General features: G+C 46.9%; 3 protein-coding genes and 1 long non-coding RNA gene across 9 annotated transcripts; 2 read left to right on the top strand and 2 right to left on the bottom strand.

Moving 5' to 3' along the window:
* Positions 1-5,729: 5,729 nt before the first annotated feature.
* On the bottom strand, positions 5,730-20,076 carry LOC112647362 (protein SCO1 homolog, mitochondrial). Its single transcript, XM_025428367.3, has 6 exons — positions 19,745-20,076; positions 18,666-18,756; positions 15,616-15,813; positions 14,758-14,850; positions 10,792-10,907; positions 5,730-6,628 (listed from the first exon to the last, which is right to left on the bottom strand). Exons 1-6 carry the CDS (start codon positions 20,024-20,026, stop codon positions 6,494-6,496), a joined length of 915 nt encoding a protein of 304 aa, XP_025284152.1. The 5' UTR covers positions 20,027-20,076; the 3' UTR covers positions 5,730-6,493.
* ADPRM (ADP-ribose/CDP-alcohol diphosphatase, manganese dependent) lies at positions 20,067-39,223 on the top strand. Of its 3 annotated transcripts, none has more exons than XM_035716696.2 (4): positions 20,067-20,187; positions 25,179-25,790; positions 26,699-26,815; positions 38,967-39,223. In XM_035716696.2, exons 2-4 carry the CDS (start codon positions 25,196-25,198, stop codon positions 39,197-39,199), a joined length of 945 nt encoding a protein of 314 aa, XP_035572589.1. In that variant the 5' UTR covers positions 20,067-20,187; positions 25,179-25,195; the 3' UTR covers positions 39,200-39,223. The 3 variants fall into 3 exon arrangements, with proteins under 3 accessions (XP_035572589.1, XP_025284151.1, XP_048966184.1); XM_025428366.3 differs by lacking the exon at positions 38,967-39,223 and adding an exon at positions 30,240-30,996; XM_049110227.1 differs by lacking the exon at positions 38,967-39,223 and adding an exon at positions 30,240-30,996 and having other exon boundaries at positions 26,699-26,811.
* Positions 33,316-44,831, bottom strand: TMEM220 (transmembrane protein 220). Of its 4 annotated transcripts, none has more exons than XM_025428370.3 (6): positions 44,678-44,831; positions 44,077-44,106; positions 40,108-40,168; positions 38,061-38,184; positions 36,649-36,708; positions 33,316-34,780 (listed from the first exon to the last, which is right to left on the bottom strand). In XM_025428370.3, exons 1-6 carry the CDS (start codon positions 44,768-44,770, stop codon positions 34,645-34,647), a joined length of 504 nt encoding a protein of 167 aa, XP_025284155.1. In that variant the 5' UTR covers positions 44,771-44,831; the 3' UTR covers positions 33,316-34,644. The 4 variants fall into 4 exon arrangements, with proteins under 4 accessions (XP_025284155.1, XP_025284153.1, XP_048966185.1 ...); XM_025428368.3 differs by having other exon boundaries at positions 43,990-44,106; XM_049110228.1 differs by lacking the exon at positions 36,649-36,708.
* LOC112647364 (uncharacterized) lies at positions 44,237-53,784 on the top strand. The gene is made up of 4 exons (XR_004816065.2): positions 44,237-44,309; positions 47,316-47,437; positions 47,809-47,942; positions 50,241-53,784. It is a non-coding gene; the product is annotated as an uncharacterized LOC112647364 (long non-coding RNA).
* Positions 53,785-70,149: the final 16,365 nt, after the last annotated feature.

Raw genomic sequence — 70,149 nt, forward strand, 5'->3', positions numbered from 1 at the left:
GGACCCAGCTTCACCACAGCCTTGTGGCAGCTCCCACTGCCCACCAGCTCAGCCCCTCTCTGTTCATGTTCCTGAGGGAGGAGCTGAGTGTCCCAGGCTGAGGACTGGCTGACTCTGCTGCCAGTCCCACGCGTGTGGGCAGGACACTCGCCGTGACACCTGGGGAAGCCTACCCCCAGCAGGGTAACTGCTCACATGTAATTCCCGCTACCGCTTTTATGATTCTTTATACTTAAATCCTTAATCTACCCACATCCATTTTTATTTTTTAAAAGATTTTAAAATGTATTTATTCACGAGAGACACAAAGAGAGGCAGAGGGAGAAGCAGGCTCCCTGCAGGGGGCCTGATGCGGGACCCCAGGATCATGACTTGAGCCACCCAGGTGCTCTCGTAATTAATTTCTGAATCTTTTTTGCTGAGCTCCCCAAAAATGCCGTTATAATTTTTCAAAGTAAGATTTGTTGAGATGTACATGTGAGATACATGTCCTGTGTATGCCCAGACTGTACACTAGGTGCCCGACCCTGTTGAGAATGGAAGCTGATCCTCGGGGCCCCATGGCTCACTACCTCCTGAGGAGCCTAACCGGGGCTGAGCTAGCCAGCACGCAGGCAGATTGGGCCTCTCCCAGCCCCACTTAATTACATTAGCTATTCTCGTCAGGCCCGGGCCCACTGGAGGGCCAATGGTACTGTCTTGTTTCAATCCAATGTTCCAAATGCCCAAGTGGAAATCCTGCATTTAGCCCTGATAAGGTCTCACAAGCTAACCAAACAGCGTATCTCAGCTTTTTTTGCTTTAATTATATCAACAGAGAAACCCTTGGCATCTGTGCTGGAGAGAAGTTCTGACAGCAAGTGATCTGTGTCTTTGATTAAAATTTGAAAAATGGAGTGATCAAACCATTACTGGAAAATAGAATTTGTTTACTGGGGAGACACTTTCAAGGGATGTGTTCCATGGAAGCAAAATTAATTAAAGAAAGGGCTTCCTGGCCAGGGGGTGGGGAGATGAATTACTTTATCATTTTGTACTTTCTCTCTTCCCTGTTGGGGAGGAGGTGGGAGGCTCTGCGGCCTACAGGGGATGGAAGTCAGTGTGCCATAGAGCGGTGCTTCTCAAGCTGTAATAATGGGTGTAAGAATCCCTGGGGGATCTTGTGAAAATGCAGATTCTGATTCAGGAAGTCTCGGGGTGGAGCCCGAGACCTTGCGTTTCTGGGAAGCCCCCAGGTGAGGGGATGCTGTGGGCCCAGGGGCCGCGCTGGGGCAGAAGGCGGGAGAGGCGGCTCCAGCCTCGGCTTTGCTGCGGACTCGCAGACGAGTTCCCAGTCAAGCCTTGCTCCGCTCCACAGCGGGGACGTGCAGGACGGTCTGCGCCACAGCTGACAGCGGGGTGGGAAAACAGCCTCAGGGCCAGCAGGGGCCTCGCGGGCCAGCAGGTGCAGAGGCCAAGGCTCTCAGCACGGTCCGGGAGACTGGGAGGCCCTCCCTCGTCTGCAGAGTTCGGCCTGGCCCCTCGCCTTGGCGTCCTCTTGCGCACAAAACGGGTAACGGGTCGCCAGGTGCAGACCGGCCCCAGATTACTTCAGATGGCTCAAGTGGAGGGCGGCGGCCCTAGAGGAGTCCCTAAAAGGGGACTTGAGGGGCCCCGGAATCATCAGAGCGGCCTCCCAGCTTGACTGGCAGCTGGCCACCTGCTGCTCATGGCAGCAGCCGGCGAGGAGCCTGCCCGTCCCCTCCTTCCTTGTTCTCCGCCGTGTCCTGAGCACAGAAAGCCTCCAGAAGCCTCCGAGCAAGCTTCTCTCTCAAAGCTGTGCCAGCTAGCGGTGGGGAGGGGGTCCCCGGCATCCTTCCAGCACCTTCGGTGTGGAGAGGGGGAGGACAGTGAGTGCGCACCCCCATGAGGGGAGACAGTAGCACCTGACTCCTCCCTGAACCAGAGCAACAATCCTAATGGGTGCCCTGTGCAGATGGGTGAAGCCAGGCTCTTGCTCTCAGTCGTCCCGCCATTCCCCCCCCCAGTAGACCCAGGGTCCCTGCCGTGCACGGGATGTGAGGCCTGGCCCCTTCTGCAGCCTTCACCTCCCGCCCTCCCTGACTCAGTGAACTGCGGGGCACGGGGCTCCTTGCTGCTCTTGCTTCCCAAGACCACTCTGGGGTCAGGGTCCTGGGCCTGGAAGGTTCCTTCTCCCCCCAAGATACTCACATGGCTCACTGCCAGGTTTCAGATGGTCACCTCCTGGAGGACCCGCCCATGACCAATTAATGCCCATCCTCCCCGCCACCCTCCAAACCTTTGTGTCTTCACAGCACTAACCACGGTCTGACACCAGGGAACATACTTGTGGTCTGTCTGCCTTGCTAGAGGTAAGGGGCCTTGGAGAGGCCCTCAGGGGAAGAACCCCATTGGGCTGCCGGCTCCTACTGTATCATCGTGCCCTGGTCAAGGCCAAATGCCCCGAGTTTCTGGTTCGAACCTCACAGTGTTTTCAAGAAGCTTGTCCCTAAATTCAAATGCCATTTAGGCAAGCAGGTGTGAATGGCCCATGAAGGCGACATGAGCATGGTTCCAGGCCTAGGTGTGTGTTGGTTTGGGGTCTGGGGGATTGGGGGGAGCACCCCTCTAGGCACGTGAGCGGAACCGTGACCGAGGGAGGGCAGGAAGCACTTACAGCCGAGCCCACCCGCTGACACATCTGTCAAGCAAGCCCCGAATGACATCCGCACCACCACAGTTCCACGCGGCCCTCCCAGCAACCCAGCACCGGCAGTGCTGTTGGTGTTCCCAAGTCGCCGGCAAGATGAGGGGCTGTGGAAGGTTGACGTAGCCCATGGGCAGTACTGACCCAGGTTCGGTTTCTGTGCAAGGGGCTCCTGCGGCATGGGTGCAGTTGCACGTGCTGCACACCTGGTAACACCTGCAGGACAGCTGTGTCCTGCCAACGCCAGGGGCGTGTGTGTGCGTGAGTGATGGGGTCCTCGGAGCACTAAGAGGCCAAGTGAAGACTGCCCTGAACACTGATTTTTTGTCTAGCTAACCCACCACCTAACTTTGGCGAGAATACTGGGCTAATTTCACTATTTACTAAACTCGGTAATAAAACAAATAGGCAATAATTAACAATGAACAGTCATATAAAAACCAGGCAACACGCATCAGTCATGATAGTAACACATTTAACTCCGAGATCGTAACTTGAACCCGACTGGACCCTCAGGACCGCGGGAAGCCGCCCACCCAGCACGAAGCAGCAGGTGCCTGGGGGGTGGGCAGGGAGCTCCAGCTTGGCGTGTCTTGCCTCACTTTATAAAGGGATACGCTTGTGAATTTCTGGTGTAATGAAAGATTTTAAAATGTTGAGGATGCAAGGGAAATGCATCTCAATACCGTTTCCTGGTATTGGAGTAAGGGTGATTTTAAAATTATATCCTTCAACTTTTCTGTCCCAAATTTTGAGGCTATAGTAAAATTGTGGGAGAATCAATCAACTTTTTAAAGTACATTTTAAAAATGAATAGCAAATTACGACCTCCTAGGTTCTAGCAGGGTTGAGGATGGTTGGCTAAAGGGGTTGAGGGGACCTCAGGAGTAAATACGAGCAAGGAGGAGTAAATACCCATATTGTTCCAGGGTAACCGTAACTCATGACTTGGATGAAGAATGCTTGCATGGGTGACTGCTCTCTTAAAGGGAGCTTGCACACAAACACAAGTTTAAATTGTACTGGATGAAAAAGATGTCATTTGAGGAATCATGGATGATTTGAAAATTTTCATTTTTTACTCTTTAAAATATTTTAAAGTATCTCAGGGCAGATGCATTTGCAGCCTCAAATCACTCTACTGGGTTCACAATGGCCTCCCAATTCATGGTGTTTTACTGTGGATAGACCAAGTGGGTGGCTCAGTGAGTCTCAGTGCCTAGACCTCAGGTGATCGGCTGCCTTGGGGACCCCCCAATGCATTAAGTCCTTCCGTGCCTCCTGCACCGGCAGGACACTTAAAATTTTCAAATGAACAACAGCATCTGTAAAAGTATTGATTCTATGGAAGCCTCGAGCGCGAGCACTCCTAACTCACCCAGGCAAGGATCTGCAAGTGATACTTTGTCAAAAGGCAGCCTTGATTTTCATCTCCCCAAATCCAGGACTGAGAGGCTGCCCACCCAGCACACGGCACCCCAGGATGGTTGGATCCCCATGGTCACTGTGAGCCCCCCAGGGCAGGGGCACAAGCAGGAGCGTGACTGGACACGGGGACCCAAGTTCTCAACTAGGTTCAGAAAGGCTGGGACTGTCCCCTCATGAATAAAGAGACCAGGACGTCATCGCTGAGGCCCCTTTCCCTGCTGCTAATCCAAGCCTTTCAACTTGACACTGGAATGAGGAGCAAGTACGTTTCTTCAAAAGCTGCTGTTCCCTTTCTGGATCATGACACAAGCTCTAACTTGGAACAGCTGAGAATGAGGACTGCGTTTTTCTGGGAGCAAGCCTGTAGCAAAGGGATCCACACAAACGTCCTGTGGCTTAAAACAGACCCTCTTTTCTCATGTCTGGCATTTTAGACACTTTTTTTTCTTTTTTCTTTTTGGTCTTTTTAAAGTAGACTCCATACCCAGAATGGAGCCCAGCACGGGGCTTGAACTCACACCGCTGAGACGGACACCTGAGCGGAGATCAAGGATTGGATGTTCAACCAACAGGGCCCCCAGGCACCTCCACTTAGTATCTTTTGTGTCCTTTGGTGAATCCCTCGCCTTGACACGATCCCTAGCAAAGGTGATGTTGTGGTTGTTTCTCAGGGAGCCTGCCTGAGGAGAGAGAAGAGCCACTGTGGTGTTTCTCCAGGGTTCTGGAACAAAACCCCGCACACTGGGGGCTTAACATATGCCCCTCCTCCTACAGCGCTGGAGCCTTGAAGTCCCAGGGCGAGGTGTCAGTGGGGGTGGGTTCTGGTGGAGGTGGTCTGTGTCCTCATCCTCAGGGACACCAGCAAGACTGGGCGAGGGCCTCATTTTAACTCCCTTGCCTCTGAAAACACTCTCTCCCCCAATATAGTTCACACTCTGAGGCACTGGGGCTCAGCATTTCACTGTACAACTCCTGGGGGGACACAGACCAGCCCATGGCCACTGCAGAATTGATGGTTTTTCTTTTCACATACACTGATGTATTTTTGGTAGGTTTACTGGGAGTACTGAGAGTTTAAAAGCCAAGATAAGCCTGTATCCTGTGCCTGTCAAACCCAAGTGTTGGCAAGAGCCTGTTGTCTGACTAGAGATGAGACCTGTTGCATTAGGATTTACTGAAAACTTCCAAAGAACTTCGCCCTGGGTGGCAGCTTTGGGTGGAAAAAGGTGACCGTCAAACACAGACACCCAGGGAAGGTTACTCACAAAGGATTCATCCCAACACTCGACAGTCACTTTCCTGAAAGGCTGTGTGCACAGCACTGTGAAGGTCACACCACAAGGTGGGCCACGGTTTCTCTTGCCCAGATCGAGAACTTGCTTCCCCACAAAGCTTCCTAGGCCTGCTCTGAGGCACCTACAGGTTGCTTACGAGTGCAGGGGCCTGCATCCCACCCCGGACTCCACGAATCTGGCTCTGGCCCGGAACGTGGGCTTTCATAAGCACCCAAGGGGCCCCCTGAGGCCGTGGGGCTCTCTTCGAGGGCTGTGTGCTGCCATGTGCACCCACGATTCAGCTACGGTAAAGGTCATGCTTGCAAAACTGAACACGCCTTTATTTCACACCCACTGCCACCCGGTTTAGGCAGAGAAGTGCCCTGTGTCACAGTCATGATCCACATTCCCTTCCATCCATTTGGTAGGTCACTGAAAACCCGGCACATTTAAAGAAAAATCATATAAAAGATCCCTACAGAAGCTGATCTATTGGTTTTTCCCCAAATTTCCTCTTCATTAGTAAACTCAGCAGGTGCTGATGAACACAATGAAAACCTGACCGTGACATCTGTAAACACTGAAGACCTTATACACATGCGTTTTCAAGTCTAAAGATTAACTGAATGTCCAAGAGCCTGATTTGACTGTTAGCAGCCCCCAAGAACTCGAAGCAGGGAAGCAAAGGCACTATGGAAATTACACTCTTCCTGGAAAATCAGCCCCACAAGCTGGACAACGAGGGTCCAGGACACCAGCAACGCTGACCCGAGGGCCCTGCTGACGTGGGGAAACGCACCTGCCGGCCCCCTGCTTTCCTGAGGTCCATTCTGCTGGCTTCACGTTAACTTGGTCCTCTGGTCCCAGGTGACTATGTCATTGGAATCTTTACAGTTCCAAGAACTCTCTTGGCTGAACCCAAGGGTAACCTGCCCTGCCCAAAATAAAGATGCTCTTGTGGTATGAAGGCCATTCTGTAGGTTGCATATACATGTGTGTGTCTCTATATATTTTGGCTCCTATGAGAGGTAAAGCCTTTTTCCTCTTCCGCAAGAGAATCCTGCCGCTGCCGCCTCCACGCTGGCTAGCTCTTCCTTCTGTGCTCTCTCATGTGCGCGGCAATGCAACCAGCGATTTCGGCATTCTTCTTGTTCTGGCCAAAATAATCTAGGAACTGGCCATCTGGTCCAATCAAGTACATTATTATTGTGTGATCCACCTGCAGAGTAAGAGGTGGGGGGAGGGAGAGAAAGGACAAAAAGATTACCAAACATGCTGCTTATGTGACTGAGTAAACGCTACAGGAGAAGAGAATTTCACATGAATGCTTCAACAACCTTTGTTACACCTGTCGTTTACAGAATGGGTCTAAGCCTGTTATAATAAATTCATGGTGACAACTATCCAAAGTCTTCTGTGTTCCAGAACTCCGCAATGACTACTGCTCTAAACACAAGGAAGAGTCTGGAATTCTCTTGGTTCCACCTGTAACATGCGCATCCACACAATCTCTGAGTCTGCTCCTAAGACATGGCTGCTACTTTAGGAAGAACCTGCAGCTCCTTACTCCTAAATGCTGCTGACCACTTTTTATTGAGAAGAATACAGAAAACTAACTACTGCTGTTAAGTATATAATATAAATTCTAGCACAGTGTTTAGTCTTGATATCAGTGATTCAAAGGGAAATGTGGAAACAAGGGTTTTTCTCCCCTAAGAAATTCGTATACACTATGCTGAATGATCCTATCAGAAGCAGATCATCTGGAAACTAACTCCTCAGGCTGTAAATGCTACCCCTCCGAGGAGTCATCTTCAATTTATTATCTATTTTCCAGGCAGAGTTCTGAAAACATTCCTAACTCTGAGGCTTAGATTAGTCATCAATTTTTTAATTTATGTGCTTCTACCAAATCCAATTTTAAATGAGAAGACTTGGCGCCTAGAGTCCTTGGAATTTATTTCGGGCTTGATTGCTATTTGGCAAGACAAAAAGGAAGACAGAAATGTGATCACACATACCAAGCTGGCGACACCCCCCAAAGATGCCCGCCACACATTATAGGTCTGTGAGGTTATTACTTCTTTATATACACACATTCATAAAGAGGTAGCAAATGGAAAGAACCACTTGCCTGCGCACATAGGGAAGGAATGTAGGCCAAGAGCTCAAACAGCTGGTGATTTCATGTGTCTTAGAATAACGTACAGCAGGAGCGGGACAGGGGACCCACGATTCTCCACACATCTGATGGAGTCTCAGCGGAGTCTCCGGCTTGCTCTTCAAGCCTTACTCTGTAGCTGGCACCTCTCTCACTACTTTTTCCTTTTTCCTACTCTATTCTCTCTCTCTCCCTTGAAAGACTAGAATTCCAGTGGATTTTTTTTTTTACGAGTGTTTTTAATATAAATTACGTTCTAAACATAATCAAAATATTGTTCTATCCATATCTGCCAAACTGGTCAGTGGTCACATCTCGACGTTTGGCTGGCTTGTGGGCAGAGCGAACGATTGTGTATTTCTAACACAGTGTGCTTTGAAGCTCTAGTGTCTCTCGGATGGAAAAAGGAAGCTAGCATGACGCACAAGCTCTTTCACACACCACCTTAGTCCTGGAGCCAGGTATCCTAGTCCTATGCAAACAATCAAAAGGGCTTGAGAGTGAGTTTATCATTAGTAAGTGCCGGACCTCAGCCTAGAACCTGGGTCTGTCACAATCCGCTGCTTCTACTGTGGACCAGCAGTGTGGCTCTTCTAATGTGTGAGTTTTCTAGACACATGTACATGCTTCTTATGTTTTTGAAAAGGTAACATGTATACATAAAAGTGAGCACAAGAATATACAGTAAACTTATGCAGTGGAAATCTGGCACTCCTTCTAGAAACCCAGAGTCCCCCTGCTCTCCTTGGAGAAGGCCACTGTCACCAGCTCCTTCTGGATTCTTCCAGAGTAACCGCCTGCATTTATTAGTGTGTGTGTGTGTGTGTGTGTGTGCGCGCGCCGCCTGCTTCTCTCACTGCAAGCATGGAAGTAATGATATACTGTAGCTGCTTTCTAGTTTTACAGGATACTGGACTCCATTCCTCAGCAGTATGTACACAGCAGCTTTAAAAAAAACGGTTGCCTGGTGTTCAGTCTTCTCTAAGAATGATGCTGCAGGACATGGGTGTAGAAAAAAATTCCCCAAAGCAGAATCTCTAATGTAAAAGGTATTGCACTTGAAATGTGACAAACCACTCCCCGAAGAGTGTGGATCAGTTAATTCCTAATATCCATATGCACAGGAATGCCTCCTGTTCCAAATTCACTCCAACAGTGGATTCCCTCTTTTCCCAAATTTGATTTTGACAGTGTATTTCAAACTTCTGACCTCTGCTGGTCAGAACAGATTTCTGAAAGTGGCATCACATTGTATAATTTCCATTCTTTCATTTTGAGTGGAACTGAACATCTTTTCTTGGGTTTGAAAGCCAGTTGTAGTGCTTTTCTTTTTCTTTCATGAGAGAGCATGGGGGACACAGAGGGAAAGAATCTTAAGCAGCTCCACACTCAGTGGATCCTGAGATCATGATCTGAGCTGCAATCAAGACATTTGGACATTTAACTGACTGAGCCACCCAAGCGTCCCAAATTGTGTATAACACAGACTAAAGTAATAGTGTGTGCGTGTATACAGTATATATATAATACATACATGTATATATACACACACATATATATGCCATATATATATATAAATATGGCAGTGACATGCATGCTCAGCTTCCAACGGAATCCTAAGTGTCCGGCACGCCCCCTTTGCACGTACTATCAGTCTGAAGACTCCACGGGCACTCGAAAGCCAGAAGCCTCCCTTCTGCTGTTATGGAGATCTCAACCCTATGGCACTCCCTCACTCCCTATAGGCCCTTAGATCTTGATAGAAGCTTCTCATACCATTTGTGGAAGAAGATCTGTGGCCTCAGGGCACAGAAGGCGCCAGTACCAATGAGAAACCTAAGCTGGAGAGCACCTCCCCTACTGGTTGATTTAGCAAACGTATAGCAACGATCTCACGGGTTCTTCCTTGTTATTTTAATTCCAGTGCAGTTAATAACATACAGTGTTATATTAGCTTCAGGTGTACGATTCACTGGTTCTTATCAAAGGTCAAATTCTTAGGGCAGTAGACCAGTAGGCCTCAAAGTGGGGTCCAGGATGCATTCTAGAGGGTACAAGAAGTCTTAAATATCTGCATTCTAATTTTTAAAATGAAAAAGTTAATCTTTGTATTCTGGATTCTGTGCAGGACTATCTTATGACTGAATACAAATCTCAGCACCCAAATGCATGTTCATGGTTATGATCTCAGGGCACCTAGCTGTCACTGTTGGTTACAGGCAGAAACCATGAAAATGATGTGCTCTGGCTGAGTCAAGACCAACCAGTCAAGGTAGACCACACAACCCAGTGTTTCCAAGTATTTTACCAGCACATGAAGGCCAGCTGACAGTATCGTTGAGCATCTGATAGACTCTTATGATTAATCGCTTTGCCCAACCAATGTTACAGAGAAACCAGAGCCTGACAGGGAAGATACGAAAGTACTACTGCAAGGCCAACTATTAATGGACAGGAAGAAATGTCCAGATTGAGAAGAAAACTGGGTGGGCGGGGTGGTCCTGATGCCCTCTGCTGGTGTTTCACAGTGACAGCACAGGTAAGAGAAGGAACAAGGCAATGGGGACATCCTCCCAGGGGAGAGGCTGGAGGGGGAGTGCTGGTGAATGCCACAGCAACTCTTCCATGTAAACACAACCTCCTCGCTGTCCTTCATCATCCGAAAGCAAACATAAACACAGAATTGTGCAAAGCATCGAGTTTCTAGAAAAATAAACCTTATGGAAAGTCTACCTTCTAATAGCTTTCAATCTTTTCTCTTGCTTTTCAGAATTCTTATCCATTCCAAAAATGCAGTTCCCCACATTCCCCATGGCCTCACACTGCTTCTTCTGCCTCCTCCCTGGGACATGTGGAGAACCTACACGATGTTTTGAACCCAAATAAGCTTTGTCCCCAAACAATGGCTTCTCTTTATTTCCAACATGGTATCTAAGCATCATTTCTATTAAATCTAAAATACCATTTGCCATGTATTTTCCCATAATTTTATGGGCCACCTAAAAACAAAAACAGGCAATGAGGTTATGAGAATAGTGAATATACATTAAACCAGCATCCTTAAAAAAACTATACTTTTGTTGCCCTTTCAAATATCCCAAATTCCTGAGGAATCTGTGATCTCAGCTTTTCTTTCATTTCTGAAAAGCCAGTCGTTTGAGCTGTACGACTGTGTGGGGCCTGAGAGCTGGCCCGTGGGAGATGCCTGAACATTTACTTACTATGTAGTCCTCATCCTCGTCCTTGGGGCCAGGGCTGTAGTATACCCTGTATGCTCGGGCCACTTGATCAATCTCCTCTTTGGTGCCTGTCAGCCCAATCAGTTTAGGAGAAAATTCTAAATAAAAAATCAGAAACACAGTGAAAAATGAGAAGCAAGCAAAACTACCCCACCCCCCATTTAAAAAACCTCAGTTATAAAGCAGCTCCTGCTGCCACTTTCTTCCAATGGGTATCTGAACACTCCCTCGTGATTCACAGGAAAAAGAAATGTACACAGAACAAATGCAAATACTCCTTTGTAATAAAGAAGTCACAGTCACCAAGACAGGCCACATTCTGGGCCATTAAATGGACCCTAACAGATTTAAAAGGACAGAAACCATATGATGTGCACTTTCAGATCATAGCAGAGTTAAAATAGAAGTAACAGAAAGGTAAGTGGAAAATCCCAAAACACATGGAGATGAAACAAACTTCTGAACAATATGTGGGTCAAATAAGAAATATCAAGAGAAATTTACAAGTATTTTGAACTAAGTGACAATGAAAACTTATCGAACTTTGTGGGACGCAGCCCAAGCAGTGCTTCTGGGGTCATGTGGCACTGAAATTTGTATATTGGAGAAGACAGACCTAAAATCAGGAATCTAATTATCCTCCTTAGGAAGCTAGAGAAAGAAAAGCAAATTAAATCCAAAGTGAACAGAAAAGAATTAGAACAGAAATCAATGAAACTGAGAACAGGGAATCAGTAAAGAAAAAGCAATGAAACCCAAAGCTGGTTCTTTGTAAGTCAGATCCTTTCAAAATGATCTTGTAAAGATCTGGAGGAAACATATTCTATGTTATTTAAACCACATTTAAAAAAATTTAGTTGTTTTTAAATACTTAGACATACTTCTGACATATGCTGAAGTTTACAGATATTGTCATGAATTAAGCAGTTTTTCACTGTATCCTGAAAAAAATGTTTGCTTCACGATAGTTCTCATTTTCTAGCAAGTAATCTCACAGCATGCACCTGATGTATGGCTGTATGGTTTTTGGGATTCGTGTAAGTGAGCTAAAGTCATTTAAAACACCTGGATGTATCAGACTGGAGAGATGACAGTCCAACACTTATTAATTGCATTACCTTCTCCCAAAGGTAGAGAAAAAAAGCCTACTGTCATTTCTAATTCATCCTAAATTGATAAACTGTTCACATACTGAAAAAGTAGGATGGCTTTTCTTTTCTGCTCTGAGAGAAAAGTAAACGAAGTCTAAATTCACTGCATATCAACACCTTTTTAAAAATATTGTTGAAACTGTAATAATTTTCTACATATGAACTTGAATTATTTTTAATGCCGCCCCCTATTCCAATGCAATTAGTAAAGATTATATCATCATTTACTGTATGTATGTCCTGGTGAAGAATATTAGTGTAGGGTTTTTGCATTTGAATTATGAGAACTTAGCTCTCTCCTCCTCTGGGGACATTTAGGACTTGGTTAACATGTGGTAACAAACAAGTGCCAACATCACACACTTACATTGGAGATCATCTGTCACCCAATGAATTACACCTGCTGCTTACTGCTTTAGAAAATAAACATGATATTGTTCAAATTCTAGCTAAACTTGTATGCCATGAGCATAAATTCACCTTAAATATCTAATAAAAACTGTACAACTTCAAGAAAACATAAACTTCTGTAACCTTCAGTTGGGGAAAGATTTCTTCCAAATGAAACCAAAAGAATTATCTATAAAAGAACACACTAATAAACTGGATTTCATCAAATTGAAAGCTGCTCTTCAAACCACATTAAGAGACTGAGATGACAAGCCACAGACTGTGAGAAAATATCTGCTAATCATACACCTGTAAGACTCAAATTGGGAATATGCATGATAAAGGAATACAAGTAAAACGAATAGCCCCAGAAATGAGCAAAAGTTGTGAAAAGACACTCATCAAAGACATACAGATGGTAAGTAAGTACATGGAAAGATGCTTCATATTTTTTTCCTGAAGATTTATTGAGAAAATGAGCAAGTGGGGGAGGGACAGATGACAGAATGAGAAACCCAAGCAGACTCCTCCCTGAGCATGGAGCCCAACATGGGGCTCGATCTCATGACCCCAAGATCAGGCCTGAGCTGAAACCAAGGGTCGGATAATTTAACCAACTGTGCCACCCAGGAGCCCCGGATGTGTACTACCAATGGTCGTTAGAACAAAGCATATCAAATCCACGATGATCTACCATCGAACACCTACTGAAGTGGCTAAAATTAAAGGCCGACCACATCAAGTGTGGTGAGGATGGGCAGGAGCTAGAGCTCTCACACGTGGCTGGCAGGAATGTAAAAGTGTGCAACCACTTTGGAAAACTGTCAGTTTTCTTAAAAAGCAGGAAGGTGCACCTACTACATGATCCAACAATCCACTCGTATGAATTTACTCAAGAGAAATGAAAAGTATGTGTCCGTATAAAGACTTGTACATGAATGCTCTCAGCAGCTCTACTTATAGCAGCCTCAAACTGGAAGTAACTCCAATGTCCATCAACAGAATACTGCTCAGCAATAAGAAAGCGAGCTTCTGATCAGGCTAAAGAATGCATGAGTCTCAAAAGAATTCTGCTGCAAGAAGCCATTAAAAAGAGTATACAGTGTATAACTGTTTGCATAAACTACTAGAAAATGCAAACTATTCCATGTTGACAGAAAGCAGATCAGTGGTTGCCCAGGGACAGGAGGGGTGCAAGGGAAACTCTTGGGGGTGACAGGTACATCCATTTTTTTTGGCTGTGGTGATGGTTTCACAAGTGGAGACATATGACAAAAGGTAATAAACTGTACACTTTAAATATGTGCTGCTGTACATCAATTACAGCTCAATAAATATGTTAAATAACAAGAGACAGCAGCTCCTTCTCCAAACATACTCTGAAATAACCTCAAAGCTTTAGATACGTGTTACAATGTGTCATATGATAAAATTAAACATAAAACTATTCATTACCCTTTTGACCATAGCCTAAATCAATTTCACCATAATTAAAATTTAGAATTCCAATTCCTGATTTTTCAGCACCCACGTTCCTGTCACTCCTATAACAAAACAGATTTTTGTGCTCATCATTTTTCAGCTGAAAAAACTTGAATCCTGAGAAATTACACAATTTAGCCAAGTTCATGAGAACCCGAACATTCATCCTTAATTCTACCATAACTTAATCTTTTTTTTTAAAGTGCCTTCTCATAGGTTTTAACCTGCAGGTGAAGAAATTCTTCCATGAAAAGTTATACATGTGTCTGTCATAGTAAGTGTTCTGGATTTATAAAATATGTATTGGGACCTCAATCTGTATATAAAGTCTCTAATCTCCCAATCTACATACTCCCAGGATGTACGTTTGTCCTAATTTTACAGAATGGGGTAGACCTGGAATTAGAAGCAATGTGTCCTCACTCTGTACTCAAGGTTCTGTCAGCTTTGTGGATATATGAAGGCCAAGTCTAGTCCTTCCTGTGACAAAAGAAACAGAGCTGTGCGCTAGGAATTGAGAAACTTGTTTATTTATTTGCTTATCAGCCACAGTCACAACTCAGCCTCACCTTTTTATTCGCCTGTAAACCTGATGATAATATTTGTTCTCCCTATTTCATGAGGCATGGAGGTCAAATGAGTTGATCTTTCAAAAACTCTAGGAGCTTAAAGAGATGTAAAGTATTATTATTATTAAGATTTTTATTTGTTAAGAGAGAGCATGCGCACACATGCATGTGAGTGGGAGTGGGGGGGAGAGGGAAGGAGATGGAATCTTCAAGCAGACTCTGCTGAGCATGAAGCCCAACATGGGGCTCGATCTCATAACCCTGAGATCATGACCTGAGGCAAAATCAAGAGTCAGATGCTTAATTAGCAACCGAGCCACCCAGGAGCCCCAAGATGTATTGTTAATACGACATACCTTTCACATAATTTGCGATGGCTTCCTTTGTGTCCCTTTCTGGGTCAATAGTGATGAAAAGCGGAGTTAAATTTGGCAGAGTTGGAATACTATCTGAAAGAAAGTTCTCATTGGTCAGTATTCACACTCTAAGGGAAAAGAGGAACATCAACAATTACAGAGGAGAGTAGTTAATGTTATACAGCGAGGAGTTGAGGAAACAGGGGAGCACCTAACATTCTAGTGGAGAGGATGGGGCAGGGGATCGGATGGCCTGCAGGAGGAGCAGATGTACACGGTGTCTGTGGTGGAACCAGGTAATTATCTTACCAAACACCTGCACCAGTGTGTGCCTTTTACCTGGATCACGACATGTGACTATCTTGTGTCCTGATCCAATCTGATGTTTGTAGTTTGCCCCCCACACCGTATCTCAAGGACAAGAGAGACTATCAATAAGGGCTGAACCCCCTGAAACAGTCTATTTTAAAAAGGACGTACCCTGCCTTCTCATTGGTGCTAATAAATGCCACTGAGTGCATATCACAGACTGCACGCCCAATTTTCCAGTCTGTCTGTCACGGGGATGAAGGCAGTGTCAGGGATGGGCATGTACAACCAAGGAAGGGACACAATGCAGAGCTATGGGAAACCCAACCTCCCCGACATGTTTAAGCAACTTAACATTTAGCATCAGAACAACTCCCTCTGCTAGAGAATAAGGTCACAGGAATCAAAGCAGCAAACAAGTGCAATGCTTAGATTTTGTTCTCACAATGAGCCCAAGTGATTCCAACACCCGACATGACAGTAATTCAAGAATGTGAGAAGCATGGTGACATTAAGTAAATGTACTTTTTACAGTTGGTGATGGCTTACCTATTTCATCCACGACTTGAATCATTTTTTCTAGTTCTTCTGGACAGACATCAGGACAATGAGTGAAACCGAAATAAATCAACACCCACTGACCCACATAGTCTCTGTCCGTTTTGGGCTCTCCAGTGTGCGTGGTGAGGGAAAATGGGCCCCCGAGCAAAGGCTTTCCCAGGCTTCGCTGCCGCTCCTTCTCCAGCTCTTGAAGAGATACAAACACGCACGGTCAAAAGTCAGTGTAACCACAGGCACCGAACTGCCTGATGTACAGTCAGTTCTACAGTCATGCCTGTTGCGGCAAATGGTGGAAATGAGTCTGGAATGTGGAAAACAGTCTGTTTTCAAGAAGCTTAAAAAATCTCTCAAGGAAAACAAGTATACAACAATGAACAAAATCAAATGAATTTGATTTTGCTATGATACATAGCAAGGACACTAAGAAAACAAAGCGGTGAAGAGATTTCTTCCTCTTCTGGAATGACGTAGTCCTGCCGTCAGACGTGGCCATGATAGGCTGGGGGATAGGCTGCAGCAGCCCAGACCAGACTGTCTGGGCCCAAGGTGTGTACCCAGTGTCAGGAGTCTTAGCCCGAGGGTCCCAAGGAGGGCACCTGACCGGGGTGGGGACAGTGGCCATGGGACCTCACACAAGGGATCAATAGTAAATAAGCATGTTAAAGATAAGAATCACACATGGCAAGAGAGGTAGAAGGGTGGACAGATGGACAGGATGCATGCTGTAGTACTGTGCAGCAACTGAAGGTGCCAATAAGAACTTGTGGCTGCAATATATACAGATATAGAAGTAAATGCATCTATAAGTACATACGTTTATCTTCTAGCTGGGTCCCCAGAGAGGAGAGGACCCTGGAGCAGACACAACCCAGCAGTGATGAGCCCATGTTCTGATTTCTAAAGATCATCCTCCACTAAAAGGAAACAGGGCTTTTTGGAGAAATGGCTGGTATTGGAACTATGGTAGAGAGGTCCAAGACGAGCCAGATTTAAGGAAGAACTAAGAACTTTGAAGACACGTCAAAAAGAACAGGAGCTTGCTCGGATCCCAGGGACCAATGCGGAACAATTTGAGCATCAAAATAAAGAGATTATGAAGGCATAGGAAAGCACGAGTCCATAAGGACATACATAAATGGGGAGTCTTGTGGGGGACTGAATATATTATGTATGAAAATACACACCATAAAATACAAATTAACCATGTTTTCCATAGAGAAGCCCGACAGATGCATGATCAACCTGAACATTATCAGTAATGGGACAAAATGAGATCACATGATACCAGACTAGAAGCAGTGAGAATACAGCATCACTTTTATGAGATTCCTGCTGAAAGGACACATGTGGGTTTGTCTGACTCCCTAATAATCATGAAGAATCCTCATTCTTGGTTATGAGGAATCAAACTCAAACTAAAGGACATTTCACAAAATAACTGGCCTGTAATCCTCAAAGTTCTCAAGGTCATGAAAGTCACATGAAGACTGAGAAACCGCTACAGATTGAAGGGGACTACAGAGAAAAGAAGATACAGGTATGTTTCTGAACCGGATCCTTCTGGGATAAAAAACATCAAGTTGCAAAACTTGAATGAGGTCTGAATACTGAATGGTAGTTAACATGTCAATGTTAGTTTTCTGATTTTGACGGCTACATTATGATTATGTTGACGAACATACTTATTCATAAAAAGTACACAGTGAAGTTTTTAGAGATGATGAGACAGCATGTCAGCAAAGACTCTAAAATGATTTAGAAATACTTTTAGTAGTTTTATAATAATTTTTTAGACTTTATTTATTCATGAGCGACACAGAGAGAGGCAGAGACATAGCCAAAGGGAGAAGCAGACTCCCTGTGGGGAATGATGGACTCGATCCCAGGACCCCGGGATCACGCCCTGAGCTGAAGGCAGATGCTCAACCACTGAGCCACCCACCAGGTGCACTTACAACAATTTTTTATAAAACAAGCATTACTATAAATAAATAAATAAATAAATCAATCAATCAATCAATCAATCAATCAAGTATTACTGCAGGCGAAATTCCAAACTGAACTCAAAAGCTTGCATATTCTAGAACTGTCTCTGCCACTACAGTCCTAGTTTCTCAGATTTGTTTCTTTGTGAAACTGTAGGATCTTAATTTCTTATTAGAATATGAAAATCGCATAATAAAAGTGATTGTTATGCAAAATCAACATCATATGTTGATATGGATCTTATAATGCTAAGATTCTAAAACCCATGAATTCTCACGTATATAATTTATTAAAAAAATTTTTTTTTAAAATTTTCATGGATTTAAAAACATCCTTTGTATCATGGCATCAAAATTGACTCTAAAGAACCATGACAGATTGAAGTGATATTTTAAAGGTTTCCTGGAAACTTCTAAACCAAATCTTAAAAGCCTGGAATATTCACTAAAATATAAAGTGCATGCAAACAATTTCTAAACACTTCCCATGCTAATCTGGAGCAGTTCCTGGCACCCCCTGACCAGGTTCTCCCTATCTGTCCATCATCCACGGTCAGCCTCTGGCCTCTGCCGATACTCCGTGGTCTGCAGTGCAGGTTGGCCCTTGTGAAATCTTTTACTCCTGTGTCTGCTTCCCTGTAATATGCACCTCGATGGCTGGACTATGCCTCAATCATCTTTGTACCCTCTGGGCTTCTAATCACCCACATCCAAGCCTGTCCACAAGTCTTTTCATTCTGACTAGATCCTGGACCTGATCAAATGAAATGAAAAAATGAAAAAAAAAAAAAACAAAAAAAAACAGATGACTTCGAAATCAAGTGAATAGTATTGCACCTATTAAAATTTCTTACTTTAGACAAATGAGCCATGCATGGTTATATAATTTGTTAACCGGGAAGCTAGGCGAAAGATACACAGGAACTCTGTAGACCACCTTTAGAACTATTCTGCTCCTATGAAATTATCTAAAGATAAGAAGTCTAAAAACAAAATAAAAGATGCTAGAGAAGAAGAATTTTATTCAGAGCTAACCAGAGAATGTCTACTTACTCCGTGTCTTTTCTTTCTTGAAGTACTTCATTCCAGCCAGTAAAGCTCCACCAATTGCAAACGTGAATGCCAAAGACTTCCAGGAAACAGGCTACTGGGGCAGAGATTTCAGATATATATTAGTAAGATGCAAACATTCAACCACACTGAATTCACTCCGGTGGTCTTTCATAGACATGAATACAAGTCCTGATCCTGTTAAATATACAGAAGGCCTCCTGTTCCTCTGGGGGGAGGAAGTACCCAGAGTCTGGAGGCACTTTACACCGCGGTGATCACAATCACGGAGGCATTCATTTCCAAAGGGAAACTCCGTAAGTCCATTCCAGGTGAATGAGACCCAAAGCTCAAGTCTCACAACTGTTCCCTCCGTGCGACCCCGACTGCCACCTGCTGATTTCAAAACCCGTTACTTAGGTGACTGTGCTGACTGATAACTAGGAACACAAAACAAAGAAAATTCGGTTTGACCCAACTCTGGCTTCCAGAAATACCAGAGCCAAAGCAGAAACGGAGCTCCTCGCAAATTACTTGTCTGCACTCTTTTTCCAGTCCCGAGGCAGATGTCCGCCTCCTCGGCCTCCCCCCGCCCCAGCTTCTAAAGCCCACCCCTCTCAGCTGTCAAGTTCTCCTGCGGTCGGACGAGAACCTGAGAAAGGTGTAGTAAGACGGCCTATCCCGCACGCAACCACGACGCGCATCTCGCCTTGCTCCATTCCAACCCACACGGCGACCCTCTCAAGGGGGTTCAAGCGACAGAACTAAAGATGCTCCGAGCCCTCAATCCCGGCCGACGCGAGGCCGAGACCTCCGAGGAGAACGCGAACCCTATCTTGGGGGCATCTGGGGCGGAGCGGGCGCCGCAGCGCGCTGCAACCCAAGCCCGAGACTGCAGCGGCGTGGGGAAGCCGTCGGCTGTCACGTCCTCCGCTCGGGGCAGGAGGGCGCGGGGCCCGCGCGGCCGGGCCGCGGACGGTCTCCGAGGTGGCCAGCAAGGCGGCGGGGGCGGGGCGGGGTGGGGTGGGGGGGGCGCGGCGCCGCAGGCCGCGGTGCAGGGAGGGCTGCAGGGCCGCACTCACCCCGGGCTTGGAGGGGCGCGTGGGGTCTCTGCGGCCCTTGGGCTCCGAGCCGGACGACCCCGGCGGGGGCGGCATCGCCGTGCTCACGCGCCGCCCTCCCCGGCCGCGGCCAGCGAGCTCCGAGGCCCGCCACGCGCAGACTTGCCTCCGCCAGACGCCGCCGTCGGTGCCGGCGCTGCCGTGGGCCGGGGCCCAGACCCCGAGCCCGCGAGGCAGCAGCCGCCACAGTCGGGCCCCCGGAAGCCGCACGCCCGGGCCGGGGAGCAGCCACAGCCCCGCCATGACCGCGGCGGTCCGCGCCTCCTCGGGCCCGCCCCCCGACTTCCGGCGCCGCGGCCACTTCCTCCGGAAGTCGCAGGGGGCCGCTCTTTCCGCTCGGCTCGCTGGTGGCGAGGTCGCCCAGCCGGTAGCCAGGGAGCCCGCGGCCGCGGAGCCGGCGCGCGGTAGGTGGTTCCTCGCGGCGGAGGCGGGTCCGGCCGCGGCTGGGCGGGGGCTTGGCGGCGCGGGCGGGCGCGGGCGTGGGCGGGCGCGGGCGGCTGCGGCGGGCTCGGGCTCGGGCGCGGGCGCGGGCGGGCGCGGACCGCCTGGGCAGCACCCCCAGCCGCGCGGCCCCCGCTGCATCGGTCCTGGGGTGCGGGCCGGCCCGTTGCACTCGGCGTCCGGGGCTTACTCCCGGGGGTGGCCCTGGGCGGGCTGGGGCGGTGAGCGCGGCGCCGAGTGTGCGCTCCCGGTGCGTCGGCTCGGGGCGAACCCCGCACCCCCCGGCGACCTCGGGGCACCTCTGGCGCCGGGCTGGCCGGGCTTCAGGTGTGCGGATGACGTCCTCCCTGGGACCGCGCCTGGCGCCAGGCCGGGGACAGCCCAGCCGTCCTCGCGGGCCCCGAGCATCCTCGCGGGCTGCTGCAGCTGCAGCTTGTGCACACGCGGCCTCTTTGCCTGTGTTTCCATCCCGGTGTCTGCACCCCTAAGGCCTCCCGTGCCCTGCCCACCTCCGCGCTGGATTGCCAAAACAGAAAAACACGTGGGGCGGGGGCAAAGAAAAACCCTTCTACTTCTCCTCCTTGACTTCAGATTCTGCTCCTGCGTGCCTTGTCTCAGGGAGCTTGCCCCGAGCAGAAGCCCCCGCGTGCCCCACTGCGTGTGGGTGTGCAGCCGGCATAACTCGCCGAGTGAGTGTGCTCCTCCCTCCACAGTCAGGCTGGACTCTGCTGATACCCGCATTTCTTCATTCCCGAGTTGAACTGGGATTTTCTGGAAGTTCTGCACTTTTTTTTTTTTTAAATTTATTCAGGAAAGACACAGAGAGAGGCAGAGACACAGGCAGAGGGAGAAGCAGGCTCCCTGCAGGGAGCTGGATGCTGGACTCGATCCCAGGACCCCAGGGTCACGCCCTGAGCCGAAGGCAGACGCTCAGCCACTGAGCCCCCCCAGGTGTCCCAGGTTCCGCACTTCAGATCCTTCTCAAACTAATTTTTCAAAAAACAAACAAACAAACAAACAAACAAATTTTTCTGCCCTGAGGTTTCCCGTGGGTGAGGGTTCTCCTACTTGCCTGTTTCGGTGGCTATTTCCCCGCCCTGGGAGAAGTTTTTCCCCCAATTGCCAAAAAGACACAAAAATACCTTCCTCCTTCAGGCAGTGAACATCTAAAAATTTTGTTCATCTTTCTCATTGCTCCACTGTGTGTTAATTATGTCAGTCATACAAATTTTCTACTCTATTTTGTTCTATAAAATGTTTTGGTTTGTTGTTTTGGTTATCTTGAGATTCACTAGGCAGATGTATTTTCAGGTAATTAAAAATACATTAGTTGAATCTCACAAGTGCCCATGAGAGTTATTTCCCTTTAGGAAAACCTGGGACTGCAGGTCACTTTCAGGTCTTCCAATTTCAAAGCTTTCAGCAGCCATCCTCCTGCCTCTTAAGTAAAACCTAGGTAACTTCACAAATAACGGTGCACTCCAAACTTTTAGAATAAACCTCACTTAAAACTCGGGATTTTCCTTTCTTTTCAAGAGCACATTATTTCCTTGGATCTTTTGATTTGTCCAGACTTTTTTCTTCTCTAAACTTTTTAAAAACTTCATAGACATTTAGAAACATGCAGAAAAGCAAGAGAGCGCAAACCTCACGTGCCCATTATCGGCTTCAGCAGTCATCCTCCACTCACCCACTCTGTGTGTGTATCTGGTGGAGGATGCAGGGTATTTTGACAAAGTCCCATGGCATTGGCACGTTTATTAATTCTGCATTTCCTCATTGGAGGTGTCTGGGTTTTCTTTTTCCTCTCTCTGTCCACCAGGACAGTCTTTTTGAGCTCCCTGGCACCTCCCAGAACCATACAATAAGAGACAAAAGGCATGAACTAGTGGATAGAGTCAGTTCCCTGCCCACTGGGGTTTTTTGGACCCGCCTGACTTACTTCTGATCCTAATAGTCTTTCCTTACACGTAGCCTTGTCTCTCCTGCTTGCTTCACATCTTTAACAGATGGCAGTATCAGTTTGCATTTCTGTGTTTAAAAGTAATGTCTTTATTTTGTAAAACTGTATGTTCCCTGCTGTATGTCTTGGACATTTCTGATCTCTTTTCTTCCCCCAGAACACATTACTGTTTTGAAGTGTGTGGCCCTCACTGCTTCCCTGCACATTGCTTAATTTTCTTGAAAAAGTTGGCAAATCTTAGTTTACCCTTGAGTTTCTTCTCTAAATTGAACTGTATTCCAGTGAAAGGTGTATCTGATGGGACTTTTCATATAACATGACAGGAATCTTAGAGCCAGTTCAATTTGACTAGATTCAGAGGAAAATTTATTTATTTATTTATTTATTTATTTATTTATTTATTTATTTATTTATTTGAGAGAGGGAGAGGGAGTGTGTGAGCATGAGGGTGGGAGGGGCAGAGAGAGAATGGGAGAGAGAATCCTAAGCGAGCTCTGTGCCGAACGCCGAGGGGGCTCCTGAGATCATGACCTGAGTCGAACCAAGAATCGGACACTTAACCAACTGAGCCCTCAGAGGAGAATGTAATGGCTGATGGAATTGAATGACCAAGAGTAGTTCTAGCAGGAACAGGTGGATCCCAGTATTCAACTGATGTTTCCAGGACTTGACTTCTTTGCATCATTCAAATGTGCTTCCTTCCAGGTTGGGCTTCTTCTCAGGTAACCTTCCCCAGCAGCTCTGGCCTTCGTTGTCAGCTTCACAAATGTGGTTGCAGCAAAAGCCCCTGCGCTAATGCTCAGGGTGATATGCTTACTTCCAACTGATCAGAGGGAAACTGGGCACTTACAGGCCAGGCCGGGGTCATGTGTGTGCTTTTCAGACACGTGCATAGCCAGGGGGTAAAGGTCATAGCACATGCAGCAATGCAGGGATTTGTGTGGATGCCTAGAGAGACTAGGGCTGCTATTACCAGAAGAATAGGAAATGAATACTAACTAGGCAGGCAAAAATAATGGCTTCTCCTAGAAGATCACTAAAAGCTCCCTCTGGGAGATCCGCCATACAGATCATCACCTTATAGCCTCTGAGTTTATTTATTTATTTTTAAAGATTTATTTATTCATGAGAGACACAGAGAGGCAGAGATATAGGCAGAGGGAGAATCAGGCTCCCCATGGGGAGCCCTACGTTGGACTCGATGCCTGGACTCCGAGATCATGACCTGAGCTGAATGAAGGCAGATGCTCAGCCACTGAGCCACCCAGGCGTCCCTACAGCCTCTAAGTTTAAAGACAAAAACAAACAAGCACATTTGGCAAGGGATAAAAGCCTCCCCAGAATCTGCTTTCTCTTAAGCTCTGGTAATCATGTTCCAGTGATAACATGTACCCAGTTATCTTCTGTTTGGATTCTCCTACTAATCTGTATTTTGAATCACAAATATTTGAAACCAAATAAGACTACAGATTTTCATCTAACTTAGATGAATTTGATATTTTATGTATCTGAGTTCTCCACCCTTCAAATCAGATGATCTCCCCCACCCTGCACACATAATAGCTGCCCTGGTATCTACTGGGGTTTTCGGATGGGGACTGCAGAAGGAAACGAGCAAATGAAAAAAAAAAAAAAAGTGTTATAACACCAAGCTGCTCTTCAGGATTTCTAGCCTTTTTCTAGTGCTGCTTTATACCTGTGTTAGGGCTAGTTCTACCCAATCCAATTAAGGAAGAAAGGAAAGTAATTGGGTGGATCACATAGAATGTGTGTCCTTTAGTGACAGTGATTTCAGAATGAAAAGAGACCTCTGATTCTCAAATTGAAGTCTGGCTCCCTTATGGGCTGTGGAGTTGTCACCCCCACCTCGGACAGCAGCCCTCTGTCAGCTAGGATTTCACACGTCTGCGGATGATTAAAGAGAACTCAGTAGCGGTAGGGGCTGCTGGAGACCAGGAGTCTGAAAGTAATTTTAGAAATTCCACATGAAGTTGTTTTAGAAACAAGGAGCTTTAATAAACTTAGATGCCATGGTGCAGTCTATTGCCATAGACTTTATAGTAAGAGTAGTTGATTCTTTAGGGTCATGGCCTTTGGTTTTTAATTTAATTCTTAGTGGTTTTGGCTCTTTTGAGGCATTACAAATGGTTATAAATTTAGATTGTAAATAATCTAATAAAATAATAGATTTTCAGGTCTAACTCCTTTGTTCTCGGCTAGTGTGGCAGGGCACAGATCACATGTGAGAAGAAAAGATGATGTATTTTCCATTTTGGTTGTGAGGGTAGTTAATATTTATGTTTAAAAAAAAGCTGGTTCAAATTCGAATCCAGCTGTTGAATAACCAAGAACCATTTCTCAGAAATGAAGATCATCACATCAATATTATAGCTAGTTTTTGTGCTGGATTTAGTTTCTTTATTTAAAATGATTCCTCTCCTTTCTTCATCTCTTCCCCCTGTTATTCCAGATAGAAAATATGAGCAAGTTCTTTCAAGCAACCTACACGCCAAAGAAGAGAAAAGATCTGGCCTGACACAAAATAACCTGTAACAGGAACCTAGCCAAAGTACAATGAACAAGTGTAATATGTAACTTTCTATAAAAATCCTGAGGTTGTGATAGAATTATTTTTTGTGTTTGTGGAAGAAAGTACTGTGTGTATGTGTAAAAAAACTAGTGTAGATTTCTTAAAAATCACAAGTTCTACCAGATGTGAATTTGACTTTCCTGGATTTAGAATGCCTGTTCAATAATAGGATAATACCTTTTTTTGTAAATTGTTTCTCTTCTGAAGAATAGAGGTTATTTTACAGAGGAGAGGGCTAAACTGTTTCAAGGACTTGGTACTTTGTCTCCAGGACAATTGGACTTGAAGGCTCATGTGTTTCTCTCTTTATTATTAATACTTTACCATCCTCTTCGGCCCATTTGGAAAAGTAAAATGTTTATAGCATTATAACGTTTTTTTCCTTCATCTCATTTATCTAGAAAGCTGTTTGGAGGTTATGGACGATAAGCCTGGAACCCTGAGTGAGAATTCAGAGCTTCTCTTCTCCTTTGGGGTAATAGCAGACATTCAATATGCTGATTTAGAAGATGGCTATAATTTCCAAGGAAACAGGCGGAGGTACTACAGACATAGTCTTCTTCACTTGCGGGGTGCCATCGAACACTGGAATACAGAGGGCCGCCTACCCTGCTGTGTGCTTCAGCTTGGAGATATCATTGATGGATACAACGCACAGTATAAAGCCTCCGAGAAGTCGCTAGAACTTGTTATGAACACTTTCCAGATGCTTAAAGTCCCGGTTCACCACACGTGGGGGAACCATGAGTTCTATAACTTCAGCAGAAACTACCTGATGAATTCTAAACTTAACACAAAGTTTTTAGAAGACCAGATTGTGCATCACCCTGAGACTGTGCCTTCGGAGGATTACTATGCCTATCACTTTGTCCCGTTCCCTCACTTCCGGTTCATTTTACTGGATGCTTACGACTTGAGTGTCTTAGGCGTGGATCAGTCCTCTCCAAAATACCAGCAGTGTCTGAAGATACTGAGGGAGCACAATCCTAATTCGGAGTTGAATAGTCCGCAAGGTGAATTATTCCTTTGAGCTGAGAATCTAATACATTGTCTTTACATTCTTCAGCTACCTTTTATTCAGCAGGAAGATGGATGATTAAGGTAAAAGTATATTGTCGCTGTCGTTCAGGGGCAGGATTTCTCACAGGCCTCACGGCGCATGGATTGGTTGCAGCTGGTTCAAGATTCATTCATTTAACGGGTATCTGAAAGCCTGCTCTGGGCCAGTCCCTTTTTCCAGGGCTAGCTCTTCAGAGCCAGAAGTAATGCTGACAGTGTCACCTTTGTGGATGGGTTTTTTTTTTGTTGTTGTTGTTGTTTTTTAATGGGATGGGTGGAGTGGAGGAAGCAAGAGAAGTAGGTGGGCAGGACAAACCAAAAACAAACAGAATTATGTCCACAGCAATAAATGCTGCCAGGAAAATTATGTGTAATGTTAAAGACAAGGACTCAGGATAGTGTTTTAGCTTAGCTGGTCAGAGGTGGCCTCTCCAGGGAGGAAAAACATTGAAGCAGAAACTTAAATGCTTGGAAGGACATTGAGGTTGTCCTTGGGAAGTGTGGGATGGGCGGAGTGTTCAGGACAGAGAGGGGGACAGATGGAAAGGTACTGAGTACAGTGACACCCTGGCATCATTAAAGGACACAGGAAATGGCCAATGGGGTGCAAGGTGATTGTCTCCGTGGACACAGTCAGGAGCCTGTGTTTGGTGTTCAATGTAACGCGGAGCTAGCAAGGTTAGCAGACAAGTGGGATATGGGCAATTTATCTGTATGTTGCTCTCAATTCTTGTCATTTCCTATTTAAGTCAAGTGCTGCCACATTTTCCTACAGAAAAGTACAAGTGTCCCCATGTTAGCCAAGTGTGCATGCCCAGAGGAGGTAAGAGCTGATGTGTCTGATGTACTGCGTTCATTTCAGGACTCTCTGAGCCCCAATTTGTCCAGTTTAATGGAGGATTCAGCCAAGAGCAGCTTAACTGGTTGAATGAAGTTCTTACGTTCTCTGACACAAACCAGGAAAAGGTGGTGATTGTGAGTAAGTATTTATATTACTTGATTATGCCAGCATTTAGAGAATGGGAAAGTGAGGTTTGAAGGTATACCTAATAATATTTTTCCTTTTTTTAAATTACTTTTTTTTTAAAGATTTATTTATTTACTTATGATAGACATAGAAAGAGACAGAGAGAGAGAGGAGGGAGAAGCAGGCTCCATGCTGGGAGCCTGACGTGGGACTCGATCCTGGGACTCCAGGATCGTGCCCTGGGCCAAAGGCAGGCGCCAAACCGCTGAGCCACCCAGGGATCCCCTAATAATATTTTTCTTGCTGTCAGATGAATACCTTCCTTTCTTTATGGAGAACCTGAGTATAAGATCGACGTGTACAATCCAGTCAGGAAAGGACTATAAAGTAGGGAAAACATCTTGCTGTATGTTAGTGCCTGTGAGATGGCCTTTTAGGTTTCCAAGGAGAATTTCAGCACCTGGGGTCATTTTTGTAGTACACTTGACCCTTGGACAGCATGCGGGTCAGGGGCACTGCCCCCCCACAGTCGAAAATCCATGGATAACTTGTGACTCCCTAGGAACTTGACTACAGATGGCCTACTCTTGGTTGGAAGCCTTACTGATGATGGTGGATTGGCACATGTTTTGTATGTTATGTGTATCGTATACTATCTTCTTAAATAAGTGAGGCAGAGAAAAGAAAATGTTACTAAGAAAATCGTAAGGAAGAGAAAATGCATTCACTGTATTTATTGTAAAATCATGTGGATAAGTGGACCCGCGCAGTTCGAACCTTTGTTCATGGGTCGACTATAATATGTGAGTGGGAAATTCAGGCCAGGCCCCATTCCAGACCTCAGCCTCAGGAGACCTGCTGCTCAGCACAGTGGCCATCAGCCAGAGGCCTCAGCTGTCTGGTGGAACCAGAGCTGGTAATGGCATGAGCATTAGAGACGCTGCTGGCAGTGGGTACTTCAGTTCTGGACTGTCTGCCACATGCCTGTGAGGAAATGAGATTGATGTTATTTCCACCTAGAATCTTCTTGCAGACGGGCTGTCATCACAGGTTGTGGCAATCAGGAGGTACTTAATACACACTCAGCTACAGATGTGTGCACACGTGTGTGCCCACATGCACGCACATGGAGAACTGAATTCTGGATTTGCAGTGTGGCTGGTGTACTTGGTTTGCGCATGGAGTTTAGATCCTAGGTGTAGAATTGATGTGGCATAATGGCTGAGCTGCCTGTGCCCGGGGTCCCCAGGGCAGGGGACTGTTCCGTATGCATTTGTTTCTGTGCGCTGTGTGAGTCTGGGTAAGTGTTTGAACTTACAAGCTACTGTTTTTCTCTGGATTGCACCAAATGGAATTAGGAACATGAAAACCCCTTGAAGATGACAAGCTATTCTGATAGCTGATGATCTAAAAGTACACCTCCATAAATAGTCGTGACTCTTTCACCGAAGTGGAGAAAACGTGTAGGTGGAGTGAGAGTGTCTATGCTGCCATGGGAGTACCAAGTGTCATCCAACACTCAGAGAAAACAGGGTGCCCTGGGGTTATTGGCGTGATGTGACATTGGCTCTTCAGTAGGTGGTCTTAAAAATCGGGACACTTCACTTGTCTCTGCTGTTTGGTCGCTTCAGAGAATACTGGAGCTGAGAGGGACCTACGGGTCATACCGTCAACCCTTTCATCCTGAAGCTCAGGAGACTGAGATAAATGACACAGTTCTGTCGGTAGTTCCTGCTTTTGGCTGAGACTGGAGTCCACCCCATCTCCTTTCCCACCCTGTCCTGGATTTCTTTCATTTCCTTTTATGCCCCCTGTGGATGTTAGCCATGTCCTATATTCATACTCCCTTCACTGTGAGCTCAGACACCTGATGAAGAAACCCTTGATCACAGTTTTTTTTATAGCAGAGTTTTAAATGGCTAATAGCAATTTTTGTTGTTGTTGTTGTTCTCCTTTGCTCTTTGACTTCCATTTTGGGTATTGAGAGGTCATTTTGCCTCTGCCTCTGGGGTTTGGGCCATGCAGTTAGAAGGCTGGCCTTGCTATTTGTTGCAGCAAGAGGGGATGTGGGGTGGGGAGTCCAAAAGTTCGGCTGTGAAAAGGTTAAGTTTCAGATGCCTGTTAGGCATCATTGGAGACATCAAGTAAGCACTTTGGATGTTTGAGGCTGAAATGCAGAGTGAAAGTCTGGGCTGGGTATAAACACGTGGGAGTGGAAAGAATGCCAGAGACATTGGAGATGGTGTAATTACTAGGTCACATTAGGTGTAAACAGAGAAGCACAGCCCAGGGACCAAGCATTGAGGCCCTCCTAGTAGGGAGTGGGGAGATGAGCAGCCCACCAAGGGGAGTGATAATTCATGGTCATCAAGGTTGGAGGGAAACAAGGGGGACTGGTGGTGTCCTGGCAGTCCAGCATTTCAAGGACAGGGAGCAGGTCACTGTGTCAGAGGAGTCCAGAGTCATGCCTCAATCTGGAGAGTCACCAGCCTCTGTGGACTCTGAGACCTCATCATGGCTTCAGGAGTGGTCGTGTGTGCACACACCCGTGGGGTGTGTGTGTGCGCGCCTGTGCCCACGCTCACTAAGTTCTTCTGACTCTTTTGACTCTTTAGGAATCTGTTAACACCCCCCTTTTTAAATTGTATTACAAACTGATAGGTATTAAACAGAATAAAAATATTCATAATAAAAATTTAGAATAAAAATAACCGTTTATAGTAATAAAACAGGAAAGTGATTTAAGGGGAAGAAGCAAAGCTGAGTGAGCTTTTGTGCCTGTGCTCCAGAGTGATACATGACATGACCGCCTGTGTGTCTTGGCGTCAGGAATTCGAAATTCTCCCGCCTCTCCTTCCATGTATCTCCTGCAGGACCTAGGATAAATATTCCCTGCTTTACCTCACTTTTCTCATCTGTAAAATGGCTCTGGCTATGTGATCTCATGGAGGTGTTTAAAGCAGCATGAATCAGTTTTAAAGCACTGTCTGTATGAATGACATATAACCCATGACTCATCCCTACACTGTTCTTAAATTAGGGGTCTTTCTTTCTGTGTAAGAGACTGGACTCCAGCATCGCATCTGCCTGGCTTCTGGCCACCCTTGCGGACCGTTCTGCATGGGCCTGCCTTGGTTTTTCCCGACACTCGTGCCTCTTCGGACGCTGTAGGCTGTAGGGATCTCAGGGGTTCTGCCCAGATGGAGGCCTCTCCCCATGTGCGTAGACTGTCTCCCCCTCTACGCTGCAGAGATGAGGCTGTAGATGATCTAGTTCCTCACGTACATGGATTCTCTGTGGTCTTAGTCTATTGGAAATAAGTAGCAATGCCTCCCTCCTTTTTTTTTTTTTTCCAAGTACTAGTTTTTAGCCATTTGTTTTGATGAAAGAGATATTTCTTAGTTGGCTCATAACTTTTCTTCTCTTTAACTAACAGGCCATCTTCCCATTTACCCAGAGGCCTCTGACAGTGTGTGCCTGGCCTGGAATTACAGAGATGCCCTGGCAGTCATTTGGTCTCACAAGTGTGTGGTGTGTTTCTTCGCCGGTCACACTCACGATGGTGGCTACTCTGAGGATCCTTTTGGTGTGCACCACATCAACCTAGAAGGGGTTATTGAGACGGCTCCGGACAGCCAGGCCTTTGGCACGGTTTATGTCTATCCTGACAAAATGATGTTGAAAGGGAGAGGCAGAGTTCCAGACAGAATTATGAATTACAAGAAGGAGAACGCTTCCCAATTTTAGTCTGATTTACCTGTTTACCTTTACAGAGTGGTGGTTGAGTGTTGTTTTTGTTTATCTCCCCCCACCCCCCAGAAATCCTCAGGCTCATTGTTTAGCATTCTCTTTGCACAACGAAATGTATTTATGGCCTCAGTGTGCGTTAGCTCATGAGACACTCTGAAATGTCATTTTTTGGGATAACATATCCAGTGCTGAGGATTGGAAACAGAATGAATGAAAGCAGCATGAATCAGCCAGGGAGGAGACCGAGGGGGCGGAGGGTGGTATCATTCTCAAAACTGACTTCATTTAGCCTTATCGGAAATTTTTTACTTTTTACAAGGAGGATGTATTCATGTATTACCTATGTAATTTAAAATTCGTAATAAAAAAATAAAATACGCTCAGGTAAACTTTCTCTGTTTATCCTGCTGTGTGAATAAACTTTGGACCTTTTTTGCTCAGAATACCCATCGTGTTTGGACATTTATAGGCTTATATCTGTGTTTTATAAACAACAAATAAGCTGTTTCAGACAGATGTGTGGTCTCTCCCATATGAGGCTATGAGCAGGGCCTCCTGAGGAGTCATGTGGTCGCCTTGTGATTCTAAGCAAAGCAGGACCAGAGGCCAGTGCAGCTGTGTGCCTGCCGGCCAGGTGTCTTTGGACAGCAGCTCATCTCTAGCAGCCAGAGACCACAGGGGCTCTATGAATTTACTCCTCACTCCCTCTAGACAAATGGAGCATGTTAACTCAGTTGTCCTACATGCTAAGGCTTATTTGTGGCAACATTTACTAGAGAGCAAAGGGACCATTAAGTGTAGAGGAAGTTTGACTCAGGACCTAAAAAACATCGAGAGAGTAAAAAGCAGTTCTAGTCAGCATCCGTGTGCCCCCGTTCTGGGGCTGCTGTGGCAGATTACCGCCACATTGGTGGCTTCCAGCAGCACGTCTGTGCTCTTACAGTTCTAGAGGCCAGGAGCCTGAGCCATTTGCCTTGGGCTGAGTTCAAGGTATTGACAGGCCTGCCTTCCTGCCACCAGAGACTCCCTGCAACAGAATCCGCTTCCTTGCCTTTCCCAGCTTCTAGAGCCCACTTCCTGCAATCTATTCCTGGCTCCTGGCCCGTCCCTCCATCCTCAAAGCCCACATCATAGCCTCTTCAGACCTCCCTCTGCCTGCCTGCCTTTTGTCAGGACAATTGTGATTATCTCCAGGCATCCCCTGGAGGATCCAGGATTCTCTCCCCATCTCAAGATCTGCACCTTGATCGTCTCTGCAAAGCCTGGTTTGTGATGCAAGGTGATGGTCCCAGGTTCTGGGGACCAGGACCTGCATATCCTTGAGAGCTGTGAGTCCCCCCACCAGAGAGGTAACTAGTGTGCTTCCTGCATTCACTGACCTTACCACCCACAGATGCAGACATGTGCAGAAGGGCCTGGGTGTGTGGGGGCCAGGGGGAGTTCAATTTTGTTTAATGGGATCAGAAATGACATGAAAGAGGAGGAACATGGTTTTGACAGGTAGGCAGAGTAGACTCAGCAGAAGTCAGAGGGCATGCAGACTGTAGGAGTGATGAGGGACACTGTGAAGATTCACCAAAAGGTGCCTAGGGTCATGGCAAGACATAGCACGGGAAGCTAACAGGGCCATGTCGTGAAGAGCCTTGAATGGTGAGCCCACAGTTGGAACTGGGCTTGTCAGACCACAGGGAGCCCCCCGTTTCCACTGGGGAGACTGTGATTGGATCCATGTCCCTGAGAGGCTGATGGAGACCAGTGCCAGAGGGAAGGAAAAAGGCAAGTGGGAAGGCAAGAGGCTTGGGTACTAGAGACCTGGCGTTCACTGAAATTCACTTGAGAAATAGAGTTTACAACAATCTCAGTAAGAAGGACTCCTCAGGAGGCAGTGCTCTTCCAAGTTTTTCCAGGCTTATCAAGATACAAAAGGAACTGCCTATAATCTTGGAATTCGTAGTGATACCGGAGGTGCAGATAGGATGAAAGTATATTTGGAACACTACTTTTTTAAAAAATTGGAATATTACCATCTTTTTAAGTAGAGTCAGGCATTACACCTGGAGGTTACATAGATCCTACATAGAATTTGCAAAGGAGGGATCCCTGGGTGGCGCAGCGGTTTGGCGCCTGCCTTTGGCCCAGGGCACGATCCTGGAGACCCGGGATCGAATCCCACATCGGGCTCCCTGCATGGAGCCTGCTTCTCCCTCTGCCTGTGTCTCTGCCTCTCTCTCTCTCTCTGTGTGACTATCATAAATAAATAAAATCTTTAAAAAAAAAAAAAAAAGAATTTGCAAAGGAATCCATTTTTCACGTGTGATTTTAGTAGTTAACATTAAAAGAGATGTAAAAACCATAAGTATCACATAAGCTAAATGTTTACTGGAACACTGAAAGCCTTCATATGTATCTTATTGGCCCTTAAAATAAATTTCACATTATTTGCTTTAATATTGACTAGATTTTTTTCTTCCTTTTCTCTCATCTAAATCTTAATAGAGAATTTTGCCTGTCCAGTGTCCATTGTGTAAAACAAAAAACCATACATACCTTCTTTAACAAATATCTATTGAATAGTTAATGTTGTATTAAAAGGTGTAAAAATAGACACTTGGCCAGACTTATTTCCACTCTTTTGATAGAGAGTATAAATATTTTTTGAGTGAAATATTTCCTCAATCTCATAAAATGAGATTTGGACTCCATAAGCTAGCATGTATAAAAAAATTTGCCATCCAACAAAAATACAATGTGAGCCACAGAAGTAATTTAAAAGCAGTCACATTTTACAAAGTAAATGCAAACAGATAACCATAACAATTTTAATTGGTATAGTTTATATTAACTCAAATATATCTAAAACATCATTTCAACATGTAATCAATATAAGAACATTTTGCATTTTTTGTACTGTCTTTAAAATCCAGTGTGTATTTTATACTTTATAACCCATCCATTGGACATGACAAATATTTTCACTGGAAATACTTGATCTATATTTAGATATAAAACTTGAGGTTAAAGAAGTAGAGTCACATACACAAGTTGTTCCAAAACACTTTTACAAGTTTTCTCATAATTGAATTATGTTTTAAAATTAAAATGAACAAAGTAGAATTTTACTGCCCCATTCTGGCCACATTTCAAGCACTCAGTGCAACACGTTATGGTTCTGTTACCATGTTATGCTACCATGTCACGGAGTATGCACCACAGTGATGTTCTCATGTCTGTGCATGTACATATGCACCGTGGTGACGTTACCATGTTGTGTATGTGTGTGTGTGTGTGTGTGTATGCATCACGGTTATGGTAATGCAGGTTGTCACATTGGAGAGCACAGACAATGTGCTAAAATGGTCTTCTCCCCAGGGCTACCTTTGACATTTATTATTTTTTTAAATGTGTATAGATCTTGGTCTTCTTTTTCATTTACAATGTGGTTAATATTCCCTCTTTCCTTTTGGTCCCAAATTCCTTTATGCTACATGCTCGTTCATTTGGCATCTTCGTTTCGTTCATGGCACTGCGCTGGTCCTGCATACGGTGAGTTCAGTCCAGGGGCACAGCCCTTTCTTGAACCTCTGTTTCCATCACAGCACTCAAACCCTGCTTTCCTGTTTTAATCACGTGTAATCCCTTAGTAGCACTTGGTACTTTTGGAGTGCTCTCCTATTCTCCAGTTTAATCCTTGCAACTACTGCACAAGTGAGTAGAAGATCTGGCATTAATCCTATTTTGCAGATGAAGATATCCACCAGGAGGTTCATATGTTTGCCCAAGTCATATAGATAGTGGTAAGCTGAGTTAGAATTCATATTCCTGAACTTTTGTTCTGCTGCCCTTTCTACTACATGGTGACACAACATAATGTCAGACCCCTATCTCTTTCCAGTCCCCTGCAATCCTATGCTGTATTGTAGGCATCCTCAGAAAGTTCTTAGAATTTTTTAAAAAATCATCTCTAATATTAGCTCAAATTACCTGAAATAAACTCCTAGGAAATTGGCTTCTTACATATATTGGCTGGTTACATATGTTTATAAACAATTGATCAACAATACTCATTTTAAGAACAGGATTCTTGACTTCATTTAAATTACTGTTTTGCAGTGAGTTGGCCAGGAGGACCGCATCTCCTTGTTGATGTATATGTAGATCCAAGAGATAAATGGGAGGAGAGTGACTACAACAGCAGTAGCCAACTGAATTCTTCCACCAGCTGGATTCCTATAAAGACCCACAGGAATTATTAGCAATAAAAATCCAATAAAAATTATGGGTTGCTTTGGAAACAAATACAAAGGTGGAATTAGGTGAGCACATTTTTTTTTACAAAGTAGGCTCCATGCCCAGCCTGGAGCCCAACGTGGGACTCAAACCCACCACCCTGAGATAGAGACCTGCAATCAAGTCTTGGACACAACCGACTGAGTCACCCAGGTACCCCCAGGAGTTCTTCATTCTTTTTTTTTTTTTATTTTATTTATTTATGATAGTCACACAGAGAGAGAGAGGCAGAGACACAGGCAGAGGGAAAAGCAGGCTCCATGCACTGGGAGCCCGACGTGGGATTCGATCCCGGGTCTCCAGGATCACGCCCTGGGCCAAAGGCAGGCGCTAAACCGCTGCGCCACCCAGGGATCCCGAGTTCTTCATTCTTAATGCAAATCTTTGTTGTTGTATGTGTTGCAAATGGCTTTTCCCACTCACATATGGATGTCTTTTGAGGAACTGAAGTCACTGGTTAATTAGGCAGTGTTAAAATTGATCTATTCCTTATGATTTCTGCATCCTTTTTAAGAAAACTTTGCCTCCCCAAGGTCTTGGAGATTTGGGCTTATCTTCTCTAGGAGTCTTACTGTTCTGCTTCTCACATTAGAGCAATCCACCTGGAATTGATGCTTATGAAAGTTAGCTAGGGAAAGATTGTCCATATGGGCTTTCCCTTGATCCCACACTATTTGTTGAGAAGTCTGCCTTTCATTGCAGCACCTGCACTGCCACCTCTGTCATAAGTCAAGGGTCTGCTCGTGTGTGGACCTGTTTCTAGATTCCACTCTTTGATTAGTTTATCCTTTTACCAGCACAGGTTTATCCCTCCACTTTCTTAGGTGGTCTTTAATTTCTCCTACAGTGTTTTATAGTTTTATTTGTAGATTTTGCCTATGTCTTTCTAGATTTACACCTAGAGAGTTGATTTCTTGATATTATTATTTATGATTAACTTTGTTTTTATCATTGTCTGTTACTTGTTGATAAAAATGCAGTTGGTTTCAGTACATTCATCATTCATCTAGCAGTCATGCTAAACTCACTCTAGTCATGTTTTAGATTCTGTTTGATTTTTTTTGCATATGCAATCATGTCAGCCGTAGATAATGAACATTTTTCTTTTCCAATTGTTGTGCCTCTTATTTCTTTTTCTTGCCTTTTTGGACTGGCCACAATACAAGCTAGAGCAGTGTTGAGCACAAGTTGCAATGGAGGCTAACCCCTGCTCACTCCCGATCTCAGACACAGTTTTCAGCTGCTCACCACTGAGTATCAAACTTTGGTGCTGATGCCACTTATCAGGTTCAGTTCCTTTCTACACCTGTTTTCCAACAGCTCTTGTGAACAGATGAGGAATCTTACCAAATGTTCTTTCTGAATAGATTGAAAAGACAGTTTATTTTTTCTTTTATTCTGTTAATGTGATAGAAAACAGTGGTTGGTTTTCGAATGTTAAACTGTGTTCCTAGAATAAACCCAACCTGGTGGTTGGGTTATATATTGCGGGATTTGATTCCCTAATGCTTTGTTTAGGATTTTTCAGTCTGCAGTCATGAGACTGCTGTGTAATTTCTTTGCTTTTCTTCCCTCTCCCTTTTTTTAAATGTTCTTGTCAAGTTTTGGTATCAAGATTATTCTGTCCTTGTAACATGAATTGTAAAGTGTTCCTTTTTTTCTGTTTTCTGGAAGTGTTTGTTAAAGGTTTCCATAGGAAAAGGAAAGATTTCTTTCAAAGATTCTTGTTTGCATATACTTTCACTTGCCTATCTGACCTCACCAACCTGAAGATATCTGTTTTTAGCTAATGAGAGCTGAAAACTTACTTTGATGAACTGTGACATAGACTCATCCATACTGTGATAATCACCAGACCAAACAGCTCCCTATAAAACAGCATACATTTCAGATTTTTGAAGTAACTGCAAGTGAGATGCATATCATCCCATTCTCCCCATGACCGCTAGCGTCTACTGATTATCGGATGACCTTACCCCAAGATATACAGGATCTACAGAATACTTTCAAATCTGGTCATGAGTCAAAAATTACTTTTTTTCAGCTTAAAGCCTTATATGAAAATAAATTTCATCTTCTGAGGTAGATGTGAATTCCATCCCCGTTCCCCAACTTCTAAGTGGACAAAGAAACCCAACAAAACAAAACCACAAATAAATCACTTATTTCAGGTCATTGGGAAGAATATAGTACAACCAAGGAAACTGGTGCATGTGCAACCCCAGATATATCAGGCATCAGTTTTACATTGTTTTAGAGTGTTCACTGTTGGGCAGGATGAACTCAGATCCATAAATAATTGAGTGCATGCTGCAATTGGGTCACATCTTAGTGGAGACAAATGATTCTTATGAGTCAGACTAATGATTCTGGGGTGGGTATATGCTTCTAGAAATATATGTTAAAAGCACACATCTTTTACATAAAGTAGAAAGGTCATGTTTGGCCATGGTACCACTGGAAGCTCACCATAACTCATGGGCCTCATGCTGGTGGAATTGAATCGACCCATTTGGCTTATAATCCCATGGGCAGACCCAACCTCATTTGCTATCCAGTTTTCCAAGGACTAGGGCCTACAACAAAGTAGCACCTCTCCAGGAATGATTACCTTATCCATCTCTAAATCTTAGTATTAGTAGATGTTAGCAGTAGGATGGACAGAAAGGAAAAAGGGGCCGTGCGTGAGGCCAGGGAGTCAAGGGTGGCGTGAAGCAAAGGAAGAGATGAGAAAATAGGGATGACATGGGACATTGCTGGGCAAGGCTGATGGGAGGTTGACTTAACATACTGAACTCTGAGGGAGCTGATCACATTTGTAGATAAGATTTTTGGCCAGAACCACAACTAAATCAGAATGCTGATGGAGTTTTCACCTTGTAAGACTGGACTATTACCGTATGGTATTGTTGCTCATTCACTGTAAGGGAGCCAAGGTCAAATGCCCAACGGTAACATAACCAGTACGCTGACTGCCTCTGGTAGTGGTTGTGGAATGTGGTACACGATGCTGGGTGTGAATCCTGGCTCATTTTCTGTTTCTTCAGCTTATCAAGGAGATAATACCTTCCCTGCTCCTCTGGGTGTAGTTAGGGTAGCTGAGTCATCACGGTGCAGATACGGGGTTACAGAGGAACTGATTTCACAGATACGGGGTTACAGAGGAACTGATTTCTCAGCTCCAACCCACCCCTTCCAAGGAGCAAAGGTCACAGCTCACCTGCCTTCTTCCTCATGTAAGATGTTCTGTTGGGAGTGAAGCCAGAGGTGGCACGCCAAGCTGACAGCCCACACGATACAAACGAGTATGTGTATTGTGGAGACACTCTTCCAGATAAAGTTGCCTAAAAATAGATATTCTGGTGCTGTTAATCATGGAACCACATCCCAGCGAAAAATGATCTCTTTGTGTCTGCTCTGCCATAGTCTCCTATTAGGTAAAGCCTTCAGAAAAAGCTGGGGTGGTGCCCGGCTGGCTCAGTCTATACAGCATGGGACTCTTGATCTTGGGGTCATGAGTTCAAGCCCCACACTGGGCAATAGAGCCTACTTAAAAAAAACCTGGGGTTTAAGTTTTGTTTTGGGGGACATCAGAAAGGTTAAAGCAGTAATAATAAACTCAGGTGGACATTTATTTTGCAGTTTCCAACATGTCTTGTTTCTAAGATAACTACCCCTTGTTTTCATTGGGGATCTATCCTTCCCACATACCAGGCCATGTGTCCCAGACTATTGGACCTTAGCTTGATTAGTCAACACATTTCATCCTGTTAGCAACCATGATTTGGCTCTGGATGAAGAGACGACAAATTGGGGCCCACAGCTCAATTCTGAGACTGCTGCGGAGCTGAGAAGCAGGTTTGATCTTCTGTTGGACAGAGCATCACAGAGAAGTGAACTTTGAGCTGTCAGACTATCATGAGGGGCCCAGGATTGAAGCCAGAGCGGCATATGGTGGGACTGTGAGGTGCAGACAAGTTTAAGTTCTGAGCCACCACCAGCACCTGAAGCTAGCACCACCTCTGATTTTCTCAGTCCAGTATCCCAGTCCGTCTCCTTTTGAACTCATAGCCCATTTGAGTTTGTTCCTTGCCTGCAACTAATGGAGCCCTAATACACCTTACAGATGCAGACAAGAGTTCCAGGCACGTACCAGGAGCCTGTGCATCCAGAGGACAAGAGTGTTCCCCACCCACTTGGGAACCACTGGTCTTTATTCCAAGGCCCCTGAGGACTTTGAAGGCCCACCCACTGGTTTTCATGACCCTGAAGAATGACCCATCAGGACTTACAGCCCCTATTAATAAGAAAACGTTAGTAAACAATGTAAAATGTATTTTTTGTTTGTTTGTTTATTAGGCACTGTTTTATGGTATAAAACTGTCCAACTCAAGGTTTACTGAGAGTCTTTGGGCCATAAAAGGTAAAGCAACTATGTTTTGCCTAGCATGGAGGGAGGCAGCCTGTGGGCAATAGAAACCAACTATTTTAAGTAAATTTTGTTACCTGTATACCCACCGGAGATGGATATAGATCTTCCAAGGAGCAGGTTACAAAGTCTATGATAAAGCCTCTGTTTTACAGCCATCTGTTCACATTCAACAAGCATTAAATACCTACCATATTCCTGGCCATATTTCAGCTAGGCTTGGGCAAAGATAGGCTAGACCCAGTCCCACTTTTAAGGGACTTACAGCCTAGCAGAGGAAAACATATAAAAGCATGCAGTAAATTGCTGTAGGTACTATGATGGCACAGAAGGAAGTTAGGGAGAACAAGATGTATTATGAAAAACCTAGACACCGTATGGACATTATATAAACCGTTTCCCTAAATAAGTAGCCCATATACACACATGTTGATTGAAAAAGTGGTTACTGGGAGTGGTATTAGAGTTAAGAAGAACTGATAAAGAGGAAACACGTAATAGACCCTGGTTGCCACTGACTCTAGAGACACAAGGTTTGTACTCTGTTGCTGATCAGCGTGCTGACCAAAGCCCTTCTCTCTCGTGGGCTACACTGCACAATTGTGTTCCACACCAGCGTAAGCGACCTTGGGTTCCAAGCTGATAAGAGGCTATCTTGGTGTGACAGGTCCGTGTGAACTCTGCCTGAAGATGGGCAAGGGTGATCTAGATTAAAATTAGCTCCTTGTGTTATCAGGAATGAGGAGACCTGGAGAGCCCCGTGTTTTCCCCCGAGAGTCTGTCGTTATTGTCAGATATCTGATCTGCTACGTGTCCGTGCAGAATCCAGCATCCATACCCGTGACAAGAGGGTTAAGTCCAACAAGCAGGCTCAGCGCTGCAGGTATCATGTACACCACCTGTGAGCGAAGAGGGAGGAGATTACATGGGGTAAGAAGTATGCCTGACTTAGGAGATGTTCAGAAGAATCTAGGGAGTACACAGAGGTGGCCCCGGGGGCCGTCCTGCTGCAGGATTTGCCAGTCCTTGCAGTAACAGTTGAGGAAGTTGTAACTTCTGCTGTTACGGCACTTGCCATGCCAGGGTGTAATTTTACCTGCCTTCCTCCTAGACTGTAGGCTACTTCAGGAAAAACTGGTTCGGCTCTGCGCGCTGGCATTGAGCAGAGCTTGGGTCTCAAGACACATTGACCTCCAGAGTTTCTCTCAAGCAACGTCTGTGCCCACGTGGTCTTTCCCCACTCACACAAAAGCAACTGATCTGAAAAGTCTGGCAGGAGCAGCCACGGTCAGCTGGAAGGTCCTGCTGGGTCTGACCCTGTGGCCCACCCTGCTCAATACTCCAGTTCTGCAGGTGAGACCACAGAAAATTGACTTACAGTGTCCGCATCAGGTAAGATCAGGCTCATCATTTTGGAAACTGCTGACCAGCTGTTTGGGAGTGTGGAAGCCTGGCCTGAGGAGGCCTGTTTTCAAGCCTCATGCACAGCAAGCCAACTCTAGCCAGACCTGCTCTGGCCTGTGTGTTGTGGGCAGAGGGTGAGTAGAATATGAATGGTAGGTATACAGGAGGCATGATGAGTTTCCAGGAAACTTAGCTGCTTACCCGCCGTATCAACCATGATGCTCATGTCAAAAATCTTTCCTTATCTGGGAGTTGTCACAGCTGTGCATTTTAAGTGCTTTGCTTTCACCAGAGAAACAGGTCTGTCTTGATCCCAGGGAGAGAGGGCATCTGGATTACACACTTGGTGTTTATCTTTCCTACTCCATCCCTAATGATGGCCAGTCCTGACATCTGCAAGTCTGGTCACCTCTCACACATAGGCATTCATGCTATTGAGGGTTAAGACCAGACCTTCCCAAAGTTCAGTGTGTATACGAATCACCTGGAAAGCTTGTTAAAATGCAGATCTGATTCTAGAAGTCTGGGGTATGGCCAAGTTCTGCTTTTCTAACAAGCTCCCAGGGGATGCCGCTGCTGTTGTTCTAAGGTCCACACTTGGAGCAGTAAGGAGTGATTTTCCCCTAATGAAAACCTACATGACTTAACCACTGAGAAAGAGAAGAAAGGAGAGAGAATGAGAGAGAGAGAAGTTACACACATATCATACAACATTTAACTGTGCTCTCTGTAAGAAATGTTTGGCAGAAATTTTCTTAAAATGTGCACTCACGTGTATCAGATATCTGTTATTAACAGATTAAGGGATCTAAGATCTTATTTCTTTATATTGTAAACATATGAATAAAGTAACCCTTTACATAGTGGGTTTTCATGGCAGTTGTGCCATGTTAATCCTTAAACGCTTTTCTCTATCTCAAATAAGATAAATAATTCTTTTTGAGGACAAGGAGACCGAAAATAATGGTTTCTAGTACAAGGTAATATAATACACAGTATAAATACTCAATAATGAATTCAGTAGAACCCACTTATAAGGTCTTTTATTTTTTATGAGCCAGCCAAGCACCCCCCCATGGCATTCATTCTTAATGTCTCTCTCCCTTGTCCACCAGCCATTATAAAAGCCAATTTGTTTTCCCAGCCTCTTCAGCTAGGGGTGATCATGCTCCAGCCATAAATTGTAAGAAGTCTTGTAGGGGCAAGGCTGATACTCAGAGCATTTTAACAACCAGTATGCACAGACATTGACCAAGCAGGATGGATCCCAGACCATAAACCTTATGGGTATGCACATACTGCATAGCAGCCTGTCTGAAGGGCTTCTTGGGTAACATTTCCTCCCTGATAAAAGGGAAGAAAGCATAGGAGGAAAAATTGTTTTGCTCCTGTCTTGTTTCTTCCTGCTTGGGATGCTCTCATCTGGGCAGGATGCTTGGAGCTGCAGCAGCCATTTTGTGAACATGAGAGGATACATCACCCACACATTGGAAGTGACAGAGAAGAAACCCAGAAAGCCCAGGTCTTTGATGACATTGTGGGTCATTAGGCAGCAGCCTCTGGACTTCTTGTTAAGTGAGATGCTCTCTTTTTATAACCTCTTGCTAGTCAGATTTTCCATTATTTGCTCCTGTATGCATGCATCCTAATACAGGCATCCTCCCGTGAGCAAGATGAAGTAGGGGACATGAAAATGAGTCAGGCATGGTACAAGCCCCCAAGGCCCAGTTACCCAGTATTGGCTCATCTGTGCATGCTTTCATGCAGGAGTCAACACAGAACGGCTGCCATAGGAGGGCTGTGTGTTAGGTTGCCTGAGGACCACCAAGGAGGAAGAACTGGTCCCTGTTTTCCCAGAAGCTGGCATGTACAGAACCAGCTTGAATGTAAAGCAGAATGTGTTAGCGTTAAAGGTTCAAAGGAAGGACAGTTGGAACCTATGGAAAAGAGACAGAGGGATTTTTTGAGATGGACTTTGAAGCTAGAGTATGACATACAGGAATCCTAGGGGCAAAGTGCAGTAAGTATTATAGGTGGATCAGGCTTCCAAGACCAAGGTGGGAACGTGGGTTGGAGCCACACTGGTAGGCCTTGAGCGCCCTGGGGAGTTGTAACTCAGGGATCTTGGGAGATTAGGGAAGTTTTTGAAACAGGAAGTGAAAATGTGGAGATTGTTCAAGGAGTGCAAGAGGTTAGAGGCAGCTCTGAGAATTAAGAAGCTATTACAGGAGTCCACCTGGGAGGTGATGGAGGGTGAAACTGGCAAGAAGGGAGGATGTCTTTGGGGACATGGTGTCACCTAAGCATAAGGTGGGAGGGAAAGTATACACATACCATACAGATAAACAGTTAGACCTAGATTGGGTTTGGCTGGATTGCTTTGTTCTTCATTTTATTTTTTGGAAGGATCTCAAAGGTGGTGGCAAGGAACTGAGTGAGGGATATTAGAGATGCCTGGTTGGGACCAAGGATGTCCCCGAGGATGATTTCTGCTGACAGAAATGGGCGAGTCCGGAGGAGGAGGGGGTTTAGGAGGAAAAGAGGCCATAGAGACCTTGGGGTGTTGGAGGGGTCAGTGTGACATACAGGTGGACAGATCTAGCAGTCTTTTGGAAATTCAGCATTAAGCTGGGTGTTGGGAGGCTTGCCTGCAGGGAAATAATATTTGGAACTCAGGATATGGACCAGAGTGCTCAGGAAGAGGCAATTTGATTTGATGCAAGGGCATGTGATCTGGACAATAAGCGATGTCAGAATAAGTTCTACTGCACTAAAAAAAAACAAAAAAAACCAAAAAACAAAACAGAATTTCGCATTATGGATCCAAACACTTTCATTCGTTGCCAATAGTGTTCCAAAGTCGAAAAACATCTCATTGCTGATACTCCACAGTCCTACGTATCTGTTTTGAAAGAAACTGGGCAAAATCCAGATAGTTTTGAAAGTGTATGGAACGATCCTCCTCCAAATAGTTCCATCAGAGCACCGGTTAAATGTATTCTGTAGATTTTTCGGGCTTTAATTACTTTTTATAAACACAACTCACTGAATAAGAAGAACCTCAATCCCTAAGCCTGCCATTTTCTGGTCAAATGTTTGTTGGAGTTTCCGGGTGGAAACTCAGGAGGAACGGTTCAGTTGACCTTGGGAGGTCTACTGTGTGTCTTGGGAGGGAATACTGCGGAAAGGCCCCTCAGGTCTCGGGAAAATCCTGAATTCTCTCTCATACACACATTACATCACCCCTCTGGTCCCTCTCCCCTGGTATTTTAGGGAAGAGGGCTTACGAGTGATCCGATGTCTAAGTTTTACGTACACAAGGGAGGGAGGCGGGACTAATCGATAAGGCTGTGTGTTTGGTGCGGGCCCGCGGTTCCTGCCGGCGGAAGCGGCGCCTACTCACCATCCACAGTTGTGCATCTGGGTCATTCACCTGCAAAGCCAGAACACCGGGCGTTAGCGGGCGTCGCGTGGTGCTGCAGCCCAGCTCCGGGCAGACGCTGCTGGGCGGCGGGGCCACACGAGGGCTAGAGGATCCGCGGGGGCGGGGGCGGGGGCGGGGCGGGGGGGGTGCCGGGCCGCGGGCCGAGCGCAGCCACACGCCGGAGCACGGAACCGCACGGAGGTCGGACGGAGGTACTGTGGGGGCTCCAGGCTTCGGGAGTAAGGACGGCTGGGGCGGGGGGGCGAGGCGGACTCGCGGGGCCGAGCCGTGCCGGGCCCCATCCCGGGCTGCGTCCTCTCGTCCCGCTCCTCCCAGCACGTGGCTCGGGGGGGTCGGGGGGGGGGGTGCCGACGGTCACGTGGACTCGCCACCTCGCGGCCGGGGGGTTGGGGGGGCGGGGCGCCGGGGCGTGACCCCAATCTTCGTCCCCTTCCGGCAGGGCCCGGTTAGTCTACACCGCGCGCCGGGCCGGGGCGGAGCTCGAAGCCCGGCGCCCTGCACCACCCGCAGGCCCCTCGCCCGCCGCCCGCCGCCCGCCGCCCGGGGCCGAGGCGCTGACCTGCACCAAGGCCGCCAGCGCGAAGAAGGCGGCCATGAGCCAGTTGCAGGCCCGCCACAGGCCGGGGGCCCAGCGCCCCGCCGCAGGAGCCATGGCTGCCGGCGGCTCGGGACCCGGCGACCGCAGGGCTGGGCTCGGCACCGGGCAGGACGTCCGGGCTGCGGGGCGGGGCGGGGCGGGGCGGGCTCGGCACCGGGCGGGGCGTCGGGGGGCGGGGCGGGGCGGGCTCTGCACCAGGCGGGGCGGCGGGGCGGGGCGGGCTCGGCACCGGGCGGGGAGTCGGGGCGGCGGGGCGGGGCGGGCTCTGCACCAGGCGGGGCGTCGGGGCGGGGCGGGGCGGGCTCTGCACCGGGTAGGGCGTTGGGGCTGCGGGGCGGGGCGGGCTCTGCACCAGGCGGGGTGTCGGGGCGGCGGGGCGGGGCGGGGCGGGCTCTGCACCGGGTAGGGCGTCGGGGCTGGGGGCGGGGCGGGCTCTGCACCAGGCGGGGCGTCGGGGCTGCGGGGCGGGGCGGGCTCTGCACCAGGCGGGGCGTCGGGGCGGCGGGGCGGGGCGGGGCGGGGCGGGCTCTGCACCGGGCGGGGAGTCGGGGCGGTGGGGCGGGGCGGGGCGGGCTCTGCACCGGGCGGGGCGTCGGGGGGCGGGGCGGGCTCTGCACCGGGCGGGGCGTCGGGGCTGCGGGGCGGGGCGGGCTCTGCACCGGGCGGGGCGTCGGGGCGGCGGGGCGGGGCGGGCTCTGCACCGGGCGGGGAGTCGGGGCGGCGGGGCGGGGCGGGACGGGCTCTGCACCGGGTAGGGCGTCGGGGCTGGGGGCGGGGCGGGCTCTGCACCAGGCGGGTCGGCGGGGCGGGGCGGGGCGGGCTCTGCACCAGGCGGGGCGTCGGGGCGGCGGGGCGGGGCGGGGCGGGCTCTGCACCGGGCGGGGAGTCGGGGCGGCGGGGCGGGGCGGGCTCTGCACCAGGCGGGGCGTCGGGGCGGCGGGGCGGGGCGGGCTCTGCACCGGGTAGGGCGTCGGGGCTGCGGGGCGGGGCGGGCTCTGCACCAGGCGGGGCGTCGGGGCGGCGGGGCGGGGCGGGGCGGGGCGGGCTCTGCACCGGGCGGGGAGTCGGGGCGGTGGGGCGGGGCGGGGCGGGCTCTGCACCGGGCGGGGCGTCGGGGGGCGGGGCGGGCTCTGCACCGGGCGGGGCGTCGGGGCTGCGGGGCGGGGCGGGCTCTGCACCGGGCGGGGCGTCGGGGCGGCGGGGCGGGGCGGGCTCTGCACCGGGCGGGGCGTCGGGGCTGCGGGGCGGGGCGGGCTCTGCACCGGGCGGGGCGTCGGGGCGGCGGGGCGGGGCGGGCTCTGCACCGGGCGGGGAGTCGGGGCGGCGGGGCGGGGCGGGACGGGCTCTGCACCGGGTAGGGCGTCGGGGCTGGGGGCGGGGCGGGCTCTGCACCAGGCGGGGCGGCGGGGCGGGGCGGGGCGGGCTCTGCACCGGGCGGGGAGTCGGGGCGGCGGGGCGGGGCGGGCTCTGCACCAGGCGGGGCGTCGGGGCGGCGGGGCGGGGCGGGGCGGGCTCTGCACCGGGTAGGGCGGCGGGGCTGGGGGCCGGGCGGGCTCTGCACCAGGCGGGGCGGCGGGGCGGGGCGGGCTCTGCACCAGGCGGGGCGTCGGGGCGGCGGGGCGGGGCGGGGCGGGGCGGGCTCTGCACCGGGCGGGGAGTCGGGGCGGCGGGGCGGGGCGGGGCGGGCTCTGCACCGGGCGGGGCGTCGGGGCGGCGGGGCGGGGCGGGCTCTGCACCAGGCGGGGCGTCGGGGCGGCGGGGCGGGGCGGGCTCTGCACCGGGTAGGGCGTCGGGGCTGCGGGGCGGGGCGGGCTCTGCACCGGGTAGGGCGTCGGGGGACGGGGCGGGGCGGGCTCTGCACCAGGCGGGGCGGCGGGGCGGCGGGGCGGCGGGGCGGGGCGGGGCGGGCTCTGCACCGGGCGGGGCGGGGCTGCGGGGCGGCGGGGCGGGGCGGGCTCTGCACCAGGCGGGGCGTCGGGGGGCGGGGGGGGCGGGCTCTGCACCGGGCGGGGCGTCGGGGCGGCGGGGCGGGGCGGGGCGGGCTCTGCACCGGGTAGGGCGGCGGGGCGGCGGGCTCGGGGGGTGGGGGGGCGTCGGGGGGGCGGGGCGGGCTCGGCACCCGGCAGGGCTTCGCTCCGGGGGCGGGGCATGGTGGGGCTGGAGGCGGGGCTTGGGGCGGGCTTGTCGCGGGGTCGGGCGCCTGGACTGGGCGGACCCAGCATCTGAGTGCCCTGCTTCCCGGCGCCCGACCTCAGGTCCCTCAGGTGTTGTGTGGCCGCTGGCCGCCGCCCTCTCAGTAGGGGACGTGGCACTACTTGAGTCTAAATACTTCTTCCATTGGCTTCTCCCCAAAACGTGGCGGTGGGGAGGAAGGCAGGCAGGCAGGCACGGTGTCCCTATTTCACAGATGAGGAAAGCGGGTCCCGGAGCGACTGGATGGATGACTTGTCCACGGTCGCCGTGTAGCGGGGGCGCAAAGCACCTGGCTCCGGGGTCCCGGACAGCCAGATTCGGTCACTGCTCTGCTGACAGACCCCAAAGGCCGGGAGGGGGGTGGGGAAACTGAAAGGTTTTTTTTGTTTTTGTTTTTTTTCTTCAGGGAGACCGACCCCGGGAAGACCGCAGGGCTCAAAGACTGTCTCCACACAGCTGAAAATACTTCCAGGCTTACATAGGAGAACGAGGGACAGGGATGGGGTGTGCGTGCGGGTGGCAGTGCAGGTCAGGTGCATCGTGGCCTGGGGGCAGTCATGGGCGGGTCTTGCTGGCTCAGGGCAGGCCTTACTGCTTGAAGGGGTGGTTCGGTTCCGGCAGGGTCAGCTTTGCCCCCAGGGTCTTTTGCCGCAGTGAAGAGATCAGCTGGAGAGGAGTTAGGAAGCTTGAGGTCAGCTTGGGGGTGGTTGGAGTCCACTTCCAGCGTAGGTCGTGGGTGGTGGAAGGAGGTCATGTTTAACCCTGTAGGTCCAGCTCTGCTGCCTGGTCACCAAGGCAGCCTTCCTCACAGCAAAGAAAAAGATCGGGAGCCGGGGAGGGTGGGGGGAGGGTCGGGTCTGTGTGCCTTTTCTGATTAGTATTTATGCATTTCGTTCCAGAGCTGGAGGAACTTTGAGTGCCCCGTAAGCATTATGGTAATTTCGTAGTGACGACAGTTATATTAGCATCTTACACAGCTCACAGCTTTTCTGCAGACAGGCTCATTTATCTTCATGGGCTTTTATTATAAAAGGTATTTACATATACATATTTACAATTCTTCCCCACCACCAAAACCAACAAAATTTCCACACACGTTGCTCATGAATTTCTTATGAACCGGAGACACTGAGATATTCACTGTTCTCCCCTCTCACTTGTTTTACAGTCTTTTTTTGTTTTGTAATTTACCCTCTGATGAGGCTTTCCCAAGCTCATTTACACATCCATAGGCCTCAACATTTTTGCTGTCCTAAGGAGTCTTTATCACTTCAAATCAAGAGCATGAGCTCCTGTCCTCCTCTCCTTTTAGCTAAATCTCCTAAAATGCTTTAGGGAGTTTTTCCCTCCTGTTGTTCCTATTAAGGAATGCTTATTTCAAGAACATCACCTGCTGGGCTCCTGGCCCTGTGCTGAGCGCTGGATGAGGAGGGTGGATTTGCCCTGTGCACTTCCTGAAGGGAGCATGCAAGTGGGCCATGGGCTGGCTACCCAGTGGGGATAAGGACCAGGCAGAGGACAGGCTCCTTAGTGAGTTCCACTGCCAAATCAGCCTTGGGATTAGGGACCAGTGACTGCCCTCACTGTCCTATTCCTTATCGGAGGAAAAATATAAATAAATGAAGGCGAGGGTAGTGTTCTAGGCTGAATCAGTCCCCGTGCCAATTCATATATATGTTGAAGTCCTGACCCTAATGGCAATTGAGGGGGAGAGCACAGGTTTGGGTAGCAGCCCACAAGAGAACATGAGTTGGGTTTCTAAAGGCAAAAGGGAATATATGCATATGTCATTTACAAAGAGTTTTGATTGGTGTTGGCTAGACATAACCGGTTGCCAAGGCTGTCACTAAGCCAAAGTCCGTTCCTGTAGCACACGGCAGGTGTTCATGCAGAGTCCTTGGAATATTTCTGACTTGGCCTAGTTTATAAATTCTACCCAGTGAGGATGTGCTGAAAGCCCACCTCCTTAATGGGCTCCTGGCTCCCTTTGTAAAGCCCCTTGACATAAGTGACTCCATTTTACTTCACCTTTCACCGGAGCTACGGTCTTAAAAGAGATAAGTTAAAATGAGGTCATTGGGGTGGACCCTAGTCCAATATGACTGGTGTCCTTATAACAAGAAGAGATTAGGACACAGCATATGACACACACAGAGGGAAGGCCCCGTGAAGACACAGCAAGAAGATGGCCATCTGCAAGGCCAAGAGAGAGGCCTCAGAAACCAGCCCTGTTGACACCTTGACTTTGGACTTCAGCCTCCAGACTTATAGTCAGAAAATAGCTGTCTGTTGTTCATGCTCCCCAGGCTGTGATGTGTTGTCATGGCAGTTCTAGCAAACTTGTATAGGGGGTGATAGTATCTGCTCTGCCAACCAAATAGAAGCGTGGGTGGCAAGGAAAGAATGGTGTGAAAAGTGGCGTGCCATAAAGCCACAGTGTAGTTTTATAGTTTCCACTATTGTCTGGAACCTTCCAGACCGCTGTATGGATATATGTTTTCATTTGTGCAGGGTTCATTCCCCTTCTTCTAGGATTAGCGTCCCTGTTATTTGGGAAGGGCCCCTTCTCCCGCTATTGGGGCATGGATACTCTGAGGGCTGGCCATGCAGTCCCCTCTCCAGAGATAGGGAGGTGACCTTGGCCTGCTCATTGGCATGACCCATCCTCCTGACCACAGCAACTGGATCTGGGTTGGTGTGTGCCTCAAACTGGCCGACCATATTGCTAGGACCTGTGTTGGACTAAGGTTGCCAGATAAAATACAGGATGTTAGTTACATTTGCATCTCAGATCAACAAGGAATAATTTTTTAGTATAAACATATCCCCAATATTTGCAAATACTGAGAACTGTAGCTGGACCATGAGAGGGGAGCTTTCTTTTTGCTGAGTGTGTTTGTCTGATGGCACGTATGCCAAGGCTGCCAGGAGAAAGCTTTCCTGAAGTTGGATTCATGTAGAGGAATCCAAGCTCAGAGATAAAGAGGGTGGGTGACATCCGCCCGCCTGATGACATCCCTTGAGGTTCTAGAACCATCCATGTCTCTCACTGAGAGCTGCCTCTCCATATTTCAGTGTTGTTAGCCAACGAAGTCCCATCTTTATATATAAGCCTGTGAGTTGGGTTTTTGTCACCTGTGACTCCAAATGGTGACTTGTAAAATCCTGATTCAGTAGTTAAGTGGATGCTTAAAAAGCCTGTTTGTTCAGATTTTGCAAAGACAGGGAAGAGAAGCCTCGTCTGAAAAGTAATGAGAAATAAGTTTAAATGAAGCCAGTATCCCAGAGAGCTCTTCACAAAGAGTCATTTCATCTTCCATTTTAATTGCAGTGTCACACTGCTGCAGAGACGGTGCGATATGGATGGAAGCAGGGGCCTGTTGTGCTGGCTTCTGCAGAGAGGCAACTCCAAAGGCCTTCCTCCTGCCGGGCTGTCCCCCAGCTGCCAGGTCAGTGACCGCTTCATGAAAGCAGCGAGAGCCACTGGTGTCAAGTGAGGGGGACCGGCTTCTCTGCCAGAACCTGACAGTGCATGGGCAGCATGTGGAGATCTGTCCTCAGAAGACTTGGAAATAGAGGTGCTAGTTTTTTCTCTGCAAGTGGGATTTTGAATTCAATGCCAAGAGATGGAGCAGGGACTGGCAAACTCCTACAAAGACACAGCCGGCCTCCCAGGGCCTCACTTGAGATTGAGGGAGAGCTGGTGAATGTTGAGCATCTCTAAAAGGAGTGTCAGCAGAGGGGGATTGGTGGCTGTGGAAACCCACAGAGTCGTGTCCATCCAGAGGGCAAGGGCAGGCTCAGCTCAGCCCAGCACAGGCTGGAGAGGTGCTTTGCCCCCCTGGCCACAGACACTCACATTTCCTCGTCAAGCCATCCTCATGGAGCCTGATGTGGACCAAGAGGCAATTCACAAGCGCAGTTCCTCTCTTTGCTGTGATTTTAGAGAGAGTGTGGCCTCACAGCCACCTGGCCTAGGGTGGAGAATGAGCTGACCTGCCGGCACCACCCATCTGGTCAAATTCTTTTCTTACTTTTCTTTTTTCGTGAGAGACACACAGAGAGAGGCAGAGACATAAGCAGAGGGAGAAGGAGGCTCCCTGTGGGGACTCGATCCTGGGACCCAGGAACATAACCTGAGCCAAAGGCAGACACTCAACCACTGAGCCACCCAGGTGTCCCCCATCCGGTCAATTTCTAAGTAAGAAAGACACACTCACTAAACATTTATTCCAACCTCCCTATGTATCAGGCACCATGCTAATGACTGACGATGTGACTGTGAATAGAACATTCATGGCCTTACCCTGTGGTGTGGACACACTGAACAATAATCACACACACAGTGGCAGGTGATCCCAGCAGGGGATTGTGGGAAAGCACAGATGCTCTTGGGGTTGTGTGAAACAAAGGGGAGTCAGAATTTTTCCAAGGGCTTCAAGAAACTTCCTGGAGAGGGAACTTTGGGAGGGGCACCCTGAAAGATGAAAGGGGAGTGCAGGTGAAGGAGGCATGGGGTGGGGGGCGAGTGCCTCACACAGACAGAGGAACAGGTCGGAAGGCCCCGAATCCAGAGGCCCAGCAGGGCCGTGTGTGAATGCAGAGAGATGAATCTAGAAGGGTGTGGGCTGAGGAGGTCAGTTTTCCATCAAGTGTGATGAGGAGCCCCCAGAACCCTGAGCTAGGGGGTGGCAAGGCGCAGGGAGTGCTTGGGGATACACTGCAATGCTGCTGTAAGAAAGCTGCTGCAAGATTGGGTTTGTTGCAGGCGCAGGTGGGTGCGGATTGTGAAGGTTAACACGTGCCGAGCCCTCGGGGTTGCGGCAGTATTCTGAGCACTGTGTATACGTGAACTCATGCTGCCAACAGATCAGTCGGGCAGGTACTGTCATGATCCCCACTGAACAGATGAAGGCACAGAGGTGCGCGCGCTTGTCCTTAAATCCAGTCCTCGAGAAAGACCCCAGCTCGTCTGACCCGTGACTCAGAATTGGACTTCTCCAGGTGCATAGACAGGCCGCCTGTATGTTTAGGAAAGCGGAGAGGGAGGTAGGCCCCACGCACTCCCTCCCACCCTGTTATCTGGAGACTGGGTGGGGGCGCTTAAAGGGTGACCTGCAGGCCCAGCAGAGGCGGCCGGGGCAGGCCTGCTTTGATGCTGCTGTCTTGCCTCTGAGCCCTTTTAAAAGACCAGAAAGATCTTTCCGCCCATACCCTTGACCTTTGGAAGCTGTGCTTCGAAGTGGGAAAAGCCCAGTAACTTCGGAGGCCTCTTCCGTCTGCACCCTGACCAGGCTGTTAGGACGGCGGGTGGGCTCTAGGTGGCGGGCTTCTGCAGCGATGGAGCCCCGGGCGGGCTGCTTGGAGGCCGACTTTCTGGGGGGCTGCGGAGCCCGGAGTGGCCTGAGCCGAGGACAAACAGAACTTTGTACCAGGAAGTACTGGTGTCTGGACGGGCGTGTGGCCGGGGAGTAGCTGAGCTCGGCTGTGTGCTGGCTGAGCGGCAAATTGGTTGCCACCCCGGGATTCCGGGCAAGTCCGATGCGTCTAAGGGGAGCAGTCACTTCTAGTACTAGGGCGAAGGTAAATAATGACGATGACGGCGGCGACCAGGCACTGAGTGTTTACTGAGGGCCCTAGGACATCCCTCACAGCCTAACCTCACCGCAACGTCTGCATCTCCACATCTAAACCTGGCACCCCCTCTCCCATCTCTCATCCTCTAACACCTGCCCCCGCCCCACTGCTGGCCTGCCCTCCCTGGAGGCACCTTCACCCCCTTCAGTTACTCCTTGGATTGGTTGCCTAGGCTTGCCTTAGCTGGGTGTCACAGAACTGGGGACCTAAAGAACTGTATTCTTTCACCATTCTGGAGACCTCAAGTCCAAAATCAAGGTGTCCGCAGGGACCCAACTCCCTGCCCAAGGCTCTGGGGAGACTCTTTTCTGGCCTCTTTCAGCTTTTGTGGGGTGGGGGTGGGGTCCTTGTGGTCACATGACTGTAGTCTCAGATGGACTGGGATTGTTGGATTTAGGGCCCACGTGGGTGGTCCAGGATGATCTCACCTGCAGATCCTTAACCCCAGGATCATGACTTGAGCCGAAGGCAGACCCTCAACTGCTGAGCCACCCAGGCATCCCAAAGACGCTGTTTCTAATAAGATCACTTTCACAGGAGGGAAACAGACCTTTTCAGGGGCCACCATTCAATTCACTGACACTCACTGCAGAAACCTACTGTTATCCTGGACATCTCCAGCCCCTCCCTCCCCTGTGAAGTCCACTGCCACCCATTGTGGCTGACTTGTCTGCTCAGTGCCAACATCTGCTCCAGGCCATCAGCATTTCTTCCCTAACTTCCTCACTGGTTTCCCTGTGTCCACCTGTTGTGGATCAAACTGTGGCCCCATTGCCATGACTCACATATTGAAGCTCTGACCCCCACCCCCAGTGGTGATTGCTTTGGGAAATGGGGACATTCACAAGATAAAGTTCACGAGGTCACACAGGTGGGGCCCTGATCTGATAGGACTGACGTCCTTATAAGAAGAGCTACCAGAGGGACATCTGGGTGGCTCAGCTATTGGGCATCTGCCTTCAGCTCAGGGCATCATCCTGGGTTTGGGATTGAGTCCTGGCCCCACATCAGGCTCCCTGCAAGGAGCCTGCTTCTCCCTCTGCTCTCTCTTTCTGTGTCATGAAAAAATAAAATCTTGAAGAAGAAGAAGAAAGAGCTACTAGATCTAGCTCTCCATGCAAGAATGGTGGAAAGCCACATTAAGGACACAGTGAAAAGCTGGCCATCTACAAGCCAGGAAGAGAGAGCTCTCCAGAGAGCAATCACTGCCCGCCCCCCCCCCCCCCACCACCACCACCGGTGTCACCTTGGTCTCAGACCTCCTGTCTACAAAACTGTGAGAAAATAAATTCCTGTGGCTGCAGCCACCCAGCCTATGCTATTTTGTTATGGCGACTCCAGCAAATGAATGCACATCCCTCCTGGTCCCTGCACTCCCTGCAGCCAGCGGCCTGGGTCAGACACACGTCCCAGACCTCAGCTTAAAATCAAGCCTCCCACTGTTCCTCTCTCCCTGCCCCACACTATCCAGGCAATTCCCTTTCTCTCCTTGCAGCACTAATAACAATGAAGGTTAAATCATCAACCTCGCAGCTAGTTGTCTAGTTGTGTGGTGTGTGTAACCCACCAGCCTGAAAACCCCTTTTGTTTCCCAGACTTGGCAAAGTCAGGACACAGCAGGCACTTGTTACGGTTACATGAACGAGCAAAGGAATGAGCTAAGCTGCTCCAAATCTGATAAGCAACTCACACCCTTTAGGTGTTTTCATTCCCAGCCGTCAGATGGGAAAAGGTAAGGCGCAGCGTGGCGAGGTGACCGGCACGAGGGCACCCAGTTAGTGACACCGGGGCACGGAAATAGGAATCCAGAGCTTTCAGATTTCAGAGACACGGCTCCTAACAGCCATGAGCCAGACCCAGATTGCTTTCAATGAGGAGAGAATTCTTAACAGAAAAACGGAAGCATCCCAACTGGAAATTAATTAAAGAATGATTTCCTTTATCAACATACTTAATTGCAGGGAACAGGAGATGGATAAACAGTCTGTGATAGATTCACGTAACGGAATGCTGCTAGCAAAAACACAAGAAACAAACTGCTAATAACATGCTGTTGCATTAGTGAGTTGCAAAAGCATTGTGCTGAGCCAAGGAAGCCAGGCACAGAAGAGCATGTGCTGGAGGATTCCATTTACGGGAAACTCTAGAATTGGCAAAATCATCTATGGTGGGAAAACATCAGATCAGCGGTTGCCTCCGGGGTGGGGTTGGCGGGGGCAGCAGGGGCAAGAGGGAACTTTCTGGGGGTGATGACAACGTTCTGTGTCTCGACAGACGTTTCGGTTCCCCAGGTGTGTCTGTATTTGTTCAAAGTCTGTTTGCAAACTTTATCTGAAAAAAGGAAAGCAAATATTAAACTTGACTTAATCACTTAAGTGATGCACGCACCGAGGCGTTTACAGGTGAAGGATACTACTCACGTCTGCATCTCACTTGAAAACTCGTCAAAAAATAAGACAGTTCGGGGTGCCTGGGTGGCTCAGTCGGTTAAGCGTCTCAGGGCCAGAGAGGTTGTAGATTTTGGGAATGAGCGGTTAGACGGCACCCACCTCCTCCCCCGGGCAGCAGGGGTAATGGAGTTGGTAATGGAGTTGGTCCTCAGAACTTGCACACCCGTGGGCCCAGTGGGAATCGATGACATTTCACCTAAGAGCTAAGCAGAGAGAAAGCCTGGTCAGTTGTGGGAATGCAAACAGTGCAACTAAAACACCAGGCAGTTTTGAGCGGCATCAAGCTACCGGCTGCAAGGACCCAGTGCCGACATGACCCACGTGGCCCTAAATTCAAGGCCACCCTCCCAGGGGCTGCAGGGGTGAGGAGCCTAGACTGGGCAGGACGAGACAACTCTGACAGTGAGTGGGGTGACGTCGGATGCCTTGGCTCCTCTGCCCTGTCCCCACTGCTCACTGGTTACGTGGCCCTGGGCGCCTCTCCGGGCCCCTCCCGGCCCCAGCTTCCTTAGCTGCAAAATGGAGACAGTCACAGTTAGCTGGCGGCCTGCGTGTTGGGTTACAGATCATGACCTTGTCGAGGTCAGCTGCCACCTCCACTTGTGTCCATCTCGTCAGTTCCCAGGTGGAGTCTCAGTGTCCCATGCCCCCGTTTGTCAGCAGCTGATGATGCCTTGACATCCGCACTTCCCTCTGCCCTTGACATCCGCACTTCCCTCTGCCACAGAGCCCAGCCTCCCTGGCCCCTCTCCCGAAGCCTCTCCTTTGCTCTCCCTGCACCCAACCCTTGGGTGTGATTTCATTTTAACCTGTCCAAACCCAATTTTTAAAAAAGATTTATTTATTTATTTAGATAGAGAGAGGCAGAGGGAGAAGCAGGCTTCATGCAGGGAGCCTGACACGGGACTCGATCCCAGGTCTCCAGGATCACACCCCGGGCTGCAGGCGGCGCTAAACCGCTGTGCCACCAGGGCTGCCCTTTCTTTTCTTTTTTTTTTACAAAAAAAAGTGAGATAAAGTTGACATATAGCATGATATCAGTTCTGGGGGCTCCACAGTGATCGTTCGCTATTGGTGTACGCTGCTGGGTGATCACCACACTAAATCTCATTACCATGTGTTATTTTCCATAACTCAGTTACAGTGAATAATGCTGCAGTGAACCTAGAGGCGCAGGTATCTTTTTGAATTAGTGTCCTTACTTTCTTCAGATGAACACCCAAAAGTCATATGGTAGCTTTATTCTTTAATCTTTCAGGGACCTCCGTCCTGTCTTCCATGACGGTGGCACCATCTAACATTCCCACCAACAGTGCACAAGGGCTCCCTTTTCCTCCGCATCCTTACTAACGCTTGCTGTTTTTTGTCTTTTTTTGATGAAACAATTCCAACAGGTGTGAGGTGATAACCTCATTGGGGTTTTCACTTGCATTTCCCTGATGAGTGATGTTGAGCATCTTTCCGTGTGCCTATTGGCCATCTGTGTCTTCTTTGGGAAAATGTCTGTTTAGATCCTCTGCCCATTTATTTTTTAATCAGATTGTTTGTGGGGGTTTGTGCTATTGAGTTTATGTGAGGTCTTTATACGTTTTTTTGGATGTTAACCTCTTACTGGTGGTACGATTGGCAAGGAGTTTCTCCCATTCAGTAGGTTGTGTTTTTGTTTTGTTGATAGTTCCTTTGGTTGCAAAGAAGCTTTTTGGTTTGATATAATGTCACTTGTTTATTCCTGCTTTATGTTACCTTTTCCTTTGGAGTCAAATCTAAAACTTCAATGCCAAGACTTATGTCAAGGAGCTTACTGCCCATGTTTTTTTTCTTGGAGTTTTAATGGTTTCAGGCCTTACGTTCAAGTCTTTAATCCGTTTTGAGTAAACTTTTGTGTATGATAAGATAGTGATTTCTTTCTTTCTTTTTTTGATAGGGATTGCATTGAATCTGTAGATTGCTTTGGGAAGTATGGACATTTAAACAATATTAATTCTTCTAATCTGTAAACAGGGAATATCTTTTCATTTCTTTGTGTCTTTGTCAATTTCTTTCATCAGTGGTTTGTAATTTCAATGTAGAGGTCTTTCATCTTCTTGGCTAAATTTGTTCCTAGGTATTTCATTCTTTTTGATGCAATTATAAGTGGGATTATTTCCTTAATTTTTCTTTTCAGTAGCTTATTACTAGTTTATAGAAATGCAACAGATTTCTGTATATTGAATTTTATATCCTGTGACACCACTAAATTCATATATTAGTTAAAACAGGGTTTTTATGTTTGTCTGTGTGGAGTTTTTAGGGTTCTCTGTATAAATTATCATGTGCATCGTCTGCAAATAGTGGGTCTTCCTCCCCACCCCTCATCCCTATTTGGATGCCTTTTATTTATTTTTCTTGCCTAATTGCCATGGCTCAGACTTCTAATAATGTTGAATAAAAATGGTGAGAGTGGGCATCCTTCTTTGTTCTTGGTCTCAGGAAAAGCTTTCAGGTTTTCATCATTGAATATGATGTTAGCTTGGGTTTGTCATATATGGCTTTTATTTTGTTGAGGTACATTCCGTTTTACCAACTTGGTCGAATGGTCCCTTATTATTATATCCCATTGATTTGCAGATGTCGAACCATTTTGCACCCCTGGAATAAATCCCACTTGATCATGGTGTTTGATCCTTTCCATGTATTGTTGAATTCTGTTAATATTTTGCTGAGGATGTTTGCATCCATGCTCATCAGGGATAGTGGCCTGTAATTTTCTTTGTTTATGCTCTCTTTATTTGGTTTTAGTATTGGGTTAAGGCTGGCCTCAAAATGAGTTTATTATTTTTTTTAAAATATTTTTTTATTTATTCATGAGAGACATAGAGAGAGAGGCAGAGACAGAGGCAGAAGGAGAAGCAGGCTCCCTGTGGTGACCCCAATGTGGCACTTGATCCCAGAACCCCAGGATCATGCCCTGAGCCAAAGGCAGCTGCTCAACCACTAAGCCATCCAGGTGCCCCTCATAAAATGAGTTTAGAAGTGTTTTTTTATCTTTCAATTTTATGGAATGGTTTAAGAAGGATTCTTTGAATGTTTAGTAGAATTCACTCCAGTAAAGAGATCTGATCCTGGACTTCTGTATGTTGGGAGCTTTTGATTACTGATTGAATCTCCTTACTAGTAGTTGGTCTATTCAGATCTTCTATTTCTTCATGATTCAGTCTTGGAAGATTGTATGTTTCTAGGAGTTTATCCATTTGTTCTATGTTTTCCAGTTTGTTGGCGTATAATTGTTCATACTAGTCTTTTATTATCCTTCCTTCATATTTCTATGGTATCAGTTATAATTTCTCCTCTTTCATTTCATTTTATTTATTTTAACCTTCCCTCTTTTTTTCTTGGTGAATCTAGCTAAAGGCTTGTCAATTTTGTTTATCCTCTCAAAGAACCAGCTCTTAGTTTCATTATCCTTTCTTTTGTTTTGTTTTTAAGTTTCTATTTCATTTATTTTTGCTCTGATCTTTATGATTTCCTTCCTTCTGCTACCTTTGGGCTTAGTTTGTTCTTCTTTTACTACATACTTTAACTGCAAAGCTAGATTGTTTGAGTTTTTCTTGTTTCTTGAATTTCCTTGTTAGAATTGCTTTTGCTGCATCCCCTCAATTTTGCATTGTTTATTTCCATTTTCATCTGTCTCAAGTTATTTTCTTTTAATTTCCCCTTTGAATTCTTCATTGATTCATCGGGTTTTCAGTAGCATGTTGTTTAAACCCTACATATCTGTGATTTCTTCAGTTTTCTTATAATTGATTTCTAGTTTGTTGTGATTGGAAAAGACACTTGATATGATTTCAGTTTTCTTCAATTTATGGGGACTTGTTTCATGGCCTAACATGTAATCTATCCTGGGGAAAGTTCCATGTGCACTTGAGAAGAATGTATATTTTCCTGCTTTTGGATGGGATGTTCCGTATATAACTATGAATCCCATCTAGTATAAGGTGTCAATTAAGGCAAGTGTTTCCTTATTGATTTTCTCTTCGGATGATCTATGCATCAATGTAATTGGATTATTAAAGTCTCCTACTACTATTGTATTGTTGTGAATTTCTCCCTTTAGGTCTGTTAATATTTGCTTTATATATTTAGGGCCTTCTGTGTTAGGTGCATAAATATTTACAACTGAATCCTCCCATTGGATTGACACTTTTATCGTTATGTAATGCCCTTCTTTGTCTTTTATCACAATCTTTGTTTTAAAGTCTATTTTATCTGACACAAGCACAGCTACACCAGCTTTCTTTATATTTCCATTGCAAGGAATATCTTTTTCCATCCTTTCACTTTTGGACTATGTGTGTCCTTAGATCTCATATGTAGATGAGTCTTTTTTGTTTTGTTTTGTTTTTACTTAGTTCAGCCACTCTCTGTCATTTGATTGGAGGTTTTATTCTATTTACATTTAAAGTAATTTTTAAAAGTAATTATTTTCTGACAGTTTTTGTAGTTCCTCTCTCTTCCTTTCTTATTCTCTTCCTTTGTGGTTTGATGACTTTCTTTAGTGTTATGTGTATATTCCTTTCTTATTATCTTTTGTGTGCCTGCAATAGATTTTTGCTTTATGGTTTTTGCTTTTTTAAAATACTTTTACCATGATGTTATTTTTTACCACAGAGCAGCATATATATATATATATATATATATAATAAGTTGATATTATATATTATTTATTTATGTGCTATTTTAAGTTGATAGCTTAAATTTGAATGCATTTTCTTTTTTTATTTTTTTTTAAGATTTTATGTATTTATTTATGAGAGACACAGAGAGAGAGAGGCAGAAACATAAGCAGAGGGAGAAGCAGGCTCTTCACAGGGAGCCTGATGCAGGACTTGATCCCAGGACCCCGAGATCATGACCTGAGCTGAAGTCAGATACCCAACCACTGAGACACCCGGGTGCCCCAATTTGAATGCATTTTAAAGCCTCTACATTTTTACTTTGCCCTCACACGTGTTTTATGTTTTTGACGATATATTTTACATCTTTTTATTTTGTGTATCCCTTAACTAATTATTGTAGTTACAGTTCATTTTTACTACTTTTTTTTCAGCTTTTGTTCTATCTTTTTAAGTGGCTCATACCTCTACTATATATTCATTTCTACCAGTGACATTTTTACTTTAATATGTTTTCTTGTTAATGTCTTCTTATCTGCTTAAAAAAAAATCTCTTTAACATTTCTTAAAAGGCCAGTGTGGTAGTGATGAACTTTAGCTTTTGCTTGTCTGAAAAACTCTTTATCTCTTATGCAATTCTGAATGAATGATAGCCTTGATAGTTAGAATATTCTTGGTTGAAAGTTTTTTGGTTTTTTTTTTTTTTTTTTTTAGCACTCTGAATATATCATGTCACTTTCCTCTGGCTTGCAAAGTTTCTACTGACAAAAAAATCAGCTATTAGTTTTATGGTGATCCCTTTGTATGTAACAAATTGTTTTTCTCTTGCTGCTTTCAAGATTCTTATCTTTAATTTTTGACATTTTAATTATAATGTGTTTTGGTATCTACCTCTTTGAATTTATCTTATCTGGAACTCTCTTTGCTTCCTGGATCTGGATGTCTGTTTCCTTACCCAGACTTTCCTTCCCCAGGTTAGGGAAGTTTTCAGCCATTATTTCTTCAAGTACATTTTCTACCCTTTCTCTCTCTTTTCCTTCTGGGACCCCTATTTTCTGAGTGTTATTCTGCTTGCTGGTGTCCCATTGGTCTCTTAAGATAGCTTTACTTTTTTTTTTTTTTTTAAGATTTAATTTATTAGAGAGAGAATGAATGTGGGGAGGGGCAAAGGGAGAGAGAGAAGCAAACTCCCTGTGGATCAGATACCCTGACTCACAATCCCATTTACAATTGCACCCAAAAGCATAAGATACCTAGGAATAAACCTAACCAAAGATGTAAAGGATCTATACCCTCAAAACTATAGAACACTTCTGAAAGAAATTGAGGAAGACACAAAGAGATGGAAAAATATTCCATGCTCATGGATTGGCAGAATTAATATTGTGAAAATGTCAATGTTACCCAGGGCAATATACACGTTTAATGCAATCCCTATCAAAATACCATGGACTTTCTTCAGAGAGTTAGAACAAATTATTTTAAGATTTGTGTGGAATCAGAAAAGACCCCGAATAGCCAGGGGAATTTTAAAAAAGAAAACCATATCTGGGGGCATCACAATGCCAGATTTCAGGTTGTACTACAAAGCTGTGGTCATCAAGACAGTGTGGTACTGGCACAAAAACAGACACATAGATCAGTGGAACAGAATAGAGAATCCAGAAGTGGACCCTGAACTTTATGGTCAACTAATATTCGATAAAGGAGGAAAGACTATCCATTGGAAGAAAGACAGTCTCTTCAATAAATGGTGCTGGGAAAATTGGACATCCACATGCAGAAGAATGAAACTAGACCACTCTCTTGCACCAGACACAAAGATAAACTCAAAATGGATGAAAGATCTAAATGTGAGACAAGATTCCATCAAAATCCTAGAAAAGAACACAGGCAACACCCTTTTTGAACTCGGCCATAGTAACTTCTTGCAAGATACATCCACGAAGGCAAAAGAAACAAAAGCAAAAATGAACTATTGGGACTTCATCAAGATAAGAAGCTTTTGCACAGCAAAGGATACAGTCAACAAAACTCAAAGACAACCTACAGAATGGGAGAAGATATTTGCAAATGACATATCAGATAAAGGGCTAGTTTCCAAGATCTATAAAGAACTTATTAAACTCAACACCAAAGAAACAAACAATCCAATCATGAAATGGGCAAAAGACATGAACAGAAATCTCACAGAGGAAGACATAGACATGGCCAACATGCATATGAGAAAATGCCCTGCATCACTTGCCATCAGGGAAATACAAATCAAAACCACAATGAGATACCACCTCACACCAGTGAGAATGGGGCAAATTAACAAGGCAGGAAACAACAAATGTTGGAGAGGATGCGGAGAAAAGGGAACCCTCTTACACTGTTGGTGGGAATGTGAACTGGTGCAGCCACTCTGGAAAACTGTGTGGAGGTTCCTCAAAGAGTTAAAAATAGACCTGCCCTACGACCCAGCAATTGCACTGTTGGGGATTTACCCCAAAGATACAGATGCAATGAAACGCCGGGACACCTGCACCCTGATGTTTATAGCAGCAATGGCCACGATAGCCAAACTGTGGAAGGAGCCTCGGTGTCCAACAAAAGATGAATGGATAAAGAAGATGTGGTTTATGTATACAATGGAATATTACTCAGCTATTAGAAATGACAAATACCCCCATTTGCTTCAACGTGGATGGAACTGGAGGGTATTATGCTGAGTGAAGTAAGTCAGTCGGAGAAGGACAAACATTATATGTTCTCATTCATTTGGGGAATATAAATAATAGTGAAAGGGAATATAAGGGAAGGGAGAAGAAATGTGTGGGAAATATCAGAAAGGGAGACAGAACGTAAAGACTGCTAACTCTGGGAAACGAACTAGGGGTGGTAGAAGGGGAGGAGGGCGGGGGGTGGGAGTGAATGGGTGACGGGCACTGGGGGTTATTCTGTATGTTAGTAAATTGAACACCAATAAAAAATAAATTAAAAAAAAAATACCCTGACTCAGGGCTTGATCCCAGGACCCTAAGATCATGAGCTGAGCTGAAGTCAATTGCTTAATCAGCTGAGCCACCCAGGCACCCCAAAATATATTTACTCTTCCAAATTCTTTTTCTTTTTGCTACTCTGTGTGGGTGAACTCCACTGCTCTGTCTTCAGGTTGCTGATCTGTTCTTCTGCTTCATCTTCTGTCAAACCCTGCTAGTGACTTTTTCATTTCAGTTATATTCCTTAGCTCTGTGACTTCTGTTTGGTACTTTCTTACATTTTCTGTCTCTTTGTTGAAGTTCTCACTTCACCCCATCCTTCTGCATTCAGAGAGCATCTTTATGACTATTACTTTGAACTCTTTATCAGACTGATTACTTATCTCTGTTTTATTAAGGGTTTATTTATTTTTTCCCGAGATTTTGTCTTGTTCTTTTGCTCGGAACATATTCCTATGTTTTATCCTCTTACTGGACTCTCTGTGTTTGTCTCCAGGTAATATGCAAAACAGCTGCCTCTCCCAGTATTGAAGGAGTGGCTCTGTGTAGGAGAGGAAACTTATCTTTCAACCTTGGCCTAGCTCTTAGTTGTCTCTTGTACTTTTGTCATGGTCAAAGTAGCCTGATTTATTCTTGATAGGTTGCAATAAGTTCCAATTGTTGAGGGTGTGCCAAGTGTGTTCCAGAAGGAGTAATCTCAGTTAGTACCTAGTTTCAGGCTGATTGGAAGCCAGGTCTTCAGGCAGCAGCTTTTAACATATGTAAGTAGATGCAGTCCTGTGGAACTGCAATTATTGACCTCTGGGAGAGGTCAATTATTGACTGGGAGATCTAGTGGTATCCCCTGGATGCCAGTTGAAAGAATCAGGGCTTCAGGCAAGTATATAAACTCTTTTCTGGGAGGTACCAGCAAGCTGTGGCAAAGCCACAGGAGACTATAAAGATGGTATCTTTCTGCCTATATTCCCTGAGAGTGCCTTTGTAACCCTTAAATGTGTGGCAAACCTGAAGCCCCTCCACAAGCATATGGTCCTTTTTCACAGGCAGAATGGGTGTGTGTTTCAGTTTCTGTGCAGTGAGTGCCCTGAGTGGGCTCTAAGCTGTCTTTTTGATTGTTACAGTCCCAGGGGGCCCAGGAACACAAGACCCCTCTGGCTGCCAGAGACAGGTGATCAATAGGTGTTTCCTAAGTAAACACACTTTCCAACTAGTTTTAGCAAGGCCATGGGAGAATGTTGAGAGTGGGGCATGTCCACAGCTTTACTGAGGCAAGGGGTGAGCATGGAGACAGTGCATGCTCTTGGCTTTAGTGAGGCCAGGAAACAGCACTGCGGGCAGGGCACACCTGTGGTAGAACCAAATTCTTGATGCCTCCCCACCAGCACCCTCCCACCTTCAGATCTTCATTTTGTAAATGGCACCACCAATTCTCCCATTTTCTCAATCCAAAATGCTTGAAATCATCTTTGACCTATTTTTCTCTTCTATAGTTAATTCACTAACAAATCTGTTGCTTCCACTTTTGAAATAAATTCATAGTAGGGTCACTCCTCTCCACCCTTGTGATTAGCACTGAAGTCTCTCACCTGGACTGTTCCATTTGATGCCTAATGGCATCTCAGATTCCACCATTGTCCTCCTAAATTCTGTTTTCTCCATAGTAGCCAGAACTGTTCTAAAGGAAAAAAAAAAAAAAAAAAAGGACACCGGCATGGCTCAGTGGTTGAGCATCTACCTTTGGTTCAGGTCATGATCCTGGGGTCCTGGATCAAGTCCTGTATCGGGCTCCCCACAGGGAGTCTGCTTCTCCCTCTGCCTGTGTCTCTGCCTCTCTCTGTGTGTCTCTCATGAATAAATAAATAAAATCTTTAAAAACAGAAAAAGAAAAAAAAAATCAAGACTCTCCAGTGGTGCCAGAATAAAGTCCCATGTCTAGCTTCATCTTCCTATAAGGCCCATGACCTCTCTGATCTCGTATTCTACCTTTCTCCCCTTTGCTCATTCTACACCATACCTACTGACTTCCTAGGTGTTCCTCCAACATACCAAGCATGTTTTTACCTTTCCCAGTGGTTTTTCTTCTACTTGGACTATTCTTTCTCTCTGTGTGACTTGGTGTCTCACTTCCTTTAGGTTACTCTCAGATGACACCCTATCCTAAAGACTATACTACTCTATCTGAAATAGTACCCCATTTTTCTTTCTACCCTTTTAGCCTACTTTTTTTTTTTCTCATAAACACTTCTCATTGTTTAAAATTGTATATTTATTTGCTCTTTTTTTGAAGAAGAAGAAGAAGACTCCATGCCTAGCATATAGCCCAATGCAGGGCTTGAACTCATGACCATGAGACTAAGACCTGAGCTGAGATCAAGTCACACGTCCAACTGACTGAACCACCCGGGTGCCCCTTCATTTGCTCATTTTAAAATTTTCTTTCCAATTGAATGTAAACTCCATGACAAGATAGACTTTCTATATTTTTACCCATCACCAGATCCCCAACACCCTGAACAGCCTGGCACACGGCAAGCTTGACAATAAAGATTTGTAAGGTGAATGAACAAATGAACAAACTCTTAGCTTGGTATTGGCTTAGAAAATGCTCTCACAAAATGATGTTCATTACCATAATTGTGGTCCTTTATGGAGAAAAAGGACAGAATCAGTGGGGGAACACCAACACCTGATTCTGGTCCTAAATTTTTTCCACCTGAGTGGAAAAAAACTTAATTTCTTGGGCAGTTTCATTGTCAGTGTGAGTCAGAAGTTGCTTTGCTGACCTGGAAGCTGTAGTGTCATGTGACCCAGAAATTACTGCCACCCCCTTCCTGGTAAATAGTTTTGTCTTGCTACCTAAACCCCTTCCTCATTTGGCTCCCATTTCCCTGTTTCTGCCTGGGGAGCATTTCTTTGAAATGACCCTAACATACCATCACTCGGTGATGACACCCCAGAGCATAACGCTTTCCTGTGGCTGCAAGACGGTGCTACTGCACCTTTCCACGGAGTCTGTTAAAAGGCATTTATCACAAATCTGCTGGGCATGCTCTGAAATTAGTTCAGCTTAGATGTTGGCCCTTCTTATCTCTGCAGATAAATAGATACAGCCCTGCATATCACCTGTGGGAAGTGGGGCCTTTGATCTCCGTGGGGAAACCTGCTTTATAGCTCTTTTAAAAATAGAATTATGTTCTGTGTAAGTGTGCTTTCTAAGACATCATCGTCTGTGGAAAGAAGCAGGATTCATTTATCAGAAAGGAGATTTTAAGTTCTACAATCAAACAGATATTGAGTGCTTTCTTGGTTGATAATGTAGTACTTGTGTTTGATAAAGTCCAAATACCTGATCAAAAGCGGCAAGACAAAAGAGGAGATTGAGAAACACACACATACAGGGGGGCAAGGTGGGGCAAGGGAGAGGGAGGGAGGGCCTCAGGCCTGAAGAGAGGAAGGGAGAGGGGGAGTGAGTTAACCCTTCACATTTGAGGACAGTGATCCCAAAGGTTCAAGCTGATGATTGACATGGGAGCTACTGTTGCTTCTGCCCCAAGCTGGTGAGCTGAGAACGAGGAGCAGAGTAAGCCTTGCTCTTTCCTCTCTTCATTTTCCTTTCTTTTGCTTCCCCCCTATCTGGGAAGAACATAATTTGCTAGAGAGGCTTTGGCAGCAGCCTGGCCCAACTACCAAGCAGCAGCTTGGGATGGGCAGAAACTTGGGTCCCCCCCAGGAGTTACAGGTGTTCCCCTGAAATCTGAGAGGTGATGTGACTTGTCGGGTCACAGAATGGATTGAGGGCAGAGCTTAGCTTCTGCAGATGCTAAGCTTTCCTCCTCCTGCCCAAATGTACTCACTGGAGATTTTCAAACCGTACTCCCTGTTGGGGAGGAAGGAGGTGAGGTGGTGATTCTCCAGGGCCCCTGCCGAGGAGCGGGGGTGGGGAGCATGGAAGGGGATCAGGTTGCTGTGACTCTAGGTGCCCCATCCCATCTTCAATCAGAGCAGCTCCACTCAGTTTTGTTTTCTATACTGTGCATCTGTGGAATATATTAACAGAAAAGATTTGAAACAACTGCAGATTTAGGGTACATTAGAAAGACATATTGAAAACTAGAGTACTTCAAAACACAGATTCTGGAGCTGGGCTACGTGGGTTCAAATCCCAGCTCTAGCTCATACTAGTTTTATTTCCTTGTCTGATAAAGGGCTGTTGAAAACAGTAGTACCCCATAGCATATTAAATGAGTGGAAATCTGTACAGCACACAGAAAAGGCACACTCCATGGCAGACACCTAATAAATGGTAGTTGTTTTTAACCCTGAGATGGGGAACCCATGATAGATTAAGCAGCTGCTGCTAACTGCTTATCAACTGGGAAGTCAGAATTCCGTTTAATGATTAGTTCTTCCAATCCAACCATTTCATCCTTTTTTTTTTTTAATTTTTTGTTTATTTATTCATGATAGACAGAGAGAGAGAGAGAGGCAGAGACACAGGCAGAGGGAGAAGCAGGCTCCATGCACTGGGAGCCCGACGTGGGACTCGATCCCGGGTCTCCAGGACCGCGCCCTGGGCCAAAGGCAGGCGCCAAACCGCTGCGCCACCCAGGGATCCCCTATTTCATCCTTTAATATTGCTGCTTGGTCAAATTAATGAAGACATTGGATTGAGTTAGTCCTTTTGGTTGGAAGAGAGACAAAACACTCTGGCCAATTCAGGAAATAAGTAAAATGGGATGGGGGTGGAGTGGCTATTATAAGAATGGCACAGGCAAAAGGAGAAGATGGAAATCCCAGAAAGGGACCAGGGAGGATTCTTGATCCTCAACTTGGTATGAAACGATTCCTAGAGCCTGGGAGTGGAACATGGGTCTGGGACCCACATCAACTTCAGGGTTGGGTTTTGCAGTAATGGGCCATCCTTAATGTGGCTCAGCAACTTCACTGTCCATTTATTCTTGTGTCCCTTGCTGGCTTATTCACTCAGCCACTGTGTCTTTCTTCTCTTCTATATCATTCTGCCCATCTCCCAATCTCCACTCTCTATTTTTTGCTCCCCTCCCGTAGCGAATAGCCTCATTACCCTGATCAAATTCCCAAGAGAGCATATTTGACTAGTCCAGCTCCTTTTGCTCTCCCAGACCACACCATAGTTTGCTTGCCAGCCCAGGATAGACTGTTGGGGGCGGGAGGGGGGTCCACCAATACCCATCATTGTCCAATCAGCTTTGGCAGAGCTAGGATGTTGGGGGGTGTGGGGAGAAGGGGGGAGAACCAAAACTGCAGACACAGCAATCAGCATGGCTGCGGGTGGAGCACTTGTCCATAGACCATCTACAGGGCAGGCCCCAGACACTGACTTCCCTAATGCAAAATTGCCTTTATTATATAGGATAATGAAGTGGGAAGGTCTGCAGGTCTCCCTCTAGGGAGAGGTTCCTGTTCGAATCTCTTACTGCCATGAAGGCACCTCCACTCAATGGGCAACCTCATTAATTCCCTTCAAGCCAAGTGCTCTGGAGGAAATAAATAGCCCTGAGTGTCACTTTTGCAAACCCAGACATCTGATGGCTCAGTGAGGCAGTACTCCAATTTCTTCCCTGATGTAGAAGGAGACCAGTTATCCAAGACAAATCTCTGAGGAAACAGATTCCCCAAGTTTTTGCACCAGCTAAATTTTTTTCTATTTACTTTTGAATGCCTCAGTTTAGATAGTATGGTAAAAGAATGAAATAAAAGAACAAAAAGGTTTATTTGACCTCAGAGTACACAAAATTGTGTAAATTAATTCCATAAATAACAAGATCACCCAGGCAAGCTTTTTGTAGCCACTTTTTTGCATTTCTGCTTTGCCTTCTCCTGCTCCTTGCTTGGAAATAGCAGCCTTGGACTGCAGCACACACTCAGACTTCACCATCTGCCTCCCACTCCAAAAGAGGGGTAGGAGAGGAGGGCGCATTCAACAGATGGCAATAAACAGGTTTTGAGCATCTCCTGGGCATCAGGCACTGGAGGTAGATGAATGTAGTAAGCAAAACAGAGAAAAGACCCTGCCCTCATGGAGGGCACACATTCTAGTGGGGAAAAAAGACAGTAAACTTGATGAGTGAGAGAAACAGATGGTTTCCAGACCTTACTGCAAGGACCTTGGCTTAACTCTGAGTGAAATGGAAAGCCACCAGAGGATTTGAGGTAAAGGACTGATGTGGGTTTTTTTCCATTTTAAGAGTCACACTCGGGCTGCTGTGTTGAGAATAGACTGTCTCATCCTCCTGGGGGATGGAGGCAAGGATGGACACGGGGAGACAACTGAGAGGCCATTGCAATAATCCAGACAGAGATTTATCTTACTTTCCGTGCGCTGTTGCATCATCACTTGGACGTAAGGAGAGCAGTGGAGTGAGAAAGTGCTTCCCTCCTCTAGTCTCAACAGAGCTGCTGGAGAGACTCTTAAAATGGGAGTCAGATCATGGCAGTCCTTTGCCTGAAACCCTCCAGAAGCTTCCCACTGCACTCAGCATCAAGACAAAGTCCTTAATTTCAGACACAAATCACCAAAGTTCCAGAGAACTCTGGTGTGGAGGGCCCAGGCACTCTTTTTGTACACCTACAAGTTCCCCTTGGGTTACTCAGGTTTCTTGGAGATCGGTAATAGCCAGGGTCCTTCCACTCAGCTAACCCTCACTCTTTCCCAGTGGTTGGCTGACCCCAGGGTGGGGTGCTGAGGCCAGCTAACTTTTCAGGATAATGTCTGAAATAATTCAACAATAGGATTTTAAAACTGGAAGAGATATAGTCTAGCCTATCCTCAACCCCCAGCTCATTCTACAAATGGAGTAACCAACCTAAAAGGAGGAAGTGCCCTGATAAGTCATTGTGTGACTGGGTGATAGCTGGACCTCCTCTGGACATGATAGCTTAGCTCTGTGCTAACATCTTCATACAATGGGACAGGAACTTGCCTTCCCTACCAATTCCACCTGCCTCACAAACCCCCTTCTCTGAGTAAGAACCATAATGCTCTCCTCAATAGCTGATTCATTCTTGTACCTGCTTACATGTCTATCCATCCATCCATCCATCCATCCATCCATCCATCCATCCATCCATCCTTCATTTCTAGTGGGTATTTGTGTTTTCCTTTCCCTTCCCTTTAATACTGGGATTTTCCTCTGTTGAATTCATTTATTCTCTGTTCTTCTCCATGGTGTTTGGGTGGGGTTGACCCCACTCACAGCTCTAGCCCATCTGACTGACTACAGGAGTGAGTTCAGAGAAAGGTATGTACCCCAATATAGGCTAATGAAAGTGATCCCCTCCATCCAGAACATATGCTACCATTATTGGAAGTCATTCGCTTTCTTCTCCCAGACCATGTGGTATGAGGACATGCATGCTGTCTAGCCAGAGTTTCTGGGCCACTATGAGGAACCTAAAGATGACACTAATACCACATAAGACAGGAGAGAGACAGAGACAGAGATTGATTAAGGTCTTGGATGAGTTACTGGATCAAG

The sequence above is a fragment of the Canis lupus genome, chromosome 5 (genome assembly GCF_003254725.2).
Source record: "Canis lupus dingo isolate Sandy chromosome 5, ASM325472v2, whole genome shotgun sequence".
NCBI lineage: Eukaryota > Metazoa > Chordata > Mammalia > Carnivora > Canidae > Canis > Canis lupus.

Excerpts from the sequence above, each read along its gene's own strand:
- ADPRM (XM_025428366.3), top strand. The coding sequence starts at position 25,196 with ATGGACGATAAGCCTGGAACCCTGAGTGAGAATTCAGAGCTTCTCTTC. Across the intron at positions 25,791-26,698 it reads GGAGTTGAATAGTCCGCAAG|GACTCTCTGAGCCCCAATTT; the intron begins GTGAATTATTCC and ends CGTTCATTTCAG. Across the intron at positions 26,816-30,239 it reads GGAAAAGGTGGTGATTGTGA|GCCATCTTCCCATTTACCCA; the intron begins GTAAGTATTTAT and ends TTTAACTAACAG.
- LOC112647362 (XM_025428367.3), bottom strand. The coding sequence starts at position 20,026 with ATGGCGGGGCTGTGGCTGCTCCCCGGCCCGGGCGTGCGGCTTCCGGGG. Across the intron at positions 14,851-15,615 it reads TCAAGTCGTGGATGAAATAG|ATAGTATTCCAACTCTGCCA; the intron begins GTAAGCCATCAC and ends ACTTTCTTTCAG. Across the intron at positions 10,908-14,757 it reads CATCGCAAATTATGTGAAAG|AATTTTCTCCTAAACTGATT; the intron begins GTATGTCGTATT and ends TTTTTTATTTAG.
- TMEM220 (XM_025428368.3), bottom strand. The coding sequence starts at position 44,770 with ATGGCTCCTGCGGCGGGGCGCTGGGCCCCCGGCCTGTGGCGGGCCTGC. Across the intron at positions 40,169-43,989 it reads GTCCCGCCTCCCTCCCTTGT|GTGGTGTACATGATACCTGC; the intron begins GTACGTAAAACT and ends CTTCGCTCACAG. Across the intron at positions 34,781-36,648 it reads CTATGTCACAGTTCATCAAA|GAATCCAGCTGGTGGAAGAA; the intron begins GTAAGTTTTCAG and ends GGGTCTTTATAG.